Source organism: Nerophis ophidion, linkage group LG17 (genome assembly GCF_033978795.1).
Source record: "Nerophis ophidion isolate RoL-2023_Sa linkage group LG17, RoL_Noph_v1.0, whole genome shotgun sequence".
In the NCBI taxonomy this organism is placed as follows: domain Eukaryota; kingdom Metazoa; phylum Chordata; class Actinopteri; order Syngnathiformes; family Syngnathidae; genus Nerophis; species Nerophis ophidion.
In genome coordinates this window covers 29853843-29925931 of record NC_084627.1, presented here as the reverse complement: position 1 = coordinate 29925931, position 72089 = coordinate 29853843, and the positions used below count along the sequence as shown (strand labels likewise).

The following is a 72089-nucleotide window of genomic DNA, read 5'->3' as shown; positions in this document are numbered from 1 at the left end:
GAGGTGCTCTTAATCCTTAAAGAACTTGACCCAAGGGGTGTTGAACTCAGAGCAAAGAGACGGCTCCATCGTCGAAACTATTTCGCAAAAGGGCCCAATTATATTTAGCACTTTGACTCTTATGACAAACTGAAACCATTTGGTATCTGTATAAACGGCTGTATTGACGGATTTTCCCGGAAAAGTATCTGGATGAATGCATTTACGACCAGCAGTGACCCAAAAATCATTGGAGGTTAATATATGGAGGCAGTGAAGAAATTCGGTGATTGTCCAAGGATTGTCAGAGGCGATCGGGGGACTGAAAATGTTATTCAGAGACTTTCAGCGTTTTCTCCGTCGCAACATTCATGACGGCCCTGGTATTGACAGCTTCATCGAAGGGGCAAGCACAGAAAATCAGCGCATAGAGTTGGTGGGGTTTCCTCAGAAGAGAATCAATGGAGTTCTGCATCTCTATGTTCACTGACCTGAAGACAGTGGTTTCTTCAGTGGTACATACTTGGACCGAGGTCTAATTCAGTTCCGCTTTATGAGCTTTTTCAGGTAAGCGACAATGCATTGTTTTATCTATTTTCTGTTTTTTGGCTGAGTTTTTCTTGACTGGCATGCACACACAGGTAATATAGCAAGTGCATCTCTTTTTTACAAGTAATCTGCAGAGATGGAATGAATCAACATTACAACAGTGCCATCTCATGGAAAAACTACTGAATTACAACATTTTCATCCTAAATTGAGGCCACCAAATAAATGTTGTTTTTTTTCTTTTAACATCCTTCCATGAGCAGACAGTGGGTGTGAATATTAGCACTTGTGTCTCATCATGTCTATGTGTCTTCTTAATTACTGTTATTGGTGTCCTACGATACCCTATTAATTCATCATCAGTGTCGGGGGGTTTGGTAGCCCTAATATCCCCCCCCCTCCCCCCTCCCGTACAAGCATAATGGGTAGCAAACACTGTTTTTATTCATTTATGTTTATTAATTTATGTATTTATGTTTGCCCTTATCCACTCATTTTCTCCTAACTTCATCAAAAACCTCAAGATTTAACATGATTTTTTTGAAGTCATCCCATAACTAAATTAAAGAGCCCATGATGAGAATAACAACTTGCATATTAATTTACTTTTCTTTCTCTCTATACTGTTTTTCCAGGATGAATTAGACGAGACCATCAATGTGTGGGATGCACATGTCATCAGACCATCAAAAATTGACAGGGAGCCCAGTGGTTGCCCCCGAATCATGTACATGTTCCCAGAACTCTACACAACTTGTGATTGCATTTCCCCAGTGGACAGAGCTGATGTACAGTTGTGTCAGAGTAACTGCACATTTCGACCAGCAGTGCCATGTGACACAGACATCTACAACATCTGCAACATTCCGATGGCAGAGTCACAGATGCATCTTCCAGCTGATGCTTATCAAGCATTGGATTTGTACCTGCACTTGAGGAATGAGATAACATCAGCCCTCTAATTTGAGATTGATTTTTATTCAGATTATTCAGAGCTACAACATGTCCACACTGACTACACTTGAACAGTGCTATGCCACAAACATTAAGAACATTTTGCAGCAAAACTGAGGTGCAAATAAGATTGATATGTTACTATATGTACACTGACTACAAAGAGAAACAAGGCAGGACATGACAGGGGAAATGAACAGAACTGAACAAACCTTTGAAAGGTATTGTACTTGCATTGAACATGAATTTCTTTGTTGAATGATGACAAAAATTCTGAACATCATTCAGAATGACAATTGTATAAAAGATGCACATGAAAATGTAATAATTGTACAAGTTGTAGGAGGAGCATGGGCATGCCGCGATCGCCGCCGTTTTGTCAACCTGTGACCGCACTTGTCCTCCCCCCAAGTGGTACCCCAGATACTGTACCTCCCTCCGGCCAACCGCGCACTTCCCGGGGTTGGCGGTGAGCCCCGCCCGCCTCAAGGACTCGAGCACCGCCCCCACCAGTTGCAGGTGTTCTTCCCAGCTGCTACTCTGGATGATGACGTCATCCAGGTAGGCGGCTGCGTATGCCGCGTGGGGTAGCAGCACCCGGTCCATGAGATACTGGAACGTCACGGGCGCACCGAACAAGCCAAATGGGAGTGTCACGAATTGGTATAAGCCTTCCGGAGTGGAGAAGGCCGTTTTTTCCCGGGATTCTGGTGATAATGGAATCTGTCAGTATCCCTTAGTTAAATCCAGTGTGGTAAAAAAACGCGCAGTGCCTAGCCGATCCAGGAGTTCGTCGACCCGAGGCATTGGGTACACGTCAAAACGTGACACCTCATTCACTTTACGGTAATCCACACAGAAGCGTACAGACCCATCTTTCTTCCCTACTAGAACAATGGGGCTACACCACGCACTGTGGGATTCTTATATTACTCCCAGCTCCAGCATGGTTATTAATTCTTCCCGCACAACTTTACGTTTGTGCTTGGGAAGCCTGTAGGGTCGAGACTACACCGTAATCCCCGGGCTGGTCTCAATGTGATGGTGGATGAGGTCCGTGCGACCGGGCCGCGCGGAGAACACATCTGAATAGCGCTGCTGTAATTCAGCAATCTCCGCTCTTTGTGCCAATGTGAGCTGGTCATCACAAGGAAGAGGAGGGTGAGAGGCGGAGCGCGGGATTATCCGACCCTAGCTCCTCCTCCTCCTTCACCACCGTCACCATGGAGACAGGCTCGGCCTCCCTCCATGCTTTCAGCAGATTCACGTGGTAAATTTCCGTGTCTCCGCCCCGGTCCGAGCGCAGGACCTCGTAATCTACCTCACTTGTCTGTCGTGTGACCATAAAAGGCCCTTGCCACTTGGCCAGTAATTTGGTGCTGGAGGTTGGGAGTAGTACAAGTACTTATTCTCCCGGTGAAAATTGCCTCTGCTGGGTCCCCCGGTTGTATGTGCGCTGTTGCCGTTGTTGGGCGCGGAGCAAATTTCCCCGTGATAAGTGCCCCACCTTGTGGAGTTTTGCTCGCATGTCCAAAACTTATTGGATCTCATTCTTACTGTGGCTGGAACCTTCCTCACAGCTTTCTGTAATAAGGTCCAGCACGCCGCGCGGCCTCCTGCCGTATAATATCTCGAACGGCGCAAAGCCGATAGAGGTCTGGGGTGCCTCCCGCATCACAAACATTAAGGGATCCAGCCATTTATCCCAATTAGGTTTTCCTTGTGTATGAACTTGCGGATCATGGTTTTCAGTGTTTTATTTAATCTTTCCACCAGTCCATCCATTTGCGGATGGTAGAAGCTTGTGTGAATTGAATTCATTCCCAGCAATCCGTATAGTTCCCTTTATCGTGCGTGACATAAAGGACGTGCCCTGGTCAGCGGTCCAGGCTGGTATCGCCGCGATGAACTGCTCCAGCACCACCAGTTCGAACATCTGGCTTTCCGCTGCCTGGGGCTGGAGCCATCTGGTCGCTGCCTCCTGCAGTTGTTGTGCTAGGGTGAAGGGCCTGCACTCGGGGCCCAGCATCAAGGCCCGGAATCGGCGTCGGTGGTCCTCTGGGCTGCTTCCCATCCGGTCTAAAATGGCTCGGCGCAGGTTCGTAAACTGCATGCGGGCGGTCGCTGGGAGACTCAGCGCCGCCCGCTGCGCCTTGCCCGCCAGGAGCGGCAGCAGCCTGGTGCCCCACTCCGCCTCCAGCCATCCGCACGCCGTGGCTGTGGCCTCGAAGACGTCGAGGTATGCGTGGGGGTCCTCAGTCTCCGCCATGCGCTGCATGGATCCACCTCTCTGGTTCGATGCCCCCTCCGCTCTGTCCATCAGTGCCTGCAGCACACGCTTCTGCTGCTAGGATGCCGCCGCCACTTCTGCCAGAACCTGGCCAAGCACCTCCAGGGGGTTTGTGGTGGACATTGTCGGGTCCGTTTCGTTGGGCGCCACTTGTGGAAGTCTTCCTGCCTGTGTTCTTCAGGACCACTCGGAACCACCAGACTGGATTGACACCGTTTTATTTTTATTTATTTATTTTTTTCTTCTCGGCACGCTCAAACAACAAAATATAACTCAAAAGGCTTTTCAGCACATGTTCGCCAGTCTTTTCCTGTAGACCTCCGTGCCCTTTTTGGTGTCAGCTTGTCACTGCGTGTCTCGACCGGTCTTTTCGACCCTGCTCATGGTCTCCGGCCCTCCTGATAAAGAGACAGGTGATTGGACAACTCGTTCCAGCTGAAAAATCTCCTCACCTGTCATCGCTTCAGAGCCGGCTCCTGAGCATGCCCCGCCCGCAGGGGACACGTCGACCACGCCCCTCCACATATTTATTTATTTATTTTTTTTTTATAAAAAGTTTCTTGTGCGCAAAAGGTAGTTGCTCGTGCGCACGAGATACATGTCTAAAAAAAAAATTCCCCATGTACCTTTAGGGGCTCCATAAAAACCATGCAAAATGTTGTTTTTTTCCAGTAAAATACACAAAGATCCGTTACTCCAGGCATTATTCGCCATTTTTCATGTGTTGCTTGGATGTTATGTTTGAATACATTATTATTGCTTTTTTCGCATTATCTCAGGATTCTAAGAACATTACTGTCATATTGAGTAAAACACAAATTTTTGTTTGTCTTAGTGGGAAAGAAGGATGGAACTGTGCGGTTCTGTGTGGACTACCGCAGGGTGAATGACATTTCACGTTTTGACACGTACCCAATGCCTCGGGTCGACGAACTCCTTGATCGGCTGGGCACTGCTCGTTTTTTTACGACACTGGATTTGACTAAGGGCTACTTGCCTTTGCAACTCCGGGAGGTTTGTACCAATTCGTGACACTTCCGTTTGGCTTGTTCGGTGCGCCTGCCACGTTCCAGCGCCTCATTGATCGAGGCGGGCGGGGCTCACCGGCAACCCGGCGAAGTGCGCCGTTGGTCGGAGGGAGGTGCAGTATCTGTGGTACCACTTGGGGGGGGGGGGCAGGTGCGGCCCCAAGTGGACAAAACGGCGGCCATCGTGGCCTGTCCACCTCCCTAGTTTTTGGGGTTGGCGGGCTATTACCGCCGGTTCATTCCCCAATTCGCGGACTGGACCAGCCTACTGACTGACCTGACCCGAAAGGGTGCTCCAGAACTGGTCCAGTGGACGGAGCACTGCCAGCGGGCGTTTGAGAAGGTGAAAACAGAACTCTGTGAGGAACCGGTACTGCACATGCCAAAATTTGACATCCCTTTCAGTCTGCAGGCGGACACGTCTAGCCGGGGACTGGGGGCGGTGTTGTCCCAGTGGGTGGAGGGCGTCTACTGCCCCGTACTCTACATCAGCCGAAAGCTGTCGGACCGGGATTCAAGGTACAGCACAGTGGAGAGGGAGTACCTCGCCATCCGGTGGGCGGTGGAAACCCTCCGCTACTACCTGCTGGGGCGCGCCTTCAGTCTCTACTCAGACCACAAACCGCTACAATGGCTCCACCGCGTGAAGGACGCCAATGCGCGGATAACCCTGTGGTACCTGGCTTTACAACCATACAATTTCCGGGTGGTCCACAGGCCGGGCGCGCAGATGGCCGATGGCCGTGGCCGACTTCCTCTAGCCTCCAGGAGGGGGGGGGGGGGGGGGGGGGGTTGGATGTGGCCGGACGGGTGCCCGGCCTGAGTCCGGCGGTGGAGGCATGTGGCAGGGGGCGTGGTCCGCGGGTTCCCTGAGGGCGGGGTGTGTGCAGAGATCTGTCATGAAGCAGCTGACAGGTGAGTGGATAATCTCAGCTGGAACGAGTTATCTAATCACCTGTTCCTTTATTAGCAGTGCGGGAAACCTTGTTGGGGGGGAGGAACGCAGAAGAGACGCAAACACGATTCACAAGCGGGAGGAACGCAGGGTGCATGGACAAACCCGAAAAGGACTGATGATTGCAAGTATGAGCTGAAAAGTCCAAGAGACATTTGAGTGTAACGAAAAGATATTTGAACATACAGTAACGAAAAGATATTTGAGTGTAACGAAAATATATTAAAAAGGGTAAACGCTGCCTTGAGTGTGCCACCTTCCTGTGATCCATCAGAACCCAAGCACGAGCATTGCTACACTTGTGTCTTTGCAAACCTTACAAAATGTTCTTTTTCTAGTAAAACTCACATAGATACATATCTTCAGGCATTATTAGATAGACATTTTGTAAGTTTGGTTTTGGAGTTATGTTTGAATAGATTTTTATAGTTTTTTTTCGCATCATCTCAGGATTCTAAGCACATTAATGTTATATTGAGTAATATGTTTGCAAACCGAAATAAAGCATATGTTTCGCGTAAAATTCACAATGATGCATTATTTCAGGTATTATTAGCCATTTTTCATGTGTGGTTTGGACGTTATGTTTAAATAACTGACGTATTGATGTATTTATATTTAAATGGAATAAATCAAACAACATGTTTACTTGACCCACTTCCTGGGAAACTTATCAAGGAGCTTTTTGTAATATTAGGTCCATCAGTGCTAAATATTATAAACTTATCATTTTCCTTTGGCACTTTTCCCTTAGCGTTCAAGAAAGTGGTTATTCATCCTCTGCTCAAAAGACTTAACCCCGATCCTGACCTCATGGTAAACTACCGGCCGGTGTCCCACCTTCCGTTTATTTCGAAAATCCTCGAAAAAATGGTTGCACAGCAGCTACATGAACACTTAGCATCTAACAATCTGTGAACCCTTTCAGTCTGGTTTCAGGGCAAATCACTCTACGGAGACAGCCCTCGCAAAAATGACTAATGATCTATTGCTAACGATGGATGCTGATGCGTCATCTATGTTGCTGCTCCTCGATCTTAGCGCTGCTTTCGATACCGTCGATCATAATGTTTTATTAGAGCGTTTCAAAACACGAATTGGTATATCAGACTTAGCCTTGTCTTGGTTTAACTCTTGTCTTACTGACAAGATGCAGTGCGTCTCCCATAACAATATGACCTCGGACTTTGTTTTTTGTTTTTTTGTTTTTTTTGTCCTATCCAGCTTTTTAGGCAAATCATATAGTTGATGTAGATGCCCATATCGGCTGTTCAGATTTACTATACAAAAGAAAATTGTAGGATACATCTCTTGTTGCCTTATTTGATTTTGACTTTATTAAATGTATTTAAGGTGAGGGACCAGACAAAGAGCAGCTCAAAGACCTCTATGAAAAGTAAAAACAAAGGACCCAGATTTCCCTCGCCCGGACGCGGGTCACCGGGGCCTCCCTATGGAGCCAGGCCCAGAGGTGGGTTACGATGGCGAGCGCCTGGTGGCCGGGCCTGTACCCATGGGGCCCGGCCGGGCACAGCCAGAAGAGGAAACGTGGGTCCCCCCTCCAATGGGCTCACCACCCATAGCAGGGGCCATACAGGTCGGGTGCAATGTGAGCTGGGCGGCAGCCGAAGGCAGGGCTCTTGGCGGTCCGATCCTCAGCTACATAAGCTCGCTCTTGGGACGTGGAACGTCACCTCACTGGGGGGAAAGGAGCTTGAGCTAGTGCGCGAAGTAGAAAAATTCCGGCTGGATGTAGTCGGACTCACTTCGACGCACAGCAAGGGCTCTGGAACCACTTCTCTTGAAAGGGGCTAGAGTCTCTATCACTCTGGCGTGGCCGGCAGTGAGAGGCGACGGGCTAGGGTGGCAATTCTCGTTTCCCCCCGGCTCAAAGCCTGCACGTTGGAGTTCAACCCAGTGGACGAAAGGGTAGCCTCCCTCCGCGTTCGGGTGGGGGGGACGGGTCCTGACTGTTGTTTGCGCTTACGCACCAAACGACAGTTCAGAGTACCCACCCTTTTTGGGTACACTCGAGGGAGTACTGGAGAGTGCTCCCTCGGATGATTCCCTTGTTCTGCCGGGGGACTTCAACGCTCATGTTGGTAACGACAGTAAAACCTGGAGAGGCGTGATTGGGAAGAATGGCCGCCCGGGTCTGAACCCGACTGGTGTTTTGTTTTTGGACTTCTGTGCTCGTCACAGTTTGTCCATGACGAACACCATGTTCAAACATAACGGTGTCCATATGTGCACTTGGCACCAGGACACCCTAGGCCGCAGTTCCATGATCGACTTTGTAGTTGTGTCATCGAATATGCGGCTTCATGTTTTGGACACTCAGGTAAAGAGAGGGGCGGGGCTTTCTACCGAGTTGGCTGCGATGGTGGGGGAGGATGCCGGACAGACCTGTCAGGCCCAAACGCATTGTGAGGGTTTGCTGGGAACGTCAGGCAGAGTCTCCTGTCAGAGAAAGTTTCAATTCCCACCTCCGGAGGAACTTTGAACATGTCACAAGGGAGGTGCTGGACATTGAGTCAGAGTGGACCATGTTCCGCACCTCTATTGTTGAGGCGGCTGATCGGAGCTGTGGCCGCAAGGTAGTTGGTGCTTGACGTGGTGGGAATCCTAGAACCCGCTGGTGGACACCAGTGGTGAGGGATGGCGTCAAGCTGAAGAAGGATTCCTATCGGGTTCTTTTGGCTCATAGGACTCCAGAGGCAGTGGACATGTACCGACAAGCCAAGCGGTGTACAGCTTCAGCGGTCGCAGAGGCAAAAACTCGGACATGGCAAGAGTTTGGGGAAGCCATGGAAAATGACTTCCGGATGGCTTCGAAGCGATTCTGGACCACCATCCGCCGCCTCAGGAAGGGGAAGCAGTGCACTGTCAACACCGTGTATGGTGCGGATGGTGTTCTGCTGAGCTCAACTGCGGATGTTGTGGATAGGTGGAAGGAATACTTCGAAGACCTCCTCAATTCCACCAACACGTCTTCCTATGAGGAAGCAGTGCCTGGGGAATCTGTGGTGGAATCTCCTATTTCTGGGGCTAAGGTTGCTGAGGTAGTTAAATAGCTCCTCGGTGGCAAGGCCCCAGGGGTGGATGAGATCCGCCCGGAGTTCCTTAAGGCTCTGGATGCTGTGGGGCTGTCTTGGTTGACAAGACTCTGCAGCATCGCGTGGACATCGGGGGCGGTACCTGTGGATTGGCAGACCGGGGTGGTGGTCCCTCTCTTTAAGAAGGGGGACCGGAGGGTGTGTTCCAACTATCGTGGGATCACACTCCTCAGCCTTCCCGGTAAGGTTTATTCAGGTGTACTGGAGAGGAGGCTACGCCGGATAGTCGAACCTCGGATTCAGGAGGAACAGTGTGGTTTTCGTCCTGGTCATGGAACTGTGGACCACCTCTATACTCTCGGCAGGGTTCTTGAGGGTGCATGGGACTTTGCCCAACCAGTCTACATGTGCTTTGTGGACTTGGACAAGCCATTCGACCGTGTCCCTCGGGAAGTGCTCAGAGAGTATCGGGTATCGGACTGTCTTATTGTGGCAGTCAGAGCTTGGGCCGCATTGCCGGTAGTAAGTCGGACATGTTTCCAGCGAGGGTTGGACTCCGCCAAGGCTGCCCTTTGTCCCCGATTCTGTTCATAACTTTTATGGACAGAATTTCTAGGCGCAGTCAAGGCATTGAGGGGTTCCGGTTTGTTGGCCGTGGGATTAGGGCTCTGCTTTTTGCAGATGATGTGGTCCTGATGGCTTCATCTGGCTGGGATCTCCAGCTCTCACTAGATTGGTTCGCAGCCGAGTGTGAAGCGGCCGGAATGAGAATCAGCACCTCCAAATCCGAGTCCATGGTTCTCTCCCGGAAAAGGGTGGAGTGCCATCTCCGGGTTGGGGAGGAGACCCTGCCCCAAGTGGAGGAGTTAAAGTACGTAGGAGTCTCGTTCACGAGTGGGGAAAGAGTGGATCGTGAGATCAACAGGCGGATCGGTGCGGCGTCTTCAGTAATGCGGACGTTGTATCGATCCGTTTTGGTGAAGAAGGAGCTGAGCTGAAAGGCAAAGCTCTCAATTTACCGGTCGATCTACGTTCCCATCCTCACCTATGGTCATGAGCTTTGGGTCATGACCGAAAGGATAAGATCACGGGTACAAGCGGCCGAAATGAGTTTCCTCTGCCGTGTGGCGGGGCTCTCCCTTAGAGATAGGGTGAGAAGCTCTGTCATCCGGGAGGAACTCAAAGTAAAGCCGCTGCTCCTCCACATTGAGAGGAGCCAGATGAGGTGTTTTGGGCATCTGGTCAGGATGCCACCCGAACGCCTCCCGAGGAGGTGTTTAGGGCACGTCCAACCGGTAGGAGGACACGTGGAAGACCCAGGACACGTTATCTCCCGGCTGGCCCGGGAACGCCTCGGGATCCCCTGGGAAGAGCTGGACGAAGTGGCTAGAAGAGGGAAGTCTGGGCTTCCCTACTTAGGCTGCTACCCCTGCGACCCGACCTCGGATAAGCGGAAGAAGATGGATGGATGGATGGATGGATGGATGGATGGATGGATGGATGGATAAATTTATTTATATTATCATTTAGTGCAGCCGGGCCGGAACAGGAGGGGAGAGAAAGAGAAAAAAAGGAAGATATAGGGGGAAATTGTGGGGACAAGAGGGGTATCAAACAGAGAGACAAAAACAACAACAGCAATAGAACATCACCAGCACATATGATATGTACAAATATGATCATAAAAGTGACAGCAAACAAGCAGCCAGTGAAATAAATAATAATATAGAAATGACAATGATCATTTTTACACTACAACTGGAGCAATACAAATACCAATAGAAAAAGCGCTATTGATTATGGACAATACTAATAATTTACCTCTATTATCAATACAGTTGTTCAAATGCAACAATACGTATATATAATAACTAGAAAGATAAATAAAATTAAAAAAAAAAATTAGTAAATAAATAAAAAGGAATACCGGAAGATGGAGGGGAAGAGAGAAGAAACTAGAGCTCAGAAATTATTATGTAGAAAGCTGGAACGCAAATGGCGCACGACTAAACTTGAGGTGCACCATCAAGCATGGAGTGATAGTTTAATAACTTACCTTAGCTAAAGCTAAATATTACTCAAATTTCATCCACCGTAATAAAAACAATCCTAAATTTTTGTTTAGTACGGTAGCATCGCTAACCCAACAAGGGACCCCTTCCAGTAGCTCCACCCACTAAGCTTTATGCAATTCTTTAATAAGAAAATTGAAGTCATTAGGATAGGATGCAGTGCGTCTCCCATAACAATGTGACCTCGGACTACGTTAAGGTAACGTGTGGAGTTCCCCAGGGTTTGGTCCTTGGCCCTGCACTCTTCAGCATCTACATGCTGCCGCTTGGTGACATCATACGCAAATACGGTGTTAGCTTTCACTGTTATGCTGATGACACCCAACTCTACATGCCCCTAAAGCTGACCAACACGCCGGATTGTAGTCAGCTGGAGGCGTGTCTTAATGAAATTAAACAATGGATGTCCACTAACTTTTTGCAACTCAACGCCAAAAAAACGGAAATGCTGATTATCGGTCCTGCTAGACACCGACCTCTATTTAATAATACAACTCTAACATTTGACAACCAAACAATTAAACAAGGCGACACGGTAAAGAATCTGGGTATTATCTTCAACCCAACTCTCTCCTTTGAGTCACACATTAACAGCGTTACTAAAACGGCCTACTTTCATCTCCGTAATATTGCAAAAGTTCGCTCCATTCTGTCCACTAAAGACGCTGAGATCATTATCCATGCGTTTGTTACGTCTCGCCTCGATTACTGTAACGTATTATTTTCGGGTCTCCCTATATCTAGCATTAAAAGATTACAGTTGGTACAAAATGCGGCTGCTAGACTTTTGACAAGAACAAGAAAGTTTGATCATATTACGCCTATACTGGCTCACCTGCACTGGCTTCCTGTGCACTTAAGATGTGACTTTAAGGTTTTACTACTTACGTATAAAATACTACACGGTCTAGCTCCATCCTATCTTGCCGATTGTATTGTACCATATGTCCCGGCAAGAAATCTGCGTTCAAAAGACTCCGGCTTATTAGTGATTCCCAAAGCCCAAAAAAAGTCTGCGTGCTATAGAGCGTTTTCCGTTCGGGCTCCAGTACCCTGGAATGCCCTCCCGGTAACAGTTCGAGATGCCACCTCAGTAGAAGCATTTAAGTCTCACCTTAAAACTCATTTGTATACTCTAGCCTTTAAATAGACTCCTTTTTAGACCAGTTGATCTGCCGTTTCTTTTGTTTTTCTCCTATGTCCCACTCTCCCTTGTGAAGGGAGTCTGGTCCGATCCGGTGGCCATGTACTGCTTGCCTGTGTATCGGCTGGGGACATCTCTGCGCTGCTGATCCGCCTCCGCTTGGGATGTTTTCCTGCTGGCTCCGCTGTGAACGGGACTCTCGCTGCTGTGTTGGATCCGCTTTGGACTGGACTCTCGCGACTGTGTTGGATCCATTATGGATTGAACTTTCACAGTATCATGTTAGACCCGCTCGACATCCATTGCTTTCGTCCTCTCCAAGGTTCTCATAGTCATCATTATCACCGACGTCCCACTGGGTGAGTTTTCCTTGCCCTTATGTGGGCCTACCGAGGATGTCGTAGTGGTTTGTGTTGTGGTTTGCGCAGCCCTTTGAGACACTAGTGATTCAGGGCTATATAAGTAAACATTGATTGATTGAACCTATATTAATCTTGTAAATTGTTACAGTAACAATAGGTTAACCTTTGTCAGTATGCCATGTGTTACCCAGTTTACCCTAGGGCAACATCGTTGATATATGTTTGATGAAACGTGATTATGTGCATGAGTGTATGTATGTATATGTACTTGTATATGAACAGAATGTGTATATGAATGTATATGTACAGTATATGTATGTTTGTACAGTGAGTGTATATGTACAGTATGTGTATGTGAGTACCGTGATGTGCGTGTAGATGGACGAACTTGGAATATGTAGGTATGTACTGTATTTGTGTATGTATGTGGGAGCGTAGGTACCTATATACAGTATGTACGTCTGTATGTATGAATAACGGTGTGTGTGTGTGTGTGTGTGTGTGTGTGTGTGTGTGTGTGTGTGTGTGTGTGTGTGTGTGTGTGTGAGTATATGTGTTTGTATGTGCAATATATTTGACTCCCAGTGTCCGTGGAAGCCAGAGTGCGGCCCCAGCCGCTCAGAGAGCCCAGCCCAAACAGCAGGTGTGGCGCCTGGGGAACCAGGGACCACCGACCCCACGCAGCCAGGCCAACCAGCGATGGGAACCCCAGAGCCTGGACCACCGCGCCGCCTGGAAAAGCCAGCAGCAGGTCGCAGACAAACGCGCCCGGTAGAGGACAGGGCACGAGAGAAGCAGCGGACGGCCAGACCCCAAGCCAGCGAGAGACAACCCCCCACACGGGCAGAAAGACGGAACCCAGAGACTCCCCGCAGCCGGACGGGAAGACCGCCCCTGTCCCATCAGCACCCGGGCCCCCACGACCCCACCCCTACCCCCGGGGAGCACGGCGCGGTCCACACCAGGCCACCACAGGATCACCCAGCACAGGTCCGCGGGAAGCACCCACCCCACCCGGAGGGACCCCAACGATGGAGATGGAACAACAAGCAACCGCCCTGTCGAAGTCCACCCCCTGAGGGACTATGTTGAGGTAACGTGTGGAGTTCCCCAGAGTTCGGTTCTTGGCCCTGCACTCTTCAGGATCTACATGCTGCCGCTAGGTGACATCATACGCAAATATGGTGTTAGCTTTCACTGTTATGCTGATGACACCCAACTCTACATGCCCTTAAAGCTGACCAACACGCCGAATTGTAGTCAGCTGGAGGTGTGTCTTAAAAAAAACTAAACAGTGGATGTCCGCTAACATTTTGCAACTCATTGCTAAGAAAAAGGAAATGCTGATTAATGGTTCTGCTAGACACCAACACCTATTTATTAATACCACCTTAACATTTGACAACCAAACAATTATACAAGGCGACTCGGTAAAGAATCTGGCAATATCTTCAACCCAACTCTCTTGTTTGAGTCACACATTAAGAGTGTTACTAAAACGGCCTTCTTTTATCTCCGTAATATCACTAAAATGTGTTCCATTTTGTCCATTAGTGACGCTGAGATCATTATTCATGCGTTCGTTACGTCTCGTCTCGTTTACTGTAATGTATTATTTTCGGGTCTCCCTATATCTAGCACTAAAAGATTACAGTTGGTACAAAATGTGGCTGCTAGACTTTTGACAAGAACAAGAAAGTTTGATCATATTACGTGTATATTGGGTCACCTGCACTGGCTTCCTGTGCACTTAAGATGTGACTTTAAGGTTTTACTACAAACCCCGTTTCCATTAAAGTTGGGAAATTGTGTTAGATGTAAATATAAACGGAATACATCCATCCATCCATCCATCCAACCTTCCGCTTATCCGAGGTCGGGTCGCGGGGGCAGCAGCCTAAGTAGGGAAGCCCAGACTTCCCTCTCCCCAGCCACTTTGTCCAGCTCTTTCCGGGGGATCCCGAGGCGTTCCCAGGCCAGCCGGGAGACATAGTCTTCCCAACGTATCCTGGGTCTTCCCCGTGGCCTCCTACCGGTTGGACGTCCCCTAAACGCCTAGGGAGGCGTTCAGGTGGCATCCAGACCAGATGCCCAAACCACCTCATCTGGCTTCTCTCGATGTGGAGGAGCAGCGGCTTTACCTTGAGCTCCTCTCGGATGGAAGAGCTTCTCACCCCGGACTGTTGAACGACTGAAGCTCTACATAAAACAAGAATGGGAAAGAATTCCACTTTCAAAGGTTCAACAATTAGTTTCCTCAGTTCCCAAACGTTTGTTGAGTGTTGTTAAAAGAAAAGGTGATGTAACACAGTGGTGAACATGCCTTTTCCCAACTACTTTGGCACGTTTTGCAGCCATGGAGTTCTAAGTTAATTATTATTTGCAAAACAAAAATAAAGTTTATGAGTTTGAACATCAAATATCTTGTCTATGTAGTGCATTCAATTGAATATGGGTTGAAAAGGATTTGCAAATCATTGCATTCCGTTTAAATTTACATCTAACACAATTTCCCAACTCATATGGAAATGGGGTCTGTAGAATCAGTTTTTTTACGGGTTGCAAATACACAAATTTGTTTTTTTACTCAATATGACAAAAGAACTGTCACACTCAATACAACAGTTATATAAACATATATTTTTAACAAAACATGCAAAATGACTAATGCCTAAAATGCATATTTGTGAGTTTCACTAAAAAACAACATGAAATTTTGTAAAGTTTGCAAATAAAAAAAAGAGTGTTTTACTCAATATGACAGTAATGTTTGTAGAATGGGCAGCACAATGGAAGAAGGGATAGTGCATCTGCCTCACAATACGAAGGTCCTGGGTAGTCCTGGGTTCAATCCCGGGCTCGGGATCTTTCTGTGTGGAGTTTGCATGTTCTCCCCGTGACTGCGTGGGTTCCCTCCGGGTACTCCGGCTTTCTCCCACTTCCAAAGACAAGCACCTGGGGATAGGTTGATTGGCAACACTAAATGGGCCCTAGTATATGAATGTGAGTGCGAATGTTGTCTGTCTATCTGTGTTGGCCTTGTGATGAGGTGGCGACTTGTCCAGGGTGTACCCGCCTTCTGCCCAATTGTAGCTGAGATAGGCACAAGGGTCCCCAAAGGGAATCAGCGGCAGAAAATGGATAGATGGATGTATTTTTGAGTTTTACTAGAAAAATTATTTTGTAAGGTTTGCAATGACAAAAGGTAGTTTTTTTTGTTGTTGTTTTTTTACTCAATATGACAGTTATTTAAACATGTTTCCTAAACCAAACATGCAAAATGGCTAATAAGGCCTGAAATAACGCGTCTTTCTGAGTTTTACTAAAAACCTGTGATTTTTCTGAGGTTTGCGAATAGAAATAGTTTTTGGTTTAGTCAATATGACAGTAATGTTTTTAGAATCCAGAGATAATGCAAAAAAATATATTCAACCATTGTGATGAGTTGGCGACTTGTCCAGAGTGTACCCCGCCTTTCGCCCGAATGCAGCCGAGATGGGCTCCAGCGACTCCGAACGGGACAAGCGGTAGGAAATGGATGGAGGAATATATTCAAACATAACTCTTCTACCAAACATGCAAAATGTCTACAAATGCCTGGAATAATGTCTTTGTGAGTTTTACTAGAAAAAAATTATCCTTTATAAGGTTTGTAAAGACAACTTGGTTGTTTGACTCAATATCACAGTATAACTGTCATAATAAATATGAAAGTTGAATAAATATAACACCAAAACCAAACATTTTATACATCCAAAAAAATGCCTATAATAATGTATCTGTGATTTTTACTAGAGTCAGTTGTTTTGTACGGGTTGCAAATACAATAATTTGTTTTTTACTCCTTCCGCCCGAATGCAGCTGAGGCTCCAGCGACCCCAAAAAGGGACAAGCGGTAGGAAATGGATGGATGACTAATGTAATGACATGTAATGTATCTTTGTGAGTTTTACTACAAACCTTATCTTTTGTAAGGTTTGTAAGGACAAACTCTTTTTTTTTTACTCTATATGACATAACTGTCATACTCAACATGAGTTATTTAAACTTATTTCCTAAACCAAACATGCATAATGCTAATAATGTTAGGAATAATGTATCTTTGAGTTTTACTTGAAACATATGATTTTTTAAGGGTTGAAAACACAAGCTAGTATAACTGTCATACTCAATAGGACAGTTATTTAAACATAATTCTTAAACCAAACATGTAAAATTGCTAATAATGCGTGAAATAATGTATCTTTGAGTTTTACTAGAAACAATATCTTTTGTAAGGATTGTAAAGATACTAATTAGTCGTTTTACTCACTATGACAGTTAGTTAAATATAATTCCTAAACCAAACATGCAAAATGGCCATTAATGCCTGAAATCATGTGTCTTTGAATTTTACGAGAAACTTTATATTTTTGTAAGGTTTGTAAAGAAAAAATGTGTTTCACTCAATATGAAAGTATAACTGTCATACTTAATATGACAGTGATTTAAACAAAATTCCAAAACCAACATGCGTCATGACTAATAATGCCTGAAATAATGTATCTTTGTGAATTTTACTCGAAATATATGATTTTTTAAGGCTTGCAAACATAATGTAGTATAACTGTCGTACTCAATATGACATTAAGATAAACATCATTCATAAACCAAACTTGTAAAATGGCTAATAATGCCTGAATAATGTATATTTGAGTTTTACCCACAAAAAAACATGAGATTTTGTGAGGTTTGCGAATATAAAAATTTGTGTTTTACTCAATATGACAGTAATGTTCTTAGAATCCTGAGAATGCAAAAAAGCAATACAAAAATATTCAAACATAACTTAAACCAAAATGCAAAATCTCTACAAATGCCTGGAATAATGCACAAACCCCGTTTCCATATGAGTTGGGAAATTGTGTTAGATGTAAATACAAACGGAATACAATGATTTGCACATCCTTTTCAACCCTTATTCAATTGAATGCACTACATAGACAAGATATTTGATGTTCAAACTCATAAACTTTTTTTTTTTCTTGCAAAAAATATTTAACTTAGAATTTCATGGCTGCAACACGTGCCAAAGTAGTTGGGAAAGGGCATGTTCACCACTCTGTTACATCACCTTTTCTTTTAACAACACTCAATAAATGTTTGGGAACTGAGGAAACTAATTGTTGAAGCTTTGAAAGTGGAATTCTTTCCCATTCTTGTTTAATGTAGAGCTTCAGTCGTTCAACAGTCCGGGCTCTCCGCTGTCGTATTTTACGCTTCATAATGCTCCGCAAATTTTCGATGGGAGACCGATCTGGACTGCAGGCGGGCCAGGAAAGTACCCGCACTCTTTTTTTACGAAGCCACACTGTTGTAACACATGTCTTGCTGAAATAAGCAGGGGCGTCCATGATAACATTGCTTGGATGACAACATATGTTGCTCCAAAACCTGTATGGACAATTCAGCATTAATGGTGCCTTCACAGATGTGTAAGTTACCCATGCTTTGGACACTAATACAACATCATACCTTCACAGATACTGGCTTTTGAACTTTGCACCTATAACAATCCGAATGGTTATTTTCCTCTTTGTTCTGGAGGACACCACGCCCTCTGTTTCCAAATATAATTTGAAATGTGGACTCGTCAGACCACAGAACATCTTTCCACTTTGCATCAGTCCATCTTAGGTGAGCACGGGCCCAGCCAAGCCGGCGGCATTTAAGGATATTGTTGATAAATGGGTTTGGCTTTGCATAGTATAGTTTTAATTTGCACTTACAGATGTAGCGACCAACTGTAGTTACTGATAGTGGTTTTATGAAGTGTTCCTGAGCCCATGTGGTGATATCCTTTAAACACTGATGTCGGTTTTTGATGCAGTACCACCTGTGGGATCAAAAGTCTGTAATATCATCGCTTACGTGCAGTGATTTCTCCAGATTCTCTGAACTTTTTGATGATTTTACGGACCATAGATGCTAAAATCCCTAAATTCCTTGCAATAGCTCGTTGAGAAATGTTGTTCTAAAAGTGTTCGACAATTTGCTCACAAAGTGGTGACCCTCACCCCATCCTTGTTTGTAAATTACTTAGCATTTCATGGAAGCTGCTTTTATACCCAATCATGGCACCTACCTGTTCCGAATTAGCCTGTACACCTGTGGGATGTTCCATATAAGTGTTTGATGAGCATTCCTCAAGTTAATCAGTTTTTATTGCCACCTTTCTCAACTTCTTTGTCACGTGTTGCTGGCATCAAATTCTAAAGTTAATGATTATTAAAAAAAAAAAAAAGTTTATCAGTTTGAACATCAAATATGTTGTCTTTGTAGCACATTCAACTGAATATGAGTTAAAAAGGATTTGCAAATCATTGTATTCTGTTTATATTTACATCCAACACAATTTCCCAACTCATATGGAAACAGGGTTTGTATTTTTGGGAGTTTTATTAGAAAACATTTTTTTGTAAAATTTGCAATGACAAAAACTATTTGTCCCCCCCCCCCACTGCACTTTATGATCTTTTCCAACATTCTAAAGTGAAAATTACTGAGTATGATAAATATACACTGTATGTGCATAAAGCCCTTACAGTATTTATACATTGTATTATTGTGTTTGCATGTATGCAGATGACCTATGCATTGGATGTCCTAAAGTCCTTTGCATTTCGTGACGTGGTGCAAGGACGCGTCGCCATCAAGGAGTGTGCGACAACAACGATCAAATCCAAAGTAACAAATCGGCGCTAACAATCGGCCATGCCCCCGCCACTTCTCAACAATGTTTTCGTCTTCCTGCTGACGGCTGGAAATGTCCAACCAGCGAAAGGTGAGCTTTTCTTCACCATCTTATCTCATCACCACATGCATCATGTTGTGCCTGAACACTAGACGACACGGAGCAAGACTGCTGCGAGAGAGACAAGAGGAGGGGGGCAGAAGGGAGTCATAACGCACGACAGGGTGGAAACAGGAAGGGAGGGTGCAAACCCAAAACAAGAACTACAATAAGACATCAAAAAGTGAGGCCTCACAACCGCATAGCAAACCCCATGCATGGCGGTAATCATGGCAGCCGATCAAAGTCCCGCCCTCTTCCGGCCCAGCAAGACCAAATAGATCAGCACAGACGCCCTCCTGACGCCCACCCTGTTCAGATGGCGGTCCTCTCTCGACCTACCTCGGACCCTCTGCTCATCATCCTGCCTCTACGGGCATGTCTGCTCATCGTGATCCTGGTGGTGTTGATCCTGGTGTTGCGACACCGCAGAGAGAAGCAGGCTAGGATGCGCCTCCTGCACGAGATTGCTGCTGTGCAGTCACCCCGCTTCTTACGGCCAGCTGCCCTGCCTCTCCCAGGGCACCCAAAGACCCCAGGAGGCGGACTCTGGCTCCAGGGATGACCTTTTGGGGACAGTCTGAAGATGAGGCTACAAATAGTGATGAGAATATTAGAGGTTAGGAAAGAGAACACTTTCGGAAGAAATTTGTTACCAGCCATTTCGGTGGAGTTCAAGTCCTCTGCTGGCTTTTCTGGGGGTTCCTGTCGCTGGCCGGCCTGGCTGCGTTGGGCCGGTGGGCCCTGGTTCCCTGGGCGCCACACTTGCTGTTTGTGGGTTGGGCTCTCTGGGTGGCTGGGGCCGTACTCTGGCTCCCACGCACACTGGGTGTCAAATATATTTTACATACAAATACACATATACTCACACACACGCACCGTTATTCATAAATACATACATATAGAGGTACCTATGCTCAGTACATACCTATATACTCAAAGTTCATACATACACACGCACATTCACGGTACAAACATACATATACACATACTGTACGTATACATTCACTGTAAAAACATTCATATACACAGTCTGTACACATACAAAATACACTCATGCACATAATCACGTATCATCAAACATTAACGTTGTTGCCCTAGGGGAAACTGGGTAACACATGGCACACTGACAAAACTTAACCTATTGTTACTATAACAATCTACAAGATTAACATAGGTTGCCTCTCTCTCTTCCCTATTTTTTTTTTTGATTGATTGATACTTTTATTAGTAGATTGCACAGTTCAGTACATATTCCATACAATTGACCACTAAATGGTAACACCCGAATAAATTTTTCAACTTGTTGAAGTCAGGGTCCACGTTAATCAATTCATGGTAACATATCTTCTCTATCTTTCAGTATTCCTTTTTTTTTATCTGTAATTATGTGTAAAGTGAAGTTAATTATTTTTATGTAGTGCATTTCTGTAGTGACTCAAAGCGCTTTACATGGTGAAACCCAATATCTAAGTTAAAAAAGTTAAAGTACCATTGATTGTCACACACACACTAGATGTGGTGAAATTATTCTCTGCATTTGACTCATCACCCTTGATCACCCCCTCGGAGGTGAGGGGAGCAGTGGGCTGCAGCGGTACCGTGCCCGGGAATCATTTATGGTGATTTAACCCCCAATTCCAACCCTTAATGCTGAGTGCCAAGCAGGGAGATAATGGGTCGCATTTTTTTATAGTCTTTGGTATGACTCGGCCGGGGTTTGAACTCACGACCTACCGATCTCAGGGCGGACACTCTAACCACTAGGCCACTGAGTAGGTTGGTAAGTTACATTTAAACCAGTGTGGGTGGCACTGGGAGAATGTGGGTAAAGTGTCTTGCCCAAGGACGGCAGTAACTAGGATGGCAGAAGCGGGGATCGGACCTGGAACCCTCAAGTTGCTGGCACGGCCGCTCTGCCAATCGAGCTATACCGCCCCGGTATAGGGGTGGAATAGCTATATCATTACATATATGTGTTGATGCATTTGAACAACTGAATTGGTGATAAAAGGGGAAAATTACTGGTATTGTTCATCAATAGTGCTATTTATATTGGTATTTGTAATGCTCCAGTTGTAGTGTAAAAATGCTCATTGTCATTTCTGTATTACTATTTATAACTGCTTCTTTGCTATCACTTTTACCATCATTTATACATATTGTATGTGCTGGTGTTGTGCTATTGTTGTTGTTTTTGTTGTGTTTGCTGTTGTTTTTGTCTCTCTGTCTAATCCCCCCTCTTGTCACCACAATTTCCCCGTCTTCCATTTTTTCCTTTTTTATCCCCTACTGCTCCGGCCCGGCTGCAGTAGGGGATATCCTACACTTCTCTTTTGTAAAGTAAATCTGAACAGCCGATATGGGCATCTACATCAACTATATGATCTGCTCGAGAAGCTGGACAGGACAAAACGAAACAAAAACAAAAAAAAAAAAAAAAAAGAGTTCAAGTCTTCTCGTCGATCTAAGCCCCTCACACTTAAAGACAACATTGGGTTTGATTGATCGGAATCAAATACAAACTGTGCCTTAGAGATGTGCACTATTTACTGCTGTATAGGAGGCATATATACTATGAAAGATTTCAAGGCTTAATCTGTTTTGATTTAACCATATTTTAAGAAACACAATCAATATGAAACTACAAACGTAACTTTGGCAAATGACAGGTCAATTGTAATCGAGCATTTGTAAAGGCAGAATGTCTGCACTGGATTGTGCCTAATTAAGCGTCCTGTAGGCTAAATTCAGAATTTGTTGAGGCAGTACGCGATCAATTGCTTGCTTGTTTTTAATGTCCTTTGCTATGTCTTATTGCTTTGTCTTATTGCGTCTCCAGAACTTCCTTGGCTTTGCGAACTTATAGCCAGTTCATCCGGAACTACAATCAAATGGTCGCACCCCTCACGAGACTCACATCTCCGTCTGTCCCATTCACTTGGACTGCAGAGGCTGATGCGGCTTTCAAGGAGCTTAAGAGACGTTTTACCACAGCCTCTGTCCTGATTCACCATGACCCCTCACGGCAGTTTATCGTGGAAGTTGATCCCTCAAAGTCTGGAGTGGAGGCTGTAGTATCCCAGTGTTCTGCAGATGACCAGAAGCTCCATCCTATCGCGTTCTTCTCTTATCGGCTAGAACCTGCTGAGAGCAATTGTGATGTAGGTAACAGATGCTGGCTGTCAAACTCGCTCTGGAAGAATGGAGGCACTGGGTTGAGGGAGAAGAACACCCCTTCATCATCTGGACAGACCATTAAAAACCTGGTCTGTCCAGGTGCCCCAATTCCCGTCAGGCCCAGGTGGCTTTGTATTTTGGTCGATTCTGCTTCACACTGACCTACTGTCCAGGATCCGGCAACGTCAAGCCGGATGCCCTATCACGTCAGTTTACTTCAGAGGGTCCCACCAGTCTTGAGCCTATCCTTCCGGCATCTTGTGTGGTGGCCGCAGTGACTTGGGAGATTGAGTCGTTGGTCCAAAGGGCTCAGCAAGACCAACCAGACATGGGTAATGGTACTGATAACCGCCTCATTGTGCCCGACGCTGTACATCCATAGAAAACGTGTTCTTCTATGGGCACACACATCCCTATTTGCCTGCCACCCAGGAGTTGGCCATGACGCTCCTCAAGTGACACCTTTGGTGGCCTACCATGAATGCTGATATCCGTGCCTTTGTGTCTGCCTGTACTCTGTGTGCCTGTGGAAAATCCTCCCTAGTCCATCCCTTGCCAGTTCCAAGCTGCCCTTGGTCTCATATTTCACTGGACTTTGTCACTGGCCTCCCACCTTCTCAGGGAAATTCTATTATCCTCACTACAGTGGACAGAAACAACCAACTCGGGTTGGCTGTTTCCAGGGATGTGGGGAGTTTGAGTAGAGCCACAAAATGCACCGATTTGGAGAATCTGTCCACTATAGTGAGGATAACAGAATTTCCCTGAGAAGGCGGGAGGCCAGTGACAAAGTCCAGTGTAGGTTCCATCTTCATGGAATTCCTGCAGGTGTGGTCTCGGATAGAGGGCCTCAGTTTACATCGGAGGTTTGGAAGGCTTTCTGTCGTGCCATTCGATCCACTGTGAGTCTGACTTCGAGTTATCACACTCAGTCTAATGGGTAAACGGAACGGGTAAATCAAGACCTATAAGTGTCCCTCTGATGTGTCATTGCTAAGAACCCCTCCTCCTGGAGCACCAACCCGGTATGGGTTGAGTACGCCCACGACTCATTGCCCTGTGCAGCCACTGGAGTGTCACCATTTGAGGTATGCTGTTAAGGCGAAGACGGGTGGAAGGAGACGGCACAACAGTGGAAGTCCAACTCAATTATTTATTGAGTAATTAATAATTACGTGGGATGTGTATGCTACTATGTGTTTGAGTGTGAACTATGTGCTGGAATTAACATATGGAAATACCGTAAGGAATGTTGTCGTGCGTGTTGGATGGTGGCGTCCAAAACCAGAGGGAGAAAGCAAAAGCAATCTGGTGTCCTAGCGTGGTCGTGGCGCAGGAGAGAGCGTCCAAAGTCCAGGCAATGTGTCGGGGATCCAGGAGAGCAAATCAGGGTTCCAGAGAGGATGGCAGCAGGAATGGAGACAGAGTCTGTGGGAGGAAGGACAGACGAAGGAGATCACAAACAAGGCAGGAGGGAAACGAGCACAGGAATAAATCGCTGTTGAGAGTCAGATATGTGAGGCTTACTGCAAGCAATAGCAACGTTCCAACGACGAGGATTCAGCGGCGGGAATCTTTATTCTGTCGTCCGTAATCACTGCCAGGTGTCTTGATTGATGATCGTCTCCAGCTGTGTGTGTGAGTGGTCCGAGCTGCGCACATGGGGGCGTGTCTGGATGTGGCGCGTGTGGACGCACTCAGAGTGGAGCCGCCGAGTGCTGGATGCTTAGGTTACCTACCTCCATTGTTTCCTGCTGAGGAGGGTGACGTCTCTGTACCTTCAGTCCAGGCTCAGATGCGGAGTTGCCGCAAGGTGTGGAAAGATGCTTGTGCTGCCCTACTCCTCCTGTACACCAGCTAGGTCTGCTTTCCTCTAGAGACCTTCCCCTGAAGGTGGACTCAAAGTAACTTGTATGTTGGCCTTTATGAAATCGTTTCCATCATCAATCCAATAATAGTAAAACTCAAATTACCTGCACGCTGGATGATCCATCCCAACTGAAGCCTGTTTTGACCAGCCCACCGTCTCCCCTTGACTCGCCACCCCTGTGTCATCGACGACCACCCATCCTACACGGTCCGGAAGCTGCTGGATGTGCGCCGTTGAGGTAGAGGTCTGCAATACCTGCTGGACTGGGTGGGGTATTGATCTGAGGAGTGTTGCTGGGTGCCACACAGCTTCATCCTGGACCCTTCCCTCATCTTGGCTTTTCACCGCAGTCACCCGGGCAAGCCTGGGGGATTACCTGGAGGCGTTCCTTGTATGGGGGGCAGGGGGGGGGGGGCACTGTCACAAATTCTGTTTGTCTCTGTGTGTGTCTTTGGGAGCATGGGTGTGTTTTGAGCGTAGGCTTGGTTCCAGCTCTCAGCCTGGCACAGCTGATCCCAGCACCCTAATCACTCACCTGCCTGCCATCAACTCATCACCTGCAGCCTACAAATGTTTGGACTTCACTCGGCGCAATCTCCAGATCGTTTATCTTTCTTCATGTGGTAACGCTTCTCGCCAGTTTGTCCTACAATTCAAGTACTTTTTATAATGTTGCGAATCTGCCTTTTGTGTTTTTGGGTTCTTCATTTATCCCTGTTTTCCTCTGCCAACAGTTTCCTACCTGCCGTGTGTGCCTGCCTCAGCCTGCTCTTCTGGACCGCAAAGCCAAGGACTACGAACTCCCTCCTTTCCTTCTGGTTTTATTAATAATAACCCATGAACTTCAATTCAGCTTGTCTTTTCTGCATTTGGGTCCACCAGTTTAACCAACCTTGACAATTACAAGTGTTACTGGTAGTTCAATAAGTTTTAACATGTTAAGAATTTCCTCCTCAATTGTTTCCTTTACAAGTAAATATTTATTTTTCAATAAAAATTCAACATGCACATGCTTGATTTGATACAAATTTAAGTTTTGTTGAGCCCGTCAAGAAACATCAATGACCATTTCATTAGCCAACAGACCTTACACTTTTGTCCCAAACACATTCGATTGACACCTGGGTTTGCAACCTTTCCAAATCAGAAACTTTTATAGACCACGCTAAACAAACTTTCCAAATCAGAAACTTTTAGACCACGCTAAACATGCCTCCGTCTGCAAACCATGTCTCTTTATACGAATGTTTCATTCAGTCATTAATTTTGTGTCAAGTCTGCAGGCAACAAGCAGGGCACAGCATCTTACGGGAGGGAGGCAGAGTCCTCCACGTCATTTGGTGCCCAGGACACTACTCATAATTTCTCAGCACTTTAGCATGTGTGCCTTTTGTGTTTTTTCCTCTTTTGATAAGTTTTATCCATTTTGATAATCCAATGTGAGTCCCAAAAAGACAAACAGATCATTGTGGGGGAAAAAGAAGGGAATTGCTGTGTAGTAAAAAAAAAAAAAAGATTATTTGCAAAGTGTACATTTATGGTGCTCCTAAGTATGGAAAAAACGACAAGCACAGCAAGTTTTAATTGTGATGAGACAAGACTTTTCTGTAAAAATTATGCCAAAGTAGACTATTTAAAAACGGAGACAAGACCAATCTCTCGTTCAGCAGCGCCTCTTTCAAGGCCACCCACCCGTTCGTCTGTCTGTCTGCTGCTTTCTCGTTAACTCCTACTTCATTGATGTTAATGTAAATTACAGGGATCTTACTTGTTTATTATTGTAGCAACAGGGTTGTTAAAGGCCTACTGAAACCCACTACTACCGACCGACCACGCAGTCTGATAGTTTATATATCAATGATGAAATCTTAACATTGCAACACATGCCAATACGACCTTTTTAGTTTACTAAATTGCAATTTTATATTTCGCGTGATGTATCCTGTTGAAAACGTTGCGGTATGATGACGTGTATAACGACGCGTGCGTTTGACGTTGTAGCGGACATTTTTTTCTTGCCCGATCCAAGCTATAAGTAGTCTGCTTTAATCGCATAATTACACAGTAATGCTGAATCTTTTGCAATTTGTTCAATTAATAATGGAGAAGTCAAAGTAGAAAGATGGAGGTGGGAAGCGATGTATTGCATCTGCCTTTAGCATCACAAACACAGCCGGTGTTTCTTTGTTTAAAATTCCCGAAGGTGAAGCTTTACTATGGAACAGAGCGGTCAGGCGAACATGGTTCCCGACCACATGTCAACCGGCAGGTTTCGATGAGAAATTTGTGGTAATAAGTCGGCTCTTACTGGAGACATGAGCGGAGCTTGCGTCCTCCTGCTGCTGCGTGGGTTCCCTCAGAAACACTGGCGGTCACCACACCCGTGGCCACACCCTTCCGACTTTCAGATACCATATAATCTCACTAAAACACCAGTAACACATTAAGCAGATAAGAGATTTTCCAGAATTGTCCTAGTAAATGTGTCTAATAACATCTGAATCGCTCCCACTGCACTCGCCTATTTTTTTTTTTTTTTTTTAACTTTTTATTTTTATTTTATTTTTCTAGTCCTTCACTGTTATTATCCTCATCCACAAATCTTTCATCCTCGCTCAAATTATTGGGGAAATTGTCGCTTTCTCGGTCCGAATTGCTCTAGCTGCTGGTGGCTATGATTGTAAACAATGTGAGGATGTGAGGAGCTCTACAACCAGTGACGTCACGCGCACATCGTCTGCTACTTCCGGTACAGGCAAGGCTTTTTTATTAGTGACCAAAAGTTGCAAACTTTATCGCCGATGTTCTCTACTAAATCCTTTCAGCAAAAATAGGGCAATATCGCAAAATGATCAAGTATGACACAGAATGGACCTGCTATCCCCGTTTAAATAAGAAAATCTAATTTCAGTAGGCCTTTAATGTTAACAATTTGTGATTTATGATCGTTTGTGATGGCACCATAGTGACGTGGGTGTGTGTGTGTGTGTAGGCAGAGCAGTGCATTCAGGACAGTTCAGTTTGTTTTGGCTTGTTGATAAAGAGAAAGTTGATCCATCAACCCCTTGTTATGTTAAAACTTAGTGTACCACATTCACTATTATATGATATTTTGGCGAAGCTGGAACCTATTATTCATATATACATACAAACTTTTCAATTTAAGTACCCTATGCAAGAACCAATTAAACCAAGCCGTACAATATTTTGTCTGTAAAATTACATTTACAGTAGAACTTTGATTTACAAACTCAATTGGTACCAAGTCAAATGCTCTTAAGGGGTCTACAGTAGGCTTTGTGTGGCCCTAAACAAGATTTTGTGTCCCCATTTTGTTATTTAATATTACTTGTTTAGTTTTTTTATGACTCTTAAAGGCCTACTGAAACCCACTACTACCCACGACGCAATGATGAAATATTAACATTGCAACACATGCCAATACGGCCTTTTTAGTTTACTAAATTGCAATTTTAAATTTCCCGGGAGTTTCGTCTTGAAAACGTCGTATAATGATGACGTGTACGCAAGACGTCACGTGTTTTTAGGAAATATGAGCGCTGCACACACACACAGCTAAATGTCGTCTGCTTTAACGGCATAATTATACAGTATTTTGGAGAACTGTCTTGCTGAATCTTTTTCTATTTGTTCAATTAATATTGGAGAAGTCAAAGTAGCAAGATGGAGTTGGGAAGCTTTAGCCTTTAGCCACACAAACACACGGGGATTCCTTGTTTAAAATTCCTGGAGGTGAAAATTTACTATGGATCAGAGCGCGGTCAAGAGAACATGAAACACGACGGAATGTCAACCTGCAGGTTTCGGTGAGAAAATTGTGGTTAAAAAGTCGCTTCTTACCGGAGAAAAGCTGAGCTTGCCCTGTCCACACCTGCCGTCGACTCCCATGAGACACTGTGCCTCAAGACACCCGTGGACGTACACCTCCGACTATCAGGTACTATTTAACTCACTAAAACACTAGCAACACAATAGAAAGATAAGGGATTACCAGAATTATCCTACTAAATGTGTCTAAAAACATCGGAATCTGTCCCAATGCAATAGCGTTTTTTTTTTTTTAACTTCTATTTTTTTATTTTATTTTTTTTTCTAGTCCGTCGCTATCAATATCCTCAAACACAAATCTTTCATCCTCGCTTAAATTAATGGGGAAATTGTCGTTTTCTCGGTCCGAATAGCACTTTTTGTTGGAGGCTCCCATTATAAACAATGTGAATATGTGAGGAGCCCCCACACGTGTGACGTCATCGTCTGCGACTTATGGTAGAGGCAGGGCTTTTCTCTTAACACCAAAAGTTGCGAACTTTATCGTGGATGTTGTTTTCTAAATCCTTTCAGCAAAAATATGGCAATATCGCGAAATGATCAAGTATGACACATAGAATGGACCTGCTATCTCCGTTTAAATAAGAAAATCTCATTTCAGTAGGCCTTTAAAGCACTTACCCTACACTAACAACCACACAAGTTAATTTTTTTGGGTTGGTTAAATTTTACAAAACAATTTTGACAAATTTAACATATGGAAGCCAGAATGTAAGTTTCAATAATCATACACGGTGTCATTATTCACTTGAACATGATTGTAAATCTGTCAAGTAGGTTCATCTTTAGAGGGAAAAAATTATCATCAAACATTATAATTAATATTAGTTTGTCTACTGGAGGTTTAGACGTTCTCACTCTAAAAAAGATTGCTTAAACACACCACAATTTTTTGCTATGAGATGTCTGGCTTTCTCCCACGTCCAAAATACATGCACATGGGAATATGTAGCGGTAGAAAAAATAGATGGATGGGTGGAGATGCAAAAGTGAAACTTCAGCATAACTTTGTTCAATGCGTCCACAAATAAATGTATTATATATTTACTTTTCTTCTGTCACCTTTTCCGGGTTAACAAATGTTTGCACACTCTGTGTGAATGCAGGGCTGTTAAGCAATTTATTTGCAACAAATGGTCAACAAGTGAGTGTATATTTGACCTGGTTCTACAGGCTGCTTTCTTTGGTTATGTATATGTTTCTGAAAAGCAAGATGTTGATTATAAACAGTAAACTGATTAATAATGGAACATTGTTAAAGGCAGGAAAACTGAAAGGAAGCAGGTCGGAGGAAGCGGCAGGGCTAAATAATAAAGAAACTGTCATCTGACCTACTGTGAATGCTGGTGTCAGGTATCAGCCACTGGAAACACTATCAGATATTTCCTTTGGAGCATATACAACACAATCATATAAAAGCTGACATGAAATCACCTTATTTTTTGGACTATATGTCGCAGTTTTTTTCATAGTTGGCCAGGGGTGCGACCTATACTCAGGAGCGACTTATGTGTGAAATTAGTAGCACATTACCGTAAAATATCAAAGAATATTATTTAGCAAATAATATTATTTAGCTCCTTCACGTAAGAGACTAGATGTATAAGATTAATGGGATTTATGGATTAGGAGTGACAGATTGTTTGGTACAGGTATAGCATGTTCTATATGTTATTGTTATTTGAATGACCCTTACCATAATATGTTAGGTTAACATAGCAGGCACCTTCTCAGTTGGTTATTTATGCCTTATATAACGTACACTTATTCAGCCTGATGTTAACTATTCTTTATTTATTTTAAATTGCTTTTCAAATGTCTATTCTTGGTGTTGGGTTTTATCAAATACATTTCCCCCAAAAATGCGACTTATACTCCAGTGCGACTTGTATATGTTTTTTTCCTTCTTTATTATACAGTTGCGACTTATACTCCGAAGCGACTTATACTCCGAAAAATACGGTGTATGAAATTTTAAAATAAAAAAAGCTAGACATACAGCAAGATAAACAACAGTAAAGTAGATATATGTGTTTTATATAGATGTATATATATATATATATATATATATATATATATATATATATAAATGTATATATATATATATATACATGTATATATATATACACACATATATATATATATATATATATATATATATATACATATATACACACACATATATATATATATATATATATATATATATATATATATATATACATATATACATATATACACATATATATATATATATATGTGTGTGTGTGCATGTATGTATATATGTATGTATGTATATATATTTATATATATATATATATATAGATATATGTATGTGTATATATATATATATATATATATATATAGATAGATATATGTATGTGTGTATATATATATATATATATATATATATATATATATATATATATATATATATATATATATATATATATATATATATATATATGAAAATGTGTGCGTTTTCCTTAAGACTAACACAGTTGAATATGTTCTACAGTATATCCATATATTTGCAGAAATACTGCCTGGACACTTACCGTGCGCATGCTAGGAACAACTACACTTGCCCTTTAAACAAAACATCAATGGGTTTATTCATAGCATTGTGAAAATAACAATATTCAACAAAACTAAAGTGAGAAGCATCAATAATAATATCAGTTATTTAGAACAAACGGAATATTTTACTGAAACATTGCAATGAAAAACTTACACTAGGGGTGTCCAAAGTGGAGTGTTAGTGTCCCTTGGCATATGCTGAATATGACATTAATTAATTATCAATAATAAATATTAGATATTCACTTAGACCTATTTACCTCGCCACCTACAACACAAACGCTATGATATCAATGTTTCCTTCACAGCTACGCTTAACATATATTGGCTTGGTTTTAGCATCTTTAATGTACAAAATAATTATTTAATTTTTCAGTTTTCGGTCTTGGCTGGTAGAAGTTTGGACACCCCTGACTTACACCGAATGGATGAGACACTCTGTTAAAATGGTTCTTATTCAGATCTATGATGTTCATTAAAGTTGTAGAGCTGCTTCTTAACACAACATACAAATAACCATCATTTCCATTCTGTTCTTCCTGCTGGAGTCAACCCCATGTTCAGTTTTTTCACAAGTTCTTAGCAGAGCAGAAGTTGAAATTTTAACAAAAGTTAGAAACAATTTTGAAACTTTTTTTGTAGTTTTTGCGTCATTCTCCAAACAATCAATTGGTGAGCAAGATGTAGAATGAACACTTATTCAGTCATTAGATTGATGAATGCTTAATGAATACAACGTAAAGGCTGAAACCCATCCATAGAGCCCCACCCATTATATTAATTTCTAGTCTTGCTGAGTTGTGTAATGCACTGCGAGCATTGAGAAAATCACATTTGTTCTAATGTCTCCACATGTACATGCCTTATTTAATAATGTTTTTCCCATTATAATCCATGTCAAAAGTCTCTACGTGCGGTCAATGATGCTCCATTTCCGCAGGATGAGCTCATCCGTCACCCCATCTGCTCTCCAGTCTATTCCACCGCTCTCATTTTACTGCTCGCTGTCATACCTCTGGAGCGCATCCTCCAGCTTGGCAGTGATTTTTTGGAAGAATCCGATCTGCTGTCGTAGGTGGTGCTGCATCTGCCCTCTGAAATCTCTGACCCGCGTGCGGTGGAAATGCTGGATCTCGGCCAATGTGGCGCATGAGATGATGTTGCAGCGGTCGTGGAGCTCGCCCCCCAGCGTGGGACAATCTCTCACCTTGGTCAGCGCACCTTGGACAGGAAGGAGAATGATGTTATTTTCATCCGGAGGGCAAAACACCACTTTTTGATTTGGACAGTACATTAAAATTGGTACAATTTGGGATGCATGTATAAGTATAATCGTGTTTGTCTGTGTTAGAAGGGAGCGACAAAAATTGTATTCTCATGAAAAAACTCATGATACTGGCATTAGCAACAAAAGTGGAAACACATGACTGAATGATTGAAAGAATGTTGACAAGTACAATCCACACTGTTGTTTATCACTCTCTTTACCCTCTATTCTTAGACTCTGACTTTATAATTTAAGATCACATGTTTTCTTATTGGTACCTGTTTTTGTGTATTTTGGATCTATGTAAGTCCCGAAAATTTGAAATCAAACCATGGAGGCGTAGCGGAGATATTTATAAAGCAATGTTGCCCTCCTTCATACTTCCTCCAAACAAGCCCCATTTGTAACGTCTGCGGATATCTCCATATGTGGTAATGTTTAGCCCAAAGAGCTTTGCCCGAGTCTGCCATTGTAGTCCGACATTGTCGTTAATAAGTTCCTTCTCTTTCTCTATCCTCTTTTTGTGGAGCAGACAAGCTCACACATGCACATGCATCATCAGCTGTTGCTATTTCAAATACAAAGTAGCGTTTAGTTGTAACTTTTATCTATCAGTAGATTCAATATGAAAGTGCTAAAAACTACAACATGGCTGACTAGGAGCAGATGCAATCGATGTGGAGGCACATAAATATGACCGCTCACAACACACCGCATTTTGAAAACATAATGTATGCAGAATTACAATTACTATTACATGTTATGTAGAACACAAGTAAATGTTTGAAATGTGGGAAAAAAATCATATTATCACCCCTTTAAGGGGCTATCCATCCATCCATCTTCTTCCGCTCATCCAATGTCAGGTCACGGCGGCAGTAGAGCCCAGACTTCCCTCTCCCCAGCCACTTCGTTCAGATCCCAAAGCGTTCCCAGGCCAGCCGGGAGACAAAGTCTTCCCAACGTGTCCTGGGTCTTCCCCGTGGCCTCCTACCGGTCGGAAGTTCCCTAAACACTTCCCGAGGGAGGCGTTTGGGTGGCATCCTGATCAGATGCCCGAACCATCTCATGCAGCGGCTTTACTTTGAGCTCCTTCCGGATGGCAGAGCTTCTCACCCTTTCTCTAAGGGAGTGTCCCGCCACCCGGCGGAGGAAATTACTTCCGGCTGCTTGTACCCGTAATCTTGTCCTTTCGGTCATAACCCAAAGCTCATGACCATAGGTGAGGATGGGAACGCATATCGACCGGTAAATAGAGCGCTTTGCCTTACGGCCAGCTCCTTCCTCAAAACAATGGATCGATACAGTGTCCGCATTACTGAAGACATCACACCACACATCGATCTCACAATCCATTCTTCTCTCACTCGTGAACAAGACTCCTCCACTTGCGGCAGGGTCTCCTCCCTAACCCGGAGATGGCACTCCACCCTTTTCCGGGCGAGAACCATGGACTTGGTGCTAATTCTCATTCCAGTCACTTCACACTCGGCTGTGAACCGATCCAGTCAGAGCTTAAGATCCTGGTCAGATGAAGCCATCAGGACCACATCATATGCAAAAAGCAGAGACCTAATCCTGCAGCCACCAAACCGGGTCACCTCAACGCCCCTGACTGCGCCTAGAAATTCTGTCCATAAAAGTTATGAACAGAATCTGTGACAAAGGGCAGCCCTGTCGGAGTCCAACCCTCACTGGTCAGTGTCCGATTAACTGCTGGCAATGTGGACCAAGCTCTAACACTGATCGTACAGGGAGCGGACCGCCACAATCAGACAGTTCGATACCCCATACTCTCTGAGCAGTCCCCACAGGACTTCCAGGGGGACATGGCGGAATGCCTTGTCCAAGTCCACAAAGTACATGTAGACTGGTTGGGCAAACTCCCATGCACCCTCAAGGACCCTGCCTAGAGTTCTTCCTGAATCCGAGGGTCGACTATCCGCTGTAGCCTCCTCTCCAGTACAACTGAATAGACCTTACCGTGAAGGCTGAGGAGTGGGATCCCACGATAGTAGGAGAGCCCACCACATATTCCCCAGGAACTACTTCCTCATAGGAAGACGTCTTGGTGGGATTAAGGAGGTCATCAAAATATTCCCTCCACCAATCCACAACATCCACAGTCGAGGTCAGCAGAACACCATCCTCACCATACACGGTGTTGACAGTGCACTGCTTCCCCTTCCTGAGGTGGCGGATGGTGGTCCAGAATCCCTTCGAAGGCGTCCAGAAGTTGTTTTCCATGGCTTCCCTGAACTCCTTCCATGTCAGAGTTTTTGCCTCCAGGACCCCTGAAGCCGCACACGCTTTGCCTGTCAGCACCTGTCCGCTGCCTCGGGAGTCCTATGAGCCAAAAGAACCCAATGGGACTCTTTCTTCAGCTTGACGGCATCCCTCACCGCTAGTGTCCACCAGCAGGTTCTTGAATTACCGCCACGACAGGCACCAACTACCTTGCGGACCCAGCTTCAATCAGCCACCTCGACAATAGAGGTGCAGAACATGGTCCACACGGACTCAATGTCCAACACCTCCCATGTGATATGTTCAAAGTTCTTCCGGATCAAAGTTCTTCCGGAGGTGGGAATTGAAACTCTCTCTGAGAGGAGACTCTGCTAAACGTTCCCAGCAGACCCTTACAATGTGTTTGGGCCTGCCAAGTGTGTCCGGCATCCTCCCCCACCATCGCAGCCAACTAACCACCAGGTGGTGATTGGTAGAAAGCTCCGCCCTTCTCTTCACCCGAGTGTCTAAAACATGAGGCCGCAAATCCAATGACACAACTACAAAGTCGATCATGGAATTGCGGCCTAAGGTGTCCTGGTGCCAAGTGCACATAAGGACACCCTTATGTTTGAAAATGGTGTTTGTTATGGACAATCTGTTATGAGCACAAAAGTCCATTAGCAAAACACCAGTCGGGTTCAGATCCGGGCTGCCATTCTTCCCAATCACGCCTCTCCAGGTTTCACTCGGGGGAGCACTTTCCAGTACTCCCTAAAAGGGTGGGTACTCTGAATTAGGGCTGGGCGATATAGCCTTTTTTTTATATCTCAAATTTTTAGGCCATATCGATATATATCTCGATATTTTACCTTAGCTTTGAATTAACACTTGATACATATAATCACAGCAGTATGATGATTGTATGTTTCTACATTAAAACATTCTTCTTCATACTGCATTAATATATGCTAATTTTAAACTTTCATGCAGAAAAGGAAATCACAACTAAGTCAATTGACCAAAAGTGTATTTATTCAACAGTTATTAAGCAGTGGCACAAAAATTCATGTCATTTCCAAAACAGAAAGTGCAAGATTGTCAGAGAAATTTTAAGTTTCAAATAAAAATTAGCTGCATAATAGGAAATCAAATAGTGTTCATCCTTCGCTATGTGGTAGGTTACTACAGGCGTTATTAAATTCAATTTATTTCATACGGTATTGATGTGGAAAAGTTTGCCTTGGCTTTTTGATGGTGTGGGCGTGTGGCACCGAACGGACATGTTGATATGCGAAGTAAGCGCTCTTCACTCTCTAGCAGGTGACTTCAAATGATATATAGATAGATAGATAGATAGATAGATAGATAGATAGATAGATAGATAGATAGATAGATAGATAGATAGATAGATAGATAGATAGATAGATAGATAGATAGATAGATAGATAGATAGATAGATAGATAGATGGATAGATAGATAGATAGATAGATAGATAGTACTTTATTTTTTACTTCAGTATCTAGCAATCAATCAATCAATATTTACTTATATAGCCCTAAATCACTAGTGTCTCAAAGGGCTGCACAAACCACAACACAAATAACTACGACATCCTCGGTAGGCCCACATAAGGGCAAGGAAAACTCACACCCAGTGGGACGTCGGTGACAATGATGACCGAGTGGGACGTCGGTGACAATGATGACTATGAGAACCTTGGAGAGGACGAAAGCAATGGATGTCGAGCGGGTCTAACATGATACTGTGAAAGTTCAATCCATAATGGATCCAACACAGCCACGAGAGTCCAGTCCAAAGCGGATCCAACACAGCAGCGAGAGTCCCATTCACAGCGGAGCCAGCAGGAAACCATCCCAAGCGGAGGCGGATCAGCAGCGCAGAGATGACCCCAGCCGATACACAGGCAAGCAGTACATGGCCACCGGATCGGACCCCCTCCACAAGGGAGAGTGGGACATAGGAGAAAAAGAAAAGAAACGGCAGATCAACTGGTCTAAAAAGGGAGTCTATCTAAAGGCTAGAGTATACAAATTAGTTTTAAGGTGAGACTTAAATGCTTCTACTAAGGTGGCATCTCGAACTGTTCCCGGGAGGGCATTCCAGAGTACTGGAGCCCGAAATGAAAACGCCCTATAGCCCGCAGACTTTTTTGGGGCTTTGGGAATCACTAATAAGCCGGAGTCCTTTGAACGCAGATTTCTTGCCGGGACATATGGTACAATACAATCGGCAAGATAGGATGGAGCTAGACCGCGTAATATTTTATACGTAAGTCGTAAAAAATTAAAGTCACATCTTAAGTGCACAGGAAGCCAGTGCAGGTGAGCCATTATAGGCGTAATGTGATCAAACTTTCTTGTTCTTGTCAAAAGTCTATAGCAGCCGCATTTTGTACCAACTGTAATCTTTTAATGCTAGACATGGGGAGACCCGAATATAATACGTTACAGTAATTTCACGCCGATAATATAATTATAATGGGGGACTTTAATATCCATATATTACGGCGTGGCGCAGTGGGGGAGTGGCCGTGCGCAACCCGAGGGTCACTGGTTCAAATCCCACCTAGAACCAACCTCGTCACGTCCGTTGTGTAATGAGCAAGACACTTCACCCTTGCTCCTGATGGGTGCTGGTTGGCGCCTTGCATGGCAGCTCCCTCCATCAGTGTGTGAATGTGTGTGTGAATGGGTAAATGTGGAAGTAGTGTCAAAGCGCTTTGAGTACTTTGAAGGTAGAAAAGCGCTATACAAGTACAACCCATTTATCATTTATATGAATACCCCATTGGACCCACCGTGCGTGGCGCTCCAGACTATAATTGATAGCTGTGGTCTTACACAAATAATAAATGAACCGACGCATCGCAGCGGTAATACGATAGACCTAGTGCTTGTCAGAGGTATCACCGTCTCCAAAGTTATGATACTCCCATATACTAAAGTAATGTCCGATCATTACCTTATAAAATTCGAAGTTCAGACTCATGTTCGGCAAGCTAATAATAATAATAACTGCTATAGCAGCCGCAACATTAATGCTGCCACAACGACGACTCTTGCGGACCTACTGCCCTCGGTAATGGCACCGTTCCCAAAGTATGTGGGCTCTATTGATAACCTCACTAACAACTTTAACAACGCCCTGCGCGAAACCATTGATAGTATAGCACCGCTGAAGTTAAAAAAGGCTCCAAAAAGGCGTACGCCATGGTTTACTGAAGAAACTAGAGCTCAGAAATGATTATGTAGAAAGCTGGAACGCAAATGGCGCACGACTAAACTTGAGGTGCACCATCAAGCATGGAGTGATAGTTTAATAACTTATAAACGCATGCTTACCTTAGCTAAAACTAATTATTACTCAAATCTCATCCGCATTAATAAAAACGATCCAAAATTTTTGTTTAGTACAATAGCATCGCTAACCCAACAAGGGACTCCTTCCAGTAGCTCCACCCATTCGGCAGATGACTTTAGGAAGTTCTTTAATAAGAAAATTGAACTTATTAGAAAGGAGATTAAAGACAATGCGTCCCAGCTACAACGGGGTTATAGTAACACAGATACGATTGTATATACGGCGGATACTGCAAATATCCAAAATAGTTTCTCTCGTTTTGATGAAATAACATTAGAAGGATTGTTACAACGTGTAAATGGAATAAAACAAACAACATGTTTACTTGACCCACTTCCTGGGAAACTTATCAAGGAGCTTTTTGTATTATTAGGTCCATCAGTGCTAAATATTATAAACTTATCACTTTCCTCGGGCACTGTTCCCGTTGCATTCAAAAAAGCGGTTATTCATCCTCTCTTTAAAAGACCTAACCTCGATCCTGACCTCATGGTAAACTACCGACCGGTGTCTCACCTTCCCTTTATTTCGAAAATCCTCGAAAAAATTGTTGCAAAGCAGCTAAATGAGCACTTAGCGTTTAACAATCTATGTGAAACCTTTCAATCCGGTTTCAGGGCAAATCACTCGACTGAGACAGCCCTCGCAAAACTGACTAATGATCTATTGCTAACGATGGACTCTGATGCGTCATCTATGTTGCTGCTCCTCGATCTTAGCGCTGCATTCGATACCGTCGATCATAATATTTTATTAGAGCGTATCAAAATACGAATTGGTATGTCATACTCAGCCCTGTCATGGTTTAACTCTTATCTTACTGATAGGATGCAGTGCGTCTCCTATAACAGTGTGACCTCGGACTATGTTAAGGTAACGTGTGGAGTTCCCCAGGGTTCGGTCCTTGGCCCTGTACTCTTCAGCATCTACATGCTGCCGCTAGGTGACGTCATACGCAAATACGGTATTAGCTTTCACTGTTATGCTGATGACACCCAACTTTACATGCCCCTAAAGCTGACCAACACGCCGGACTGTAGTCAGTTGGAAGCGTGTCTTAATGAAATTAAACAATGGATGTCCGCTAACTTTTTGCAACTTAATGCCAAAAAAACGGAAATGCTGATTATCGGTCCTGCTAGACACCGACCTCTATTTAATAATACAACTTTAACATTTGACAACCAAATAATAAAACAAGGTGACTCTGTAAAAAATCTGGGTATTATCTTCGACCCTACTCTCTCCTTTGAGTCACACATTAAAAGCGTTACTAAAACGGCCTTCTTTCATCTCCGTAATATCGCTAAAATTCGCTCCATTTTGTCCACTAAAGACGCCGAGATCATTATCCATGCGTTTGTTACGTCTCGTCTCGATTACTGTAACGTATTATTTTCGGGTCTCCCCATGTCTAGCATTAAAAGATTACAGTTGGTACAAAATGCGGCTGCTAGACTTTTGACAAGAACAAGAAAGTTTGACCATATTACGCCTGTACTGGCTCACCTGCACTGGCTTCCTGTGCACTTAAGATGTGACTTTAAGGTTTTACTACTTACGTATAAAATACTACACGGTCTAGCTCCAGCCTATCTTGCCGATTGTATTGTACCGTATGTCCCGGCAAGAAATCTGCGTTCAAAAGACTCCGGCTTATTAGTGATTCCTAGAGCTCAAAAAAAGTCTGCGGGCTATAGAGCGTTTTCCGTTCGGGCTCCAGTACTCTGGAATGCCCTCCCGGTAACAGTTTGAGATGCTACCTCAGTAGAAGCATTTAAGTCTCATCTTAAAACTCATCTGTATACTCTAGCCTTTAAATAGACCTCCTTTTTAGACCAGTTGATCTGCCGCTTCTTTTCTTTCTCCTATGTCCCCCCCTCCCTTGTGGAGGGGGTCCGGTCCGATGACCATGGATGAAGTACTGACTGTCCAGACTCGAGACCCAGGATGGACCGCTCGTCGGGACCCAGGATGGACCGCTCGCCTGTATCGGTTGGGGACATCTCTACGCTGCTGATCCGCTTGAGATGGTTTCCTGTGGACGGGACTCTCACTGCTGTCTTGGAGCCACTATGGATTGAACTTTCACAGTATCATGTTAGACCCGCTCGACATCCATTGCTTTCGGTCCCCTAGAGGGGGGGGGTTGCCCACATCTGAGGTCCTCTCCAAGGTTTCTCATAGTCAGCATTGTCACTGGCGTCCCACTGAATGTGAATTCTCCCTGCCCACTGGGTGTGAGTTTTCCTTGCCCTTTTGTGGGTTCTTCCGAGGATGTTGTAGTCGTAATGATTTGCGCAGTCCTTTGAGACATTTGTGATTTGGGGCTATATAAATAAACATTGATTGATTGATTGATTGAATCGAGGCGAGACGTAACAAACGCATGGATAATGATATCAGCGTCTTTAGTGGACAGAATGGAGCGAATTTTAGCGATATTACGGAGACAAAAGAAGGCCGTTTAAGTAACGCTTTTAATGTGTGGCTCAAAGGAGAGAGTTGGGTCGAAGATAATACCCAGATTCTTTACCGAGTCGCCTTGTTTACCTGTTTGGTTGTCAAATGTTAAAGTTGTATTATTAAATAGAGGTCGGTGTCTAGCAGGACCGATAATCAGCATTTCCGTTTTTTGGCGTTGAGTTGCAAAAAGTTAGCGGACATCCATTGTTTAATTTCATTAAGACACGCCTCCAGCTGACTACAATCCGGCGTGTTGGTCAGCTTTAGGGGCATGTAGAGTTGGGTGTCATCAGCATAACAGTGAAAGCTAACACCGTATTTGCGTATAATGTCACCTAGCGGCAGCATGTAGATGCTGAAGAGTGCAGGGCCAAGGACCGAAGCCTGGGGAACTCCACACGTTACCTTAACGTAGTCCGAGGTCACATTGTTATGGGAGATGCACTGCATCTTATCAGTAAGATAAGAGTTAAACCAAGACAGGGCTAAGTCTGACATACCAATTCGTCTTTTGATACGTTCTAATAAAATATTATGATCGACAGTATCGAAAGCAGCGCTAAGATCGAGAAGCAGCAACATTGATGACGCATCAGAATCCATCGTTAGCAATAGATCATTAGTCATTTTTGCAAGGGCTGTCTCCGTAAAGTGATTTGCCCTGAAACCGTATTGAAAGTTTTCACATAGATTGTTAGACGCTAAGTGTTCATTTAATTGCTCCGCAACAACTTTTTCGAGGATTTTTGAAATAAAGGGAAGGTGAGACACCGATCGGTAGTTTACCATGAGGTCAGGATCGAGGTTAGGTCTTTTAAGGAGAGGATGAATAACCGCTTTTTTGAATGCTAGGGGAACAGTGCCAGAGGAAAGTGATAAGTTTATAATATTTAGCACTGATGGACCTAATAATACAAAGAGCTCCTTGATAAGTTACCCAGCAAGAGGGTCAAGTAAACATGTTGTTTGTTTTATTCCATTTACACGTTGTAACAATTCCTCTAATGTTATTTCCTCAAAACGAGAGAAACTATTTTGGAGGGCAGTATCCGCCGTATATGCAATCATATCTGTGTTAATAGAACCCAGTTGTAGCTTGGACGCATTGACTTTAATCTCCTTTCTAATGACTTCACTTTTCTTATTAAAGAATTGCATAAAGTCATCAGCTGAGTGGGTAAAGCTACTGGAAGGGGTCCCCTGTTGGGTTAGCGATGCTACCATACTAAACAAAAATTTAGGATCATTTTTATTACGGTGGATGAGACAAAGTATGTAAGCATGCTAAAGGTAAGCATGCTTACCTTTAGCTAAGGTAAGCATGCGTTTATAAGTTATTAAACTATCACTCCATGCTTGTTGGTGCACCTCAAGTTTAGTCGTGCGCCATTTGCGTTCCCGCTTTCTACATAATAATTTCTGAGCTCTAGTTTCTTCTGTAAACCACGGGGTACGCTTTTTTGTAGCCTTTTTTAACTTTAGCGGTGCTATGTTATCAATGGTTTCGCGCAGGGCGTCGTTAAAGTTGTTAGTGAGGTTATCAATAGAGCCCACATACTTTGGGAATGGTGCCATTACCGAGGGCAGTAGGTCAGCAATAGTTGTTGTTGTGGCCGTATTAATGTTGCAGCTGCTATAGCAGTTATTATTATTATTAGTTTGAAGAACAAGCGTCTGAACCTTTTATAAGGTAATGCTCAAATTTTATAAGGTAATGATCGGACAATACTTTAGTATACGGGAGTATCGTAACTTTGGAAACGGTGATACCCGTGACAAGCACGAGGTCTATCGTATTACCATTGCGATGCGTGGGTTCATTTATTATTTGTGCAAGACCACAGCTATCAATTATAATCTGGAGCGCTACGCACGGTGGATATTAAAGTCCCCCATTATAATTATATTATCGGTGTGCGTCACTAAATCGGCAACGAACTCTGAGAATTCATTGATAAAGTCCGAATAGGGCCCTGGGGGGCGGTAGATAACAGCCAGGTGTAGAGGCAGCGGTGTGACAGACCTCATAGTAAGCACCTCAAACGATTTATATTTATTATTTATGTTAGGACTAAGGTTAAAGTTTTTGTTGTATATTAGTACGACCCCCCCACCCCTTTTAAGGGGACGGGCAATACGCGCATGTGTAAAGTTAGGAAGACATGCCTCATTTAGCGCAAAAAAGTCGTCTGGTTTAAGCCAGGTTTCGCTGAGACCGATGACGTTAAGATTGTTGTCTCTGATGATATCATTAACTAACAACGTTTTGGGAGACAATGATCTTATGTTTAAAAAAACTATATTATAGGTAGTGTGCTGTTTTAGGGATTTTTTGATCAAGTTATCCGTAGTGGCAATATTAATAATGTTGTGTTTATTATGCCCAGTGCATTTAGTATAATTACGACCATATCTAGGAATTGATACGACGGGAATTTTCCGATTGTTTGTTTGTTGCTTGTATAAACTGAACGTATCATGGTTTGCCACCTCAGTAGAACGCATGTCTAACTCTGAAACAATCAAAGCAGAAAAAACTTGTTCTAATTTAAGTGACTCCTTACCCAGACCAGTAGTCTCGCATCTTCCATTTAAATCCGGCTTCAGGATGGAGGGAAGTGGTGTTCTGTGGGGATTAGCCTTTAGCTTTGTTTTTAGCCCCGCTCGGCATCCGCGTTTCCGATCACACCGCTGGCGTCTCCTCCGTAGGCGGCCCAAGCTGGTACTATACTCCGCTGCTTCACAGGCCGCTAGATGTATCCGCCGAAGTATTCCCGTGCTAGTTAGCAGGTCTAGCAAGCACGCGTCTATCAGTCCAAAACAGCCCGATCTGTCCACATTCAGAAGTGTCTGGCGGTCGTAAGTGATCACAGAGTGACCACGATGTGAGCCAGCCATGAAGTTTGCAGAATTGTCCGGTATTTCTGCCAAATGTTCCATCTTTAGCAAGAGCTCCGCGATGTTGCAGCCCGTCAGGGCCCCGCCATCTTGAAGTAGAGTTCCTTCAGGAAAATTAAAAATGCTACATATTAGCCATAATGCTACTTTTTGTAGCAAGGCTTGTGCCGCATGCTTGACTTATTACGGTTGTCTGTTCGACATATTCCCACTAGAAGCCAAACCATCGCCAGACTATGGACCCCCTGCTGTTTTTTTTAGGAATTAATTATTCCTTCATTCGTTCGCACCGTCTTTTTTTCGTATTACCACTCGCACGGCTTCGCTAGCATTACAGCTAACGTTACCAAAGCTGCTACCTCTCTGCTCCGCGAGTGCGTATACGTATGTTATGTATGACGTGACAGTATGTGACCTATGTAAGAAGGTGCGCTTACTGCCTGTGAGAAGGAGAGACAGGAAAGAGCAAGGAGAGCATGCAGTGTCATTCCCGCAGCTAAAAGCAACTGCGTGAGAATGTATACTCGAATATCACGATATGGTCATTTTCTATATCGCACAGAGACAAACCCGTGATATATCGAGTATATCGATATATACTACTCTGAACTGCTGTTTGGTGCGTCAGCACAAACAACAGTCAGGACCCGTCCCCCCAACCGAAGGCACAGGGAAGTTACCCTCTCGTCCACCGGGTTGAACTCCAACGTGCAGGCTTTGCACCCCAGCCCGTCGCCTCTCACTGCGTACAGCGCCAGTGTGGAAGAGAGTCCAGTCCCTCTCGAGAGAACTGGTTCCACAGCCCTTGCCGTGCGTCGAAGTGATATCCAGCCGGAACTTCTTACAAACCCCGTTTCCATATGAGTTGGGAAATTGTGTAAGATGTAAATATAAACGGAATACAATGATTTGCAAATCATTTTCAACCCATATTCAGTTGAATATGCTACAAAGACAACATATTTGATGTTCAAACTGATAAACATTTTTATTTTGCAAATAATCATAAACTTTAGAATTTGATGCCAGTAACACGTGACAAAGAAGTTGGAAAAGATGGCAATGAATACTGATAAAGTTGAAGAATGCTCATCAAACACTTATTTGGACATCCCACAGGTGTGCAGGCTAATTGGGGACAGGTGGGTGCCATGATTGGGTATAAAAACAGCTTCCCAAAAAATGCTCAGTCTTTCACAAGAAAGGATGGGGCGAGGTATACCCCTTTGTCCACAACGGCGTGAGCAAATAGTCAAACAGTTTAAGAACAACCTTTCTCAAAATGCAATTGCAAGAAATTTAGGGATTTCAACATCTACGGTCCATAATATCATCAAAAGGTTCAGAGAATCTGGAGAAATCACTCCACATAAGCTGCATGGCCGGAAATCAACATTGAATGACCATGACCTTCGATCCCTCAGACGGCCCTGTATGAAAAACCGACATCAATCTGGGCTCAGGAAAACCTCAGAAAACCACTGTCACTAAATACAGTTTGTCGCTACATCTGTAAGTGCAAGTTAAAGCTCTACCATGCAAAGCGAAAGCCATTTATCAACAACACCCAGAAACGCCGCCAGCTTTGCTGGGCCTAAGCTCATCTAAGATGGACTGATGCAAAGTGGAAAAGTGTTCTGTGGTTTGACGAGTCCACATTTAAATTTTTGGGGGGAAATTCTGGACGTTGTGTCCTCCGGATCAAAGAGGTAAAGAACCATCCGGATTGTTCTAGGCACAAAGATGCAAAGCCAGCATCTGTGATGGTATGGGGTGTATTAGTGGCCAAGGCATGGGTAACTTACATATCTGTGAAGGCACCATAAATGCTGAAAGGTACATACAGGTTTTGGAGCAACATATGTTGCTGTCCAAGCAACGTTATCATGGATGCCCCTGCTTATTTCAGCAAGAAAATGCCAAGCTAGGTGTTACAACAGTGTGGCTTTGTAGTAAAAGAGTGCGGGTACTAGACTGGTCTGCCTGCAGTCCAAACCTGTCTCTGATCGAAAATGTGTGGCGCATTATGAAGCGTAAAATACGACAGCGGAGACCCCGGACTGTTGAACGACTGAAGCTCTACATAAAACAAGAATGGGAAAAGATTCCACTTTCAAAGTTTCAACAATTAATTTCCTCAGTTCCCAACGTTTATTGAGTGTTGTTAAAAGAAAAGGTGATGTAACACAGTGGTTAACATGCCCTTTCCCAACTACTTTGGCATGTGTTGCAGCCATTAAATTCTAAGTTAATTATTATTTGGAAAAAAAAATCAAGTTTATGAGTTTGAACATCAAATATCTTGTATTTGTAGTGCATTCAATTGAATATGGGTTGAAAAGGATTTGCAAATCATTGTATTCCGTTTATATTTACATATAACACAATTTCCCAACTCATATGAAAACAGGGTTTGTACTTCGCGCACTAGCTCAGGCTCCCCCCCAGCGAGGTGACATTCTACGTCCCAAGAGCTAGCTTATGTAGCCGAGGATGGAACCGGCAAGTGCCCTGCATTCGGCTGCCGCCCCGCTCACATTGCACCCGACCTCTATGGCCTCTTTGGGCTGTGAACGACCTGGCCACATGGAGAGAGGCCCGGCCACCAGGCGCTCACCATCGTGCCCCAACTCCTGGCCTGGCTCCAGAGATGGGCCCCGGTGACCCGCGTCCGGGCAAGGGAAAAGTGTTGTATTTCCTTTAAACAAAATAAATTGATGTGTTTTGGTTTCCGCGTTTTTTTAGTGATGTTTGTTTTTTTATATATATATATATACAATCAAATCCACTTTATAGCACAATTCAAAAAAACAATAGACGTTTCACAAAGTGGTGCATAGACGTTGAGGCATACAGAACAGGCCAAAAAGTTTGGACACACCTTCTCATTCAATGCATTTTTTTTACTGTCATGACTATTTACATTGTAGATTGTCACTGAAGGAATCAGAACTATGACTGAACACATGTGGAGTTATGTACTTAACAAAAAAGGTGAAATATCTGAAAACTTGTTTTATATTCTAGTTTCTTATAAATAGCCACCCTTTGCTCTGATTACTGTTTTTCATACTCTTGGCATTCTCTCAATAAACTTCAAGAGGTAGTCACCTGAAATGGTTTTCACGTCACAGGTGTCATAGTTTTGATGCCTTCAGTGACCATCTACAATGTAAAAAGTCATGAAAACAAAGAAAACGCATTGAAATGAGAAGATGTGTCCAAACTTTTGGCCTGTACTGTACATACTCGGAGAGTCAATAATATAAAACCTCCATCCATCCATTTTCTACTGCTTTCTTCCCTTCGGGGTCGCGGGGGGCGCTGGAGCCTATCTCAGCTACAATCGGGCGGAAGGCGGGGTAAACCCTGGACAAGTCGCCACCTCATCGCAGTAATATAAAACATTTAACTATAAAATAATAAATACATAAAATACATCAGAGGAAAATAATATTTAACTAAAATCTCACAACTCTTATGCTGTTTTAAAAACCAAAGAGTAAAAATGTGTTTTAAGACGTGATTTAAAACTCATTAAAGAGGGAGCCGTCTGAATAACAATAAGGATATTGTTCCAAAGTTTTGGAGCCACAACAGAAAATGCAAGATGGATTTTAAACAGGTTTTTGGTATGACAAGAAGAAACTGATCAGCTGACCTCAGAAAACTCATAGGGGTGTACATTTTTAAAATGTATGAAATTGTGGTGCTAACCCGTTAAGAGATTTAAAAACAAACAACAATATTCTAAAATGAATTCTAAAATGAACTAGGACCCATTGAAGGGATGCTAAAATGGGAGTAATGTGTTCAAGTGCCAGTTAAAAGGCGTGCAGCAGCATTTTGGACTAACTACAATCGAGCGATTAAAGCCTGGTTCATTCCAACGTCAAGGGAGTTGCAGTAGTCCAAGTGTGATGAAATAAAAGCATAGATTACCCGCTCCAAGTCTATAAAAGAAAAAACGGATAAAATTTTTGCTAAATGTCTTAGCTCAGTGGTCCCCAACGGCTCGATTGGTACTCGATTGGTACCGGGCCGCAGAAGAATTGTTTATTATTATTATTTATTTATTTTTTTTTTTTTTTTATCAAATCAACATAAAAAACACAAGATACACTTACAATTAGTGCACCAACCCAAAAAAACCTCATGACTAAACAAACAAACAACAACAACAAAAAAACGCCGGGCCGCAGGACAAATTATCACGCGTTGACCGGTCCGCAGCTACAAAAAGGTTGGGGACCACTGTCTTAGATGATAAAAACTAGATCGTACAACGGAGGTAATCCCCTGTTCCAATTTAAAATCATTGTCAAACTTACAAACCCCGTTTCCATATGAGTTGAGAAATTGTGTTAGATGTAAATATAAACGGAATAAAGTGATTTGCAAATCATTTCCAACCCACATTCAGTTGAATATGCTACAAAGACAACATATTTGATGTTCAATCTGATAAACTTTTTTTTTTGCAAATAATCATTAACTTTAGAATTTGATGCCAGCAACACGTGACAAAGAAGTTGGGAAAAGTGGCAATAAATACTGATAAAGTTGAGGAATGCTCATCATACACTTATTTGGAACAACCCACAGGTGTGCAGGCTAATTGGGAACAGGTGGGTGCCATGATTGGGTATAAAAACAGCTTCCCAAAAAATGGTCAGTCTTTCACATTGTCATTGTCATGTCATTTGCCGTCATGCCCTAAAAATTGTCATTGTCATTGCCGTCGCGTCAGTTGCTGCGGTTGCAGTGGTTAAATTTGAGCCCTGCATAAACTAATATCATCATAAATGACGTTCTGTAAAATTTGAATGCAAAAAAAATATTTATTTGAAAAATATTTCTACTCTTCTATCTTTGTCACATCCAAGAAATACGTTTTAAGACTGCTACGAGTCTGTTAAACAAAACTCCCCACAAAGACGCTCCCTTCGACAAAGAATGACCAACTTTCTGCCTACTAAACAGCAACTGGCTATGAAACAACAAAACTGTTTGCGAGCATAACATGGATATTTCCAGCCCTGATGCAAATTTAGCAGCAGAAAGGGCTAAATTTGCATCAAGTTAAACAGATCTGTAATTACAAAAAAACTCTCGCCAGAAGTTAGATAAACTGAAGCTTTGACAAAGATTGGAAATAGATTCCAAGTACAAATATATCTATTTATCACGAGGCCATTAAGAAGCTATGTTACAGAAAGGAATACCTTGCCAATAACAAGATCTGATTGGTCAGTTACAGCTCATGTTATTCTATTCTGTGAAATGTCTTTTATGTTGCACGATTGCAACAAGAAAAAAATTCTAGTTTGTGAACCGGTTCTCAAACACTGGCAATAAAAACTATTCTGATTCTGATTCTGATTCTGATTCTGATTCTGAGCTTGTTAAGCTAGCTAAACAGACGTGCCCATGAAACTTCTCTGTCTCTTCAAAGAAATGAAGAACAGACTTTCTTCCTTACCCACTGCTGAGTAATGTCAATGTCTGGTGACTCAAATTTTGAGGGAAGCAGAACATTTGGAGCAAAGATGAAGAATGGAAAATTAAGAGGAACTACATTGAAGTTCTAACTTTGACACAGAGACCTTTGTGAGCGAAACAACTGAGGTATACTTTTCTCATTCTAATACACGCACACACACACACCGGCACACACACGCACGCAGACACACACACGCACACATACACACACACACACACACACAAACCATGTCTACACAAAATAATGAAATAAACTTGGACTTTGCACCTCTGGCTGCCAAGGCGATTAGCGGCCGGTAATCTGAACTGTGTTCTTTGTACTATTGGCTGGTGGGAAACGTCTCTATCTCTTCTCTGCAAACTCGAGTACCAACAGGAAGGAGAGAAAGAGGTAGAGGGAAAAAGAGGAGGAGGGGAAAACTAATCCAGATACTGCTCTATTTTGCATTCCTGCTGTCCCAGGGAAACATAGGACAAAAGGCCCTGGAATCTGGGCTCATTCAAATCAGATGTTAGTCTTTGGACCTGAGGGATGATACTGTACAGCTACATTTAGGTCAGCAGGGTTTTACACTGGCCCTTTTTGCAATATTGCGCTGCATGGAAAAAAAACTGCCAAATGCAAACATTTCATGTTACTTTTTGTCATGACTACACCACCCATTATTAGTTGTAGTTGCAGATTCTGCATTTTGCTGATGAGCTGATCGGTGCTACTGTAAAACCAAACGTTTTATAAGAAAGCAAAACTTGATATTTGTAAAAGTCTCTCTTTGTAACTCAATCAAAAACATGTTTGGGCCTGAGATAATCAGTTTTCATATCTGCTATGGAGGGTTTAGCAAAAGGTGTTGGGGAAGAGAGACAATTTGCTGGATATTTAGCAGCATAACTGGAAAACTGTGAAACCGATTTCTGTGAATCATTGGAACAGGTTCTAATGCTGGCCAAGAAATTGTTTGAGTGGATTTAACTATCATTCGCAGCGTCACAGTGCTCAGGTTGTATCCCATGTGAACTATAGAGATTTGCTTAAAGTGATGGTCTACCTTACGAGAGAGTTCATGGCTGGTGCTCAATTCGTGATGCTAGGTGCTTACACACGTCACAGCTATTAACAGAATTTCAAGGTCCTTAGGAAAAATTGCTATACGTCAAGTTACTCAAAACACGATTTTTGCTTTTTAAAAATTAAATCCGCTTTGTGCAGCTAAAATGGATTGAATCAAAAAAAATATGAATGACAATAAAAACAAAAAAAGAAGCCACACAATTGTGTGCTGCATTCAAAGGATTCTTTAAATGTTGATAGCCTTTGTGTGCTATTACCACATCATCAACTTTTAAATGTAACTTCCCAGGATGCAATTCCTAAATTTGGAGATGAAAAGTCTGGTCCACACAAAACAGCTAACGAGCTTCTTCTCCCTTAGCTGGGATTACCGCTACTCCCAACTTCTGACCATTCAAATTGACCTCAGACCTCTCAAATATACAAACAGTGGTACTTCCCAATTACTTCTCTTACATTTAGTAATATGCTAGCCACTAAGCTAGATGCAAATAATTAATCTGTTTTTCTGCTGTTAATTCGTTCCGCATGCAAGTACAAAACCCAAAACCAGTGAAGTTGTCACGTTGTGTAAATCGTCAATAAAAACAGAATACAAAGATTTCCAAACTTACTTATTTGAACTTATATTCGATTGCATACACTGCACAGACCAGATATTTAATGTCTGAAATGAGAAACTGAATTTATTTTGCAAATAATCATTAACTTAGAATTTAATGGCGGCAACACACTGCAAAAAAGTTGGCACAGGGACATTTTTACCACTGTGTTAAATCTCTACTTTTAACAACACTCAGTAAACATTTGGGAACTGACAAAACCAATTTTTGAAGCCCTTCAGGTGGAATTATTTCCCATTCGTGCTTGATGTACAGCTTAACTTGTTAAAAAGTCTGTGGTCTCCGTTGTCGTATTTTACGCTTCATAATGCACCACACATTTTCAATGGGAGACAGGTCTGGACTACAGGCAGGTCGGTCTAGTACCCGCACTCTTTTACTACGAAACCACACTGTTGTCACACGAGCAGAATGTGGCTTGGCATTGTCTTGCTGAAATAAGCAGGGGCGTCCATGAAAAAGACATTGCTTGGATGGCAACATATGTTGCTCCAAAACCTGTATGTACCTTTCAGCATTAATGATGCCTTCACAAATGTGTAAGTTACCCATATCTTGGGCAATAATACCATCACAGATGATGGCTTTTGAACTTTGCACCTATGACAGTCAGGGTTATTTTCCTCTTCGGTCTGAAGGAAGCGACAGCCATAGTTTCCAAAAACAATTTGAAATGTGAACTCGTCAGACCACAGAAAACTCATTTACTTTGCATCAGTCCATCTTAGATGAGCTCGGGCCCAGCAAAAGGTTTCTGGGTGTTGTTGGCTTTCGCTTTGCATAGTAGAGACAAACTGTAGTTACTGACAGTGGTTTTCTGAAGTTTTCCTGAGCCTATGTGGTGATATCCTTTACACACTGAAGTTGTTTTTTGGTGCAGTACCAACTGAAGGATCGAAGGTCACAGGCATTCAATGTTGGTTTTCGGTCTTGCCGCTTGCGTGCAGTGATTTCTCCAGATTCTCTGAACCTTTTGACGATATTACGAACAGTAGACAGTGAAATCCCTAAGTTCCTTGCAATTGCTCGTTGAGAAAAGTTTTTCTTAAACTGTTGGACAAATTGCTTGCTTGCGCATTTGTTCACAAAGTGGTGACCCTCACCCCATCCTTGTTTGTGACTGACTGAGCATTTCATGGAAGCTGCTTTCATACCCAGTCATGGCACCCACCTGTTCCCAAATAGCCTGTTCTGAATCAGAATCAGAATCAGAATAGATTTGATTGCCATTGTTTGAGAACGGGTTCAAAAACTAGGAATTTTACTTGGTGCAATTGTGCAACATAAAACACATAACACAGAACAGAATAACATGAGCTGTAACTGAGATATCAGATCTTGTTATTGTTCATGTTCCTGATGGCCGAGGGGAAAAAACTGTTCAGGTGGCAGGAGGTGTGAGTCTGGATGGACCGTAGTCTCCTGCCTGAGGGGACAGGGAAGAATAGTTTGTGTCCAGGGTGAAAAGAGTCAGCTGTAATCTGAACCACATGCCTCCTGGTCCTGGAGGATAACAGGTCCTGGAGGGGTGGGAGTTTACAGCCAATAACCTTCTCAGCAGCACGTACGATGCGCTGCAGTCGATGCTTGTTCCCTGGACTGTGGCGCCAGGGAACCACACAGTGATGGAGGCGGTAAGAATGGACTCGATGATGGCTGAGTAGAACTGCACCAGCATCTCGGTCGGCACCTTAAGTTTCTTCAGCTGCTGCAGTAAGTACATACTCTGCTGGGCCTTTTTAATGAGGGAGCTGATGGTCGGCTCCCACTTGAGGTCCTGGGTGCTGGTGGTGCCCAAGAAACGGATGGGGTCCACAATAGAGACAGGGGAGGGAGAGTCAATCAGGGTGCGGGGAATGGTGGGGCTTTGACTTTTCTAAAGTCCAAGATCATCTGCACTGTTTGCTGGGTGTTCAGCTCCAAGTTGTTGAGGCTGCACCAGGACGCCAGCCGGACCACCTCTCTCCTGTAGGCGAACTCATAGCCATCCGAGATGAGCCGATGAGGGTAGTGTTGTCTGCAAACTTGAGCAGCTTTACCGACTAGTGACTGGAGGTGCAGCAGTTTGTACACAGCCCTGAGGAGGACCAGTGTTCGTGGTTTGACTGTCCGAGACAATCTTCCCCAGCCGCACGTGCTGTCTTTGGATCGTCAGGAAGTCATTTATCCAACTGCAGAGGGACTTGGGCATGCTGAGCTGGTAGAGCTTGTCTCGTAGCAGTCCAGGGAGAAGTTTGAAGGCAGAGCTGAAATCCACAAATATGATCCTGGCGTAGTTTCCTGGGGAATCCAGATGCTCCAGGATGAAGTGGAGGGCCAGGTTCACTGCACCGTCCACAGACCTGTTGGCTCTGTCGACGAACTGCAATGGGTTCAGGAGGGGGGCGGTGATGTCCTTGAGGTGGGGCAGGACCAAGCGCTCAAAGGACTTCATGACCACAGACGTCAGTGCCACCGGCCTGTAATCACTAAGTCCTGTGATCCATGCTTTCTTGGGGACAGGGACGATGGTGGAGGTCTGGAAGTAGGAGGGCACGTGGCATAGCTCCAGAGAGGTGTTAAAAATGTCAGTGAAGACAGGAGCCAGCTGATCCGCGAAGTATCTGGGGGCCTTCGGCGTGTTAAGCTTCAAGAACTGCCGGCACACATCCTCCTCTTGGATAGAGAGGGCCCTTGATGAAGTCCTGTGATGTTCGTGGAGTCCTTTACGTCTGCTGGAGTTGGTGGGGGGTGGTGGTGGCGGGAGTAGAGCTTTGATGAGCTGAAGGTCGTTCGTGATGACAGTATTGTGTGTTGAGGCCCTGAGCGAGAGTCTGGTCATTCAGGGCCTGGGGGGCTTTGGGCTTATAATTCATAAGGGCCCTAAGTCCTCTCCCCACAGCTGCAGAGTCATTAGAGCTGAACTGTTAGAGTACACAGATTCAGCTTTCTCCACTTCCCTGTTGAAGTGGTACTTCGCTTCTCTGGAGGTACTCCAAGCAGTCTCCTTCTTCTTGCGCAGCTGTCGGAGTTTGGGTGTGAACCAGGGCTTGGAATGATGCGCGCCTCATTGAACTGCATTCCTAAACTTTCTCAGTCTTTTTTACCACTTGTGCCAGCTTTTTTGAAACATTTTGCCGGCATCAAATTCCAAATGCGCTAATATTTTCAAAAATAACAAAGTTTACCAGTTCGAACATTAAGTATCTTGTCTTTGAGGTGTATTTAATTGAATATAGGTTGAAAGGGATTTGCAAATCATTGTATTCTGTTTTTATCCACCATTTATGCAATGTGCCAACTTCACTGGTTTTGGGTTTTGTAGATATAATGTTGTTTTGACGTGGTTGTTCGTTTTAATAAGTCTGAGCAGTGTTGTTGAAGTTGGATGAAATACCAAAGGACCAGGAGTTTGACACCCGTGATCTTCTTTTTTACTATCAGGGTTTTCTTTTTAGTTTTTCCTTCCCCGACTGTGGGTTTAGATGAGGGGATGTAATTGTTAGTTTAATAATACATTTTAAGCCCTCATGATTAAGGGTCTAGGGCTTCACGGTGGAAGAGGGGTTAGTGCGTGTGCCTCACAATACGAAGGACCTGAGTAGTCTGGAGTTCAATCCCGGGCTCGGGATCTTTCTGTGTGGAGTTTGCATGTCCTCCCCGTGAATGCGTGGGTTCCCTCCGGTTACTCCAGTTTCCTCCCACCTCCAAAGACATGCACCTAGGGATAGGTTGATTGGCAACACTAAATTGGCCCTAGTGTGTGAATGTGAGTGTGAATGTTGTCTGTCTATCTGTGTTGGCCCTGCAATGAGGTGGCGACTTGTCCCGGGTGTACCCCGCCCCCCGCGAACTAAAAGGGAATAAGCGGATAAGCGGTAGAAAATGGATGGATGGATGGATGGGTTAAGGGCTATATGCAGTAAATAAAATTAGATTGATTGATCGATTGATTAATAAAGCGTTAGTCTTAGGTTGAGCAGCACAAACTAACCAAAGACTGAAGGAATAACAGACTACATTCCTGCACTTAAATGAGGTCAACATCTGTGGTGCCGTGTAATACAAGTTGTTACTTCCCATGTCTAATATATTTTGGAATAATATAAAAGAAAACTCCACTGAGAAAGTAGGTGAAGAGTTGTTCATCACATAGACTATGGAGTTTTCAGGCTGCAATTGTATCTAGCGAGCAAAGCTTAGTGGACTATAGAAACAGTGCCCCCAGGTTTGGCAAACGTAAGGACTTTGCACGCCAGGAGAGGTTCCCTCCTCCCATACTGCAGGAAACCAGCAAGCAAGCTCTTCTGTTTGTTGTGTTTGTAATGTGTTTTTCGAGTGACTCACTTCAGGCTCTCCTAGTAGAGGATAAAAAAAATTTTGGGTATCAGTCTTCTTCTCAAACTGACTTTGCAATTCCATAAGTGAAAACAGATGTTAGTTGGGGTAGCAGGGTTTGTGAGTGTTGTCTGCCTGTAAATTGTTACATAGACAAAAAAAGAAGGCTACCAGTCAAATGGTGTTCTACAATACCATCCAAACCTCTTTGGTCAAAGTTAAAGATCCATTACTACAGACTGGTGGGTTGAAAAAAGGTGCTGAGTCTGTAACAAGTTTTTTAAACTAACCATTTTATATCTCTCTAGATCAGGGGTCACCGCGGGCACCAGGTAGCCCGTAAGGACCAGATGAGTAGCCCGCTGGCCTGTTCTAAAAATAGCTCAAATAGCAGCACTTACCTGTGAGCTGCCTCTATTTTTTAAATTTTATTTATTTACTAGCAAGCTGGTCTCGCTTTGCTCAACATTTTTAATTCTAAGAGAGACAAAAATCAAATAGAATTTGAAAATCCAAGAAAATATGTTAAAGAATTGGTCTTCACTTGTTTAAATAAATTCATTTATTTTTTTACTTTGCTTCTTATAACTTTCAGAAAGACAATTTTAGACAAAAAATACAACCTTAACAATAATTGTAGGATTTTTAAACACATATACCTTTTTACCTTTTAAATTCCTTCCTTTTCTTTCTGTCAGGCTTTCCCCTGACAGTTTGTCTATGTTTTTGTTTTTTCCTCTGCATTTGTCTTTGTTTCCTCTGTGTTTAGTATCTCCTGTCTTTAGTTCCCGTCAAGTGCTCTTATTTTGGTTCAGCTGCCTGTTTGTCTCCCTGTGTGCTGTTGTCACCTCATCTGCGGCTGATCAGCCCGCTCCTATTTGTACCCACTTTGTCTTCCAGTCAGGGCTGGATCATTGTCGTTGCCACATGTCGCTCCTGTCGTTGCTGTCGTGTCAATGTCATTTTCTACTTGTCATTCCTACTGGTCGTGTGAATGCAGCGTAGCGGTAAGCTATATTTGGTAGATGTTTTGTAGCTTACTGTTTTTTGTTCCCTGCTTCCGATTAGTTTGTTCATAGCCCTTGGTTTGTTATATCCGCCCATGTGCGTGCTTTTTGTCTGTACCCTTTGTTTGTTCTAGTTGTAGTATTTTAAATTAAACTATGTTTTCCTGCAAAATGCCTCCCTCCTTCTCTGCATCTTGGGGTTCGTCAACAAATAACCCTGACAGAATAATCCAGCCAAATACGAACCCCGCAGAGTTGTCCGTGGCGGAGAGGCTTAATTTAGCGCTAGAGCTAATGGCTAAATCAATTAGCTCAATCAAAGAGAAGTTTGGCCGCGTTTCAAGCCCTATCCCACCCACCCCTGTTGACTGTGGGCCTATCTGGGGACGTCTTGGAGCCTTCCCTTGAGGGGGGGGGCTATCAGTGGCTGTGCAGATGGGGATGCACAGCTACTACTCGTCCCAGTTGGTCTGCAACAGACGCCACCATCATCTCCGGTGGGCCGGCAGATGCTACTATCACCTCTGGTGGGTCTGCAACCTACGGCGCCATCACCTCCGGTGGGTCTGCACCATCATCTTCAGTTGGTCTGCAACAGACAGCGTCATCATCTCTGGTAGGCCGGCAGACGCCATCGCCTCTGACGGTGCCATCTTTGGTTGGCCGGCAGAGGCCACTGTCACCTCCAATGGGCCGGCAGACGCCACCATCACCTCCGGTGGGTCTGCAACCTACGACGCCATCACCTCCAGTGGGTCTGCAACCTACAGCGCCATCACCTCCGGTGGGTCTGCAACCTACGGCGCCATCACCTCCGGTGGGTCTGCAACCTATGGCGCCACCACGCACTCCGGTGGGCCAGCGGACTCCTCCACGCACTCCGATGGGCCAGCGGACTCCTCCACGCACTCCGATGGGCCAGCGGACTCCACCACGCACTCCAGTGGGCCAGCAGCAGGGGTCGCCACCACCACGCACCGGTGGGCCAGCAGCAGAGGGCGCCACCACCACGCACTCCGGTGGGTCAGCAGCAGAGGATGCCACCACCACGCACTCCGGTGGGTCAGGAGCAGAGGACACCACCACCATCCTGTCCGGTGGGCCAGCAGAGGTGGTCATTTCATGGGCGACCGCATCGCAAATGGCAGCGGCGTTCCATTCGCCGTCGCCACCTGACTCTTCCCCGCCTGACACTTGGCCTGGGGGCCCACCACCTTGTCCTCCCTCCACCCTCCCTTGACTCCGGACTGGTTTTTTTTCTATGGGGGGAGGATTCGTGAAACGTCTGGTATCCGTTATGGGAGGGGGGGCTACTGTCAGGCTTTCCCCTGACAGTTTGTCTATGTTTTAGTTTTTTCCTCTGCATTTGTCTTTGTTTCCTCTGTCTTTAGTTCCTGTCAAGTGCTCTTATTTTGGTTCAGCTTCCTGTTTGTCTCCCTGTGTGCTGTTGTCACCTCATCTGCGGCTGATTGGCACCTGGCCACATCTGTAGTCAATCAGCCCGCTCCTATTTGTACCCACTTTGTCTTCCAGTCAGGGCTGGATCATTGTCGTTGCCACATGTCGCTCCTGTCGTTGCTGTCGTGTCAATGTCATTTTCTACTTGTCATTCCTACTGGTTGTGTGAATGCAGCGTAGCGGTAAGCTATATTTGGTAGATGTTTTGTAGCTTACTGTTTTTTGTTTCCTGCTTCCAATTAGTTTGTTCATAGCCCTTGGTTTGTTATATCCGCCCATGTGCGTGCTTTTTGTTTGTACCCTTTGTTTGTTCTAGTTGTAGTATTTTAAATTAAACTATGTTTTCCTGCAAAATGCCTCCCTCCTTCTCTGCATCTTTGGGTTCGTCAACAAATAACCCTGACACTTTCCTGACAACTTAAATCAATGTTCCAAGTATTTTATTTTTTTTATTATTGTAAAGAATAATACATGCATTTTAATTTAATTCTTCATTTTAGCTTCTGTTTTTTGACAAAGAATATTTGTGAAATATGTATTCAAACTTATTATGATTGAAATTCAAAAAAATTATTCTGGCAAATCGAGAAAATCTGCAGACTCAAATGTAAATCTTATTTCAAAGTCTTTTGAATTTCTTTTAAAATTTTTGTTCTGAAAAATCTAGAAGAAATAATGATTTGTCTTTGTTAGAAATATAGCTTGGTCCAATTTGTTATATATTATAACAAAGTGCAGATTAGATTTTAACCTATTTAAAACATGTCATCATAATTCTAAAAGTAATCTTAATCAGGAAAAATTACTAATGATGTTCCATAAATTATTTTTTTCAAAAAGATTTGAATTAGCTAGTTCCTCTATTCATTTTTTCAGTTGAATTTTTAATTTTAAAGAGTCAAAATTTAAAATAAACTGTTTCAAAATTGTATTTTAATTTTTTTCGTGTTTTCTCCTCTTTTAAACCGTTCAATTAAGTGTTTTTTTCATCATTTATTCGGTACAAAAAACCTGTAAAAGGAAAAAAAATGTACGACGGAATGACACAGAAATACCCATTTATATATATATATATATATATATATATATATATATATATATATATATATATATATATATATATATATGTATATATGTATATATTTATTTCTTAAAGGTAAATTGAGCAAATTGGCTATTTCTGGCAATTTATTTAAGTGTGTATCAAAGTGGTAGCCCTTCGTGTTAATCAGTACCCAAGAAGTAGCTCTTGGTTTCAAAAAGGTTGGTGACCCCTGCTCTAGATCAACTTAAAAGTCAAAACGTGCAAATCTTGGTGTACAGTATATTACTACTAACTTGTTGGTTCAAAATATTGTAGGCAAGACTACAGAGTCACATCTTACTTCAAGATAACCATTTAACTTCTATGTGATAGAGAGCAGTTATTTTTTTCAGTTCTACATCTGGAAAGCATGTTTGCGCTTTTTGGGTTCACAAAAAGTTCAAACTCCAGTTGACCACAAGAAGGCAGCAAGGACATTTACAAATTTGTATTATTCCTTTCGGCAAAAAAAGCGGCAATACTTGGACTAATACTGCACAAAAAGTTACAATGCGATTTTATGAAACTATTTTTTTGCACACACACACACACTTGGTATGTAACATTTAACAGTATTGACAAATCACAATAAAACTCCCAACGGTTAGTATTTCCATTTTGAATTTAAATGTTTTTCGGAAAATAGTGATTGATAACTTTACATTGGTAAACTTATGGCCGGTGAGTCACGGTGACGCTGCTAAATTCATAAAGAAGCAAACTAGTGCTAACTTGCTAGCTAGCTGAAATGGTAACACGAATACAGGAGACATCTTTCCACATTAAGAAATGATTTACTCCAATATGAACTTTTATAAACACATTGTTGTCTGAGCAACTAAGACATTAAACCGTGCATATTGAACCTACAAACTGTGCTCTCTAAGCAGAGATCAATCTATACTTGGTGCAATACAACCCGTGTGACATCACCTAGATCAGAAGTGCAAAACTTGTTTATCAGTATAAAACCACTAAAACCTATACAAATTAAAAAGTAAAAAGATGGGCTCCAGCAACCCCCGCCACCCCAAAAAAGGGACAAGCGGTAGAAAACGGATGGATGGAAGATAAACACTCAAATATAAATAATATGGCTCTTCCCCCTCCAATGTTGCCATTTCTAAAAAAATTTGGCGTATATTTCTAAAATATAACTGTCGGTAGACTTGCTATGTAAGCGCTAAAAACTACAACATGGCTGATGTAGGGAAGACACAGTCGAAGGGGGCATTGCCTGGAGGACGGCTTCGGCAGGTAAGACTGCCGAAAAATGGCGCATTTTGAGGAAACAGTCAGTAAACAGCTTGAAAATGGTCTGTAAAACAATTATATGCAAAATTTGGACCAAATAACCACCCCTACATTTTATGTAGACCAGAACAGAATATCCACAGGGTTTTAAAAAGTCTTAAATCCAACAAGTTGAATATAAGGCCTTAAAACTGCTAACTTTCTCCTAAAATCTCATAAAAGGTCTTCAAACGATTTTGAAAAGTCTTGAAATTCTGTTATATAAAACATGCACAAACTTCAGTCATGCTTTTAAATGTTTTGATTTGTAAAAAACGCTGTAACGTAACTACAAAACAAAACTAAACCTGTGCTGCCCAGTCCAAATTTATGAAGCACCACCAGCTAGTGAGCTGTGCGCGCAGAGTTGTGAAATGAATTATATTTTATATAGCGCTTTTTCTCAAGTGACTCAAAGCGCTTTACATAGTGAAACCCAATATCTAAGTTACATTCAAACCAGTGTGGGTGGCACTGGAAGCAGGTGGGTAAAGTGTCTTGCCCAAGGACACAACGGCAGTGACTAGGATGGCGGAAGCGGGAATCGAACCTGCAAACCTCAAGTTGCTGACACGGCCACTCTACCAACCGAGCTAAACCGAGTTCTGTTGTTACAGCTTAGCAAAGCAGCGGCGAAAATTTAACAAAAGTCCAAAGCAAAAAAAATTACTTGCACGAGATGGGTAAGTGCAAGTTCAACGATTTGTGGCTCCAGAATGATCAATTTAATGCATGTTTGAAGCCAGTGGATGGAAACGTGTAAAATGTTAAGGACCCAGATGTGGCGCCATCGAGGAGTGAAGCATTTGTAAACATTGCAGTGGAAGTGAATGGAATGATAATGTTAAAGTCAAAAATCTGGGATAAGTCCCTGCCACAAGTAATAACTTAACTCCCCAAAGGAGTGTCACGTTGGTAAAATGGTGAGAAATCCTACTACTACATACAGTCAGGGCTGTCGTATAGGGGAGAAAGGTGATGACAATTCTAAGGGCCCGCAGCCCATGAGGGCCCACACACTACTGGGCCCATGAGGGCCCAGTAAAATTCACGACAAAATGATAATGCATACACTGAAGTAATATATATTAATTCAAATTATTTTGAATTAAAAACAACAAAGCCACAAGTAATACAATATTTTAATTCAATGAATTCAATAACCCCCTCTGCCTCATCCTAAAAATTAAGCGAGCACCAGCAAACTCGTGCAGGGTTAGGTTGCCCCCCAAAAAGCACAAGTCCGAACATCACAAACGAGTTGGGAAGGAGACCAGGAGTAGGAGCAACACAGCAGGGGCCCAGGTTAAATATTAAGAACGTTCTTACTAAAGGTAAGCAACTTACACGTCGTCTGTGCACAGCAAAGAATATGGAGCGCACAAAATCAAATCCAATCTGAAATTTGGACAAAATAAACTCAAAACATTTTTTTCTGTAGGAATTTGCAATGCAACTATATGAGTGACAGTCTTTGACGACAAGCAGCCACAACAAATAAAACAATGTTTGTCAACACTGTTCAATTATTGCAACGTCTGTCGAGACACTTTAAGCAGGACAGGAATTCCAACAATCACTTTACTGAGCAAAATTGTTTATATTCGGCTGTAACCACACAAAAACATAAGTAAAACACATATATATAGTAAAACTGGTCATTTTCTGCCGTACAAACCAAGCCAAAACCAACTCTTTGTCATCTGTCCTATGCCGCTCGCACTTAGCCAATTCCAGGGATGCGTTTATGGCCACAAAAAAGTCGGACACCTCCAAAAATATGACTCCACAGTCAGATGTTCTGTCATTTATTAAGAATGGTAATTTATGAATATTAATAATGAAATGCGGTTACTAACTACTAATAATGAGCATCTGACAAAGTTCAGTTACGTTATCATGATATGTTCTATGTAGTCCAGTAAAATGTGCTATTAGTGGGACATTTGAATAGCCTGAATACCAAAAAGTAAACTATTCAAAGATCTGTTGTTTGTTTTCATAGCAATATAAAATAAAAGGCAGCATGCTGACAACAACAAAGTAAAAGATTCTATTTTGAATTTTTGACAGTTGTACACTAACTATTATATCATAACATTACCTGTGACTGTTGCAGGTGAAGAAAGGGTGTTTAGCAAACTGAAACGAGTAAAGAACTATTTCACATCCAATTCAAGCCCAGAGAGGCTAAACAGCCTTCCAAGACTTACAATTGAATGTCAGCTAAGCCGACAGTTGGACTTCAAAGACCTCATCAGCAAATTTGCAAAGAAAAAAGCCAGTGTTTCGTTTTTGGATTAGATTTACAGTGAACAAACAAGCCAATTAAAACTTGAATTGAGATTAGATGAAGTTTATCATTGTTTCTGATATTTGTTTTATAACCATGTAGTCCATGTGCTATATACTTGCACATTAATGTTGAAAGCTACTACTTTACCTGTGGACTATTTTGAACCAGGACACTTACTTTTTTTTGCATATTAGTTAAATACAAAAAAATACCCACTACCTGTTTGTTGAGTGACTAATTGAAAATGTATGTGTAAGAACATGTTTCAAATCAATGAAATGAGAATAAGACAACTAATAAGCCATCATTTACAAAATAATACTCTGACTCGTTAAGGCGTTAATCGTAAAAAAGGAAACAAATTGGATGTGTTACACCACACACCATCAACAACACTGAAAAACAACAAAATTGAAGGTGACAACAAATGGAGTTGAGGGGCCCACAACAATATCTTTTCAGGGGCCCAGAATTCCTAGCAATGGCCCTGCTTACAGTAAGCACACGCTAATTTATCTGTGGATGTAGTGTATTCACAGCAGTAAAACTATTAAAAAAACAATTGTCTTATAATATTTATATTAATTATTCAAATAATTTCAGGTCAGCTTCTCATGCCTAACCATGTTTTTATACAGTAACTGACATTACAAGCTACAAAGTTTGTCTGTTTTAGTGTTTACACTCAGTTTGTGGTGGGGTGAGGAAGGCAAGGAAGATTTGCGAATGTCATCTTGTCATGCTTAAATAAATACTAGTCTTTGTTTACTAGAAATATGTTTTCAAAAAAGACACAAAAACTGGTAAAAAAAAATGTATTTGTACATACCAGATAAAAAATGACCGGAGCAAATTTGAACGTTATCCACATTATTCAAATCCACATCCTGTTTGAGGCTTGCAAGCCGTAATTGCCTTCTTTCTTTTTAGACAATCGCTCTGTCTGCGCTCTGTCTGTTTTTCACAATGTTGTGCAGATACAGTTGTAGTACTGTAGATGTTATATCTGTTTGCTAAAATCTGAAAAAGTATACCATTTAGCTTTAGCAGAGATGCTAAAAGTCTCTTTTACGAACAGTAAATTATTGTACTTTACCATTGCTGACGCTCTGATTGTTACATGAAAACACTTGATATGACGCACACTGCACCTTTTGCAAGAAGACACTTCTATGGCAAATAAGAAAAATGGCTGTTATCATTTTTGCTCTTTATTTTTCAATTATTTTACAATAGAGAGGCTTCTGATGTACTTAGTTGGTTTAACTATTTTGTTTTCAAATGTGAAAGAGCAGTAAATAAATTCCTATACGTACAATTAATTTTGGCTGTCAGATTGTCCTGTATACCTTGTAGATTTTTCTCCGTATGAATGGGAAATGGTCTAAATTCATATTCATTATCGTCTTTAAAAAAGTCTTAACAAGTCTTTTACATGTAAAAAAATTCATAATGTGACCACTTTAATGTTTTTTCTTCCACAAAAGTATACTGTGTGTCTATTTATTGTATCCAATGTTTTTAATGAAAAAAATGTTTAAGGTTTTGGCGTATGAATACGTCTTTAACACATTCAACAATACCGTGATAATAATAATGATGGCCAAGATAATTTTGGTCCCAATAACCGTGACGTGAAATTTTCATATCATTAAATCCCTAACACAAAGCCAAGCGCTCTTACATTTCAAATAAATAAATAATAAATGATAAATGGGTTGTACTTGTATAGCGTTTTTCTACCTTCAAGGTACTCAAAGCGCTTTGACACTATTTCCACATTCACCCATTCACACACTGATGGAGGGAGCTGCCATGCAAGGCGCTAACCAGCACCCATCAGGAGCAAGGATGAAGTGTCTTGCTCAGGACACAACGGACGTGACGAGGTTGGTACTAGGTGGGGATTGAACCAGGGACCCTCGGGTTGCGTACGGAATAAATAAAGCTGGTTTTTTTTGCAATTAAAATGATCATTACTGTTAAATCCCTCAATTTCATGTTATGCTTCAATGAGGTTACACTGTGGTTTTTTTCCGACATTTTAAATACTCCCTTCTGGTCTACATAACACGTAATGATGGATCTTTAGTCAAAAGCTTGCAGAGATTATGTTTTACGCGACCGTCTTCAAGTCACTTTCTGACCGTGTCTTCAGGATCCACAATTTTGAGGGCGGTCTTATTTATGTGCCTCCACTTTGACTGTGTCTTCTCCTAGTCATCTTTGTTGTACTTTTTAGAGCATACCTGCTCAGTGGTGGTTAGAGTGTCCGCCCTAAGATCGGTAGGTCGTGAATTCAAACCCTGGCCGAGTCATACCAAAGACTATAAAAAAAATGAAACACATTACCTCCCTGCTTGACACTCAGCATCAAGTGTTGGAATAGGGGGTTAAATCACCAAAAATTATTCCCGGGTGCGGCCACCACTACTGCTCACTGCTCCCCTCACCTCCCAGGGGGTGATCAAAGGTTATGGGTCAAATGCGGAGAATAATTTCGTCACACCTAGTGTGTGTGACAATCATTGGTACTTTAACTTTAATTTTGTTTTAATATAAGAACTATATGCTACTGTGTATTAGAAATAGCAAGAGCGGCGTATGCATGTGCATGTACGTGCCAGTCTGCCCAACAACATGAGGATAGAGGAAAAAAAGAACTTAAATACTGCAGCGTCATATTAGGGTTGGGCGGTGTACCGGCATTAAAGTTAATACCAGTATATTTTCTTAAGAAATATACATTTGATACGATACCACCAAACCGGTATCTTTTGAATTGCCTTTGTTATGCCCGTTTGCATTCGGTGCGGGGTGCCCGGCAGGCACCGTAACTGAGGAAGAGTCCGGCGCGGGTCTGGAGTTGGCGCATTCCCGACACCGACCTCCCAGCTACATACGATTTTGCGCACTGCCGACGTGCCCGCACCGGCAGCTGCCGTTACTTTTCCTAGTAATTACATTTATTAAAGAATAACTCCTTTAGTAATTAAGTTACTTTTTTGGTTAAGTAACAAGTTACTATAATTAATTACTTTCTAAAAATAATTTTCAGAACACTGGTAGTAACAGTATGGTGGTATTTAGTTTAAACTAAACACCGCATGTTTTGTTTAAAATACAGAAATATATTGAATATTGCAATTCGGCCTAAAAATACCAGGAAATCAGATTTTGTCTATATCGCCCAGCCCTACATCAGACTACAATAGCAGACTCTTGCAAAGCTATCGGGTAAATGTCTACCACATATGGAGATAACTTCTGATGTCACACTTGGGGAAAACATCGCAAATTGGGCAAATTCCAAATTACTCTTTTAGAGGAAGTATGAAGGAAGGCAAGATTGTTTAATAAATATCTCCGCCATGCCTTCATGGTTTGATTGTAAATATTCAGGACTCATGCAGATCCCAAATACACTAAACCAGGTAAAATAAATAAGAAAAGTTGGTTTTGCAAAACTTATTCAACTGTTCATTCATGTCCGTACTCAAACAAAGACAAGTCAAAAGAAGAGTTATTTAATTATTGTCAACGGGACGTGAGGAGTGTCGCCCCTCATGTTAACGAAAATGCAGCTCGAGTCTTTGATTAAAATGTTAGCGTTTCCATGTGATGCAGTTCATTAAACAAAAAAGTTATGAATGTTGGTGCAAATCTAAATACGTATGTATTTTTGTGCAGCTTTATCAAATGCTTCCTTTTACCTAGCTATATGATTTGGTCCAGTTCGGTACACATTTTGGCATTTTGGAGGTACAGCCTAAATCTTTCTGTATACAACTATACTGTGGTAAACCAAACTAAACAGAACCCTTTGGTAGAAATAAAATATATTACTCAGACATTAAACATCCTGACCTTTCTGCACATGGATGATGTCAGGAAAGTTGGCCAGGTGTCCTCTGTAGAGATCCAGCAGATCAGAAATGGGATCCAGGTCGTGACGTGGTTGGTCTGCAAAACACTGTCCTATGGCCTCATAGGCATCACCAGTATACGCGATGGCCTTGTTCAGACCTGCCGAGAAGACCTGCTGATCCATCTCGAATGCCTGTGAGAGGAGTTTGAAGGATTGTCCCACTTTCTGGTACTCTTTCTTGAATCCTGACATCTGCTTGCGTGCAAATTCATTGATAGTGGTGTTGACGAGCACAATGTTCTCGTCCATCTTCTTAGTGAAGGTCTTGAAGCCTTCGATCTTGCTCTCCACTTCCTGAAGGTCAAGTGGGACAGCCGGCGTGCTTGATGGAGGACAGACATTCTTAAAGAACGGAGCATATTCTTGCTACCAAGAGATGCCTTGCAGCCTTATTTGGCAAATACTTCCAATATTACATCATCTTTACTCCACAAACATTCTTTTCTCGCTCACATCTCCCTGGGACAAAAAACACAAAGACTTGAAGAAATGTACAATTACTTTGCTATAAGGGCAATACCCGACCACTAAAACTCTTACTGTTTAAAAATGAAATTTATTAATTAACTTGAACATCTGACAAAAAAACATGAGGTGTTTTGTTTGTGCATTTGGACACAATCTTTGATTCAAAACATCTGTAGCATTCATAAGATGTTCATACCTGATCGTGAGGAAGAAATTTGCCCCGACCAACTCATCCCTCTCTGCTTTCCTCTTGCCCTGTTTCCAGGCCTTCTCATCTGCCCCACATGTGAGGAAATGCTGAAAGACGTCGCAGCGGGCCAGCACAGGGTGGCTGGTCATGTGATTCATCCACCAGATGAGGCCTTTCCTTCGCTTAGAAATAAAGTCCTCCTCAAAGCGCCCAGTTGCCTGTTTCTCTGGGAGATGTGGCACCGAGATGACAGGAAAGCGCTCCACCAGCCGAGCGTAGAGCCAGTCGAAATGTTTGTACCTGCAGGGGACAAGGAAACGACGGTAAGGTGAATCATGGGTGTATATAGTTAGCATATGGGGGATTAAATAGAGAGGTGGGAGCAAGAGAAAAAGAGCACCTACGTCTAGTAAGGTTTATGCTGTCTAAAATAGGGCTGGGCGTATCGATACCAAGTATCGATAGTATCGATACTTGGTGAGTATCGGTATCATATCATTACTGGCGTGATGGTATCGATACTTCACCAAATTAAGCGAATCACTCCGATTTTAAAAAAAATGTGAGCGCAGCGCAGCGCTCCTCACCACTCCACCCTCCTCCCTAGTGATGGGTCGCGAACGAGATTTAAAAACACTTTAAAAATTCATCTTCAACCCAAAATAAAATAAAATACATACAATTAACATGACGCTTGTAGGTAAAAGCGTTCGCGCACACACATCAGTATAATTCGCTCCGAGTTTCACTCGGACACGCACACACACAAGCGTTCGTTTCCAGTGCGACTTAATGTCTTGGTTGTAAACTGTAAAGTATTTTATTGCACTAAAATAACGATAAGAATTTCTCAGTTCTTTTGTTTTGTGTTCATTTTTACAACTGTTTAAAAACTAGTGTTTTCTTCTTTACTTAAGTTATTGTGTGTTGTGAGGCGACTAGCCAAGTTCAGTATTTGTTTTCACCTTATTTGCACTATTTACTTTATTGTAATTGATACTATTACTTTTTTATTTGAATTTCTCAGTTCTTTTGTTTTGTGTTCATTTTTACAACTGTTAAATAACTAGTGTTTTCTTTTTTACTTAAGTTCTTGTGTGTTGTGAGGCGACTAGCCAAGTTCAGTATTTGTTTTCACCTTATTTGCTCTACTTACTTTATTGTAATTGATATTATTACTTTTTTATTTGACTTTCTCAGTTCTTTTGTTTTGTGTTCATGTTTACAACTTTGTTCAATAACTAGAGTTTTGTTATTTACCTTAAGTATTTGTGTGTTTTGAGGCGACAAGCCAGGTTCAGTAGTTGTCTGCACCTTATTTGCATTACTTTATTGCTATTGATATTACTTTTGCTGCGATGATGTGGTGACTTGTCCAGGGTGTACCCCGCCTTCCGCCCGATTGTAGCTGAGATAGGCGCCAGCGACCCCAAAAGGGAATAAGCGGTAGAAAATGGATGGATGTATATTACTTTTGTAATAAATATTTTATTTTTTGACTTAAATCGTTGTCCTGTATTGTATTATTATCATAATCAATTAATAAAGGCAAAAGTACAAATTTGTTTTTCAAAAGTATCGATACCCCGAAGTCCCCCCCGCCCATGAGATGACGACACCTCCGGTATCGGTATCGGCGATACTGGCCGGTATCGGATCGGATCGGTATCGATACCCAAATTTGCGATATTGCCCACCCCTAGTCTAAAACCTAATTCTTACAGACTTAAATACAATATTTTAGCAAATATATTTATCTAGATTCAGAATTTGTTTTATGTTGTTGCTTCAATCAATCGTCTAATTACAAAATAAACATTGCAATAGAGTGCACATGAGGGCGTCGGTGCGTGAGTGCCTTGATGTGTGTGGCGGAAAACAACGGAGAGTGTTTTATTTATTTAATTTTTTAATTGATAGACACAGTGGCGGAAAACAACGGAGAGTGTTTTATTTATTTAATTTTTTAATTGATAGACACATGCCAAAAGTGCAATTCTATTAGATTAAAGAATGCAGAAAAATACTTGTTTATTCCAGTAATATTCCTTGAAATCTGCACTGAGGATTAAAAGTATGTTTATGATTATTAAATGTATCGAACAAACTAATCAATAGATTACTCAATAAGTAAAATAACGGACAGCTGCAGCCCTAATCTTGACTGTTGTCCAAATAAATCTTGCATGTTGTGTAAAAATGAGACTGGTACTGTTTTTTGTATGTTTGTTTTTTTCAATTACAGTAATGCACTGTAAAAACGTTGACCGTAGCCTTTATTGTTAAAAATGGCAAGCTCAGTTGCCAGAAATTTACAGTACTAAAAACTGTTTAATTTGTTCGGTGTCAAAACCCTTGTAATAGCTGCAGTAAAATTATGTTTTGTTTTGTAAAATCTACAGATTTTTTACACAGTAGACAAGGGTATTTCCTCCACCCCAAATAAAGTACACCAAAAATCATATATCCACTGTCGAGGACACTCATTCCTATCTCAGCTACAATCGGGCGGAAGGCGGGGTACACCCTGGACAAGTCGCCACCTTGTAGCTGAGATAGGCGCCAGCGCCCCCCGCGACCCCAAAAGGGAATAAGCGGTAGAAAATGGATGGATGGATGGAAGGACACTCATTCCCAGGAATGTTCAAAATAAGACAAATAGTGAAGGGAGCAATCAATATGCCCCCTTCCTCCTCCTGGCCCCCAATACAATTCAGTGGAATTTCCCTGCTACACGTAGTCCATAAAGTCAACAACACTTTTATTAGTGACCTTTTTTAAAGTACTTAGAGAGGTAATAGTTGGTAATAACAGGGGCAAGAGAGGACAGAGATAAGAGGGACTAGTGTACAGCAACGTGTTGATCTAAGGGCTAAACACAATGAAACAATGAGAAAGGAAACACTGGATTCCTGAGAGCAAAAGGCCACACTTAGTTCTGCTTTTGCAATTTGGTGCAAACAGTGGGAACATGGGAACAGGCCACAAGCCACACCACCATTTAGTAAAAGGGTATGAGGAAAGTCAAGAAGCTTCCTACCTACGGTTGACTTGAACGTTGGTGTGTGTCGGGGTCAGGCCGTAAGACATGTAGCTCTTCATGCCTTTGAACTTAGTCTGCTTGGTGGGGTCATCAATGTTGCAGGTGAAGGGGTACGGGTCCTCCTGCCACTCGGGTCCGTGCTTGCCCATTGCCACACAGATCTTGTCCCCATCTCTAACAAAAGCGGCCGCCTCCCCGAGCAAGAAGGCCTCACCTCCAGACTTGACAAAGGTGGAGAACCTGTTAAGGTTCCTTCCCACCGTTGCTGAGCTCTTCGCCTGAGGTTGCTGCGAGCTGCTGCGTCTGCCCGGAAGGGAGGTGGTCACAGGGTACAAGGAATGCGGTGAGGTACCCAGTCCCCTGGGGGTGTCCGTTGCTGGAGAAGTGTCATCCCATTCGTCGTCCCAGTCGTCATCGCTGCCCTGGCTGGTATGGAAGCTGCCTCCCCCGCTGCCAAAACTTCCTGCTTCGGGTCCTTTCTGAGAATAGGTGACATGAGTGGGGGTGACAACTTTAGGAGAGGAGAAACCATTGTTGTTGTTGGAGGTGATGTGATCCCTAATGATCTCCACATAGGAGGCTGGGAAGAGGCCAACATCCCCCCTACTGTTCTCCCCCTCCAACCAGCCCTCCAGCTCTTCCTCACTAAACAGGGTGACCATCTCGTTCTCACTAATGGAGATCTCCCCTTGGTTCTCCGAGCTGAAGTCGTACAACACCCTGGCCTTAAGCGCCATTCTCAAGATGACTTCTCTTTTTCTTTGCTCAAGAACCTTCTTTGATTCCCAACATAAAGATCCTTGGAAGTTGCAACTTTTCCACACTTTTGTCAAAAACCTGTTTGCTTAATCCGCGCGTGGAAGAAAAAATAGCAAAGTAGAAATCCTATCAGATATCCGACAATCACCTCCTCTCGTCTCTCTCAACTTCAAATATGTATTTCATCGGACAAAAATAATGATGTCTTACAAAAAACAAGTTGACAGACCTTCGATGGGTCGATGTTGGCGTTAATGGCGGATAATGAAAAGGGCTAATGTCCCTTTTTTCCCCGTCCTCTCCCCGTGATGCTTGTAAGTTAAGGATACCAGCCCGAACACGTAGTAGGACTGAAAGAGGGCGGAGCCTAATGCAAGTTTGGTCTCGCCACGCAATTCACATGAAGGGGGAAAATGTGTGTATTCTATTCATGTACCTTGTAGAATTATGTGATGTAGAAGTTATGCAGCTTCTATATGTTAGCTTTGTGCCACAACCTGCACAGCGGCTTCTCAAAAACAGTGATAATGTGCAGAGTTGTTTTAGTGAATGTTTTGGCAAGTTTCAGACAGTGTGCATTGAGGATTTTTTGTGGCAGAGGGTAAAATTACAACCACCCGGTGTAACATGCAGGCATGCACCCCGTCACCACACCCCAGATACATAATCATATTGCAATTGAAACCCAGCGTGATATGTCTAAGAATATGCATTTGGTTCTGATAATTACTGAAAATCAATGCAATTTAAATGGTCCTGTGAGGTCACATAGTATCTGCAATGTCAAGCTTCTGTCGCTAGAGGCCAGTGCGACACCACATATTCATTTTAAGAGAAAGCTGCAATGGAATCAACCCAGGGTTACAACGTAGGACCTTGGTGCATCTAAAAAAAATCCAAATATTTTGCAAAAGTTATTTGACTGAAGGAGTTAAAATCAGAATAAGATTTTCTAAATTACTCTAACTAACCTTTCGACCATTTTTGAGATACGTTTTTGTTTTCTTTTTAATGAGGATTTTAAAGATGATAAACACGTTTGGAAGATGTGGTTAATTAGAATCAACTTCAAAACACTCCATCAACGTTTTCTATACAGACGGTGTGGCAAAAGTGGAAAAAAAGTGCAGTTCCCCTTTAAAGGGGAACTGCACTTTTTTTTTTTTTAGAATTCTGAGGTGATAGAAAAAGCTTGCAAGATGTTGCCAAATGGAGTCCTCTATTATTCCTCTTATTGACCAAGCAAATGTTTTCTCAAACAAAAGTAGTTACCCTGTAGCAAAAAAAAGTCACGGCTAATTAGTCATTACTTTCGTGTGTCAGTCGACCTCATTTCCGTGTTTGCAGCACCACACCTGACGCCACCCGGTGTAACATGCAGGTAGTCAATGCAATGCAAAGTTTCCCCAACAGTGAGCTGTAGAAATCTCTTCTGCATATGAACAAGACCGGGTTACTTTTGTAAATTATTTTATATTATATGCATTCATTACAAATATATATTTCAAATGTATATTTATTTTAAATTTTTATACTTGTAAATAAATACTAATGAACATCCAAAATTCAGTATATATCAGGAAATTACAATATTATTATGACCAGTAAAAAAACGGATTATAGAAATGTTAGTTAAAACATATATAAACATTAATAAACATGTATAAACATGAATATAAATATGAACATTTACAGACTTGGTCGGGTCTCCTTTTGCCAGAATTACAATGGGAATAGGGCGTGGCATCAGTCTCTGGCACTCCTCAGATTTTATGAGAGCCTTCAGTTTTTCTGCATTGTTGGGTCTGGCGTATCGCATTTTCCTTCTTGACAATACCCTACCCCATATAGCTTTTCTATAATCTATGGGGTTGAGGTCAGGCAAGTTTGCCGGCCAATTAAGAACAAGGATACCATGGTCCTTAAAACACCTACTGGTAGTTTTGGTACCATGTCATCTGCTGGTGTTGGTTCACTGTGTTTTCTGATGTCCACGGTCACTGTAGTAATCTACTAGGTAGTTTTAGACCACTCTCTATATACTCAACTTTATCGAGACACAGATTTAGTTTTCCAACAGGACGTGGTACCTGCACAGTGCTACAAC

General features: G+C 42.8%; 1 protein-coding gene across 1 annotated transcript; it reads right to left on the bottom strand.

The window, feature by feature from the left end:
* Nucleotides 1–30710: 30710 nt before the first annotated feature.
* LOC133536314 (sorting nexin-18-like) lies at nucleotides 30711–70327 on the bottom strand. The gene is made up of 4 exons (XM_061876742.1): nucleotides 69221–70327; nucleotides 66187–66480; nucleotides 65462–65844; nucleotides 30711–31921 (listed from the first exon to the last, which is right to left on the bottom strand). Exons 1-4 carry the CDS (start codon nucleotides 69958–69960, stop codon nucleotides 31695–31697), a joined length of 1644 nt encoding a protein of 547 aa, XP_061732726.1. The 5' UTR covers nucleotides 69961–70327; the 3' UTR covers nucleotides 30711–31694.
* Nucleotides 70328–72089: the final 1762 nt, after the last annotated feature.

Bases quoted from the DNA above. Each gene is read 5' to 3' on its own strand.
- LOC133536314 (XM_061876742.1), bottom strand. From the start codon at position 69,960: ATGGCGCTTAAGGCCAGGGTGTTGTACGACTTCAGCTCGGAGAACCAA. The intron at 65,845-66,186 runs GTATGAACATCT...TCCTCCATCAAG, and splicing joins AATTTCTTCCTCACGATCAG to CACGCCGGCTGTCCCACTTG. The intron at 31,922-65,461 runs GTCAGGATGTTT...TTCCTGTCCAAG, and splicing joins CATCATCCATGTGCAGAAAG to GTGCGCTGACCAAGGTGAGA.